Source organism: Netta rufina (assembly GCF_964035555.1).
Source record: "Netta rufina genome assembly, chromosome: 5".
NCBI lineage: Eukaryota > Metazoa > Chordata > Aves > Anseriformes > Anatidae > Netta > Netta rufina.
Window position 1 is genome coordinate 13092944 of NC_140128.1, and position 71287 is coordinate 13164230.

General features: G+C 48.4%; 1 protein-coding gene across 1 annotated transcript; it reads right to left on the bottom strand.

Annotated features, from left to right (window-relative positions):
• Window positions 1-10832: 10832 nt before the first annotated feature.
• On the bottom strand, window positions 10833-27960 carry CD82 (CD82 molecule). Its single transcript, XM_084287221.1, has 8 exons — window positions 27897-27960; window positions 23392-23464; window positions 20901-21025; window positions 20001-20075; window positions 14064-14168; window positions 12059-12241; window positions 11731-11814; window positions 10833-11171 (listed from the first exon to the last, which is right to left on the bottom strand). Exons 1-8 carry the CDS (start codon window positions 27957-27959, stop codon window positions 11094-11096), a joined length of 786 nt encoding a protein of 261 aa, XP_084143347.1. The 5' UTR covers window position 27960; the 3' UTR covers window positions 10833-11093.
• Between the last annotated feature and the right edge of the window lie 43327 nt (window positions 27961-71287).

Consider the following 71287-nt stretch of genomic DNA (forward strand, 5'->3'; position numbering starts at 1 on the left):
TCCAAAATATAAGCATCAAAGAGTTTCGGTCTGTCTCCTGCATATAGGTTTCCAAAAGTAAGCTGTGACCTCAAGCCAGAGAAGGCTCCTTTAAGCCATGATTACTTTCAGGGACACAGAGCTTCAGTAGCCTTTGATTAAAATTAGGATTATGGATAGGAAGTAGCTGGGAGCTCCTTTTGCTGATGAATCCCAGAAATTTGCAGAAGAGGGTAAGAACTGTTGCACTAGGGCTCCTGGGCTTGTGCTTTGTTTGTGGTTAAGCCTGCAGCTTCAAACTGTCTTAAACACTAGAGCTGTATTTGGGGTTGGGCTTTGCTTTTGGAAAAGTAAAGAACATGGCCAGTTGTTATGTCCTTGAGGCTTCTGAAGGTTGAACAAGGAAATAGCAGCATCCAGGGGTGTTATTTAGATGCAGACTCTCAGCAGTCATGATGATGTGTCAGGGTTTGCAGAAAACAAGAAGAACGTGTGTTGTTTTTACACATAAAAGACTCCCACGGATAAAGAACTACTTGCAATAGGAACCCACAGCTTGCAGCTGCTTCCCTGACAGCCATGCTATGACAAAGGCTAGGCCTGGGAAGGATCAGACTGAACTTTTGTCTTCCCTGCCCAACCAAGGACTGGTTGCCCCCAGCTGCTCATTATTCTGGGCACAGGCCTGAAGCAGACCTCAGTCAAAGGTCATACTAGGACTTGAGAAAAAAAATAAAAAGTACACATTTTGGTGCAATTTTAATTGCACCAAATTACTACTAGTGACACCAGAACACTTAAAGGTAGCTTTTTAGTGTTTGTTCACATCAGTGGAGATCTGGCCATACATTTAAGCTCAGGAATGATTAGAAGTAATTGAATTGCACAAATGAAATCCAAACACTTTAGTTATTTCTGTAAGATAATGTTCCATCCCTTTTGGTCCCAAATCCAAGTATAATGTTATTTGCAGGCCAACTAAACACTTTTGGTATACAAAACAAAACAAAAAAACCTTTGGACCCAATTGACTCTAGAATGTTTTATATTTACTGCCTAGACCTAATCCAATCAAGAAGTTGACCTTTCTCTTTCCAGTGCTTTTTTTTTTTTTTGTTTTTTCTTTCTTTTAAGAATTCAACAATAAGAGGTGTTCTCCAATCTATGCCATCCCAAAGCACAAAGTTAATATTAAATTTATCCACAGATTAATACTAATTTTCATTAGCGCAAGTTTTCTTAAAGTAGAACCTCCTCACACTGCTTTTCATCCTTCACTGCTAACTCATGTCTCATTTAATTTCTATGGAGGAAAAGTTACTGAAGCCACTGAATCCTATCAACACCAGTTTTCATCCGTTCCTGAGGACTTGGCAAATCCCAGATTCAATGTTTCTTGCTCCAATCCTCTTGGTAGCTCTTAGTTGCAATGAACTCCACAAAGAAACGTTGGCTGCTGGATCCTGCATCAACGCTTTTCATTCATTACTGCACATTGAGCACTTCAAACACTTCCTGCCCAAATTCTGGATAACCCTAAACCTGACACGGCATGTTGGGCTGCTCCCCTAAGCATGTCTCACAGCAGCGGTGTTGCCAGTTAGGCTTAGGCTTGATGACAAAAATACAGCCTGCCCCCACCCCCTAAAAGACTACCAAGACATTCTGTTTCTGTCACCAGTTAGTCCATTATGAACAGGTGAACTTTACGGTATTAACAAGTTTTTATTTTTCCTTGCCTGGATCCTGACCACAATCTTTCCTCTCCAGTAAGCTATGTTTGCTTTACTGATGGATCCTGTTACAGGAATCTGACAGCACCAGCCATAAGCACTGCAAGCTGTCAAGGATCCTGAAATATGCCACTCTCACAACCCTTCTGGCCCTTGGTTCTTATCTCTGTGTGAAACATGTCTGCGTATTATAAACCAACTACATTCTTCAGCTGAAGTCCTTTCCCTGCAGACAGACAGTTTTAATGCCGAATTCTAGCATGACCACACACACAGTAGGAGAGGGCGGTAGAGGCTGCCACATCAAGGACAGGGTTGGAATTGGGTTTGCATGGCACTGAATTGTTGGCAACACTACAAAGTTCCTACAAGGTCCTGGTGGCACCAAAAGAAGCAAGCAACAAAGAAGTTCTGTCAGTTTGGGAGAACAAAGTTTGGGAGCGGGAAGCAGTTGCCCTACAGATTTCAGTGTCAAGAGAGGAACTAGCAGACTACCCTTTCCTACCAAGCTGGTTTCAAGGTAGACTAAAAGATTGCACTCTCCTCTACTTCTGCTTTGCCCTCCTCTTTGCTATTGGAGCACAGCAGCCTTCAGCATGGCCTGCAATGAATTCAAGAAGAAAGGAGAAAAGATCTCATTACCATTTTGCTGCCTATTAAAGAGTGAGACAATCTAGCTGTGGTAAAAATAAATAGCTGTATGCAATTATGAGAATCGCCAGACATCTCATTTTATGTCAGGCAAGGCTATTGCCTAATAGGAATACAATGTAATCCTGCTGTTGCCTTGCTCAGATGAGAGATGGCCTTGAGCTAATTAGCTTCCACTACAGCCAGGCATGAAATTGCCAATTTTATGATAGTCATCTGATCAGCAATGTGCTCTCTGCATCTTCTCATCACATAAAAGCTGGTGTAACCAGCTTCTTCACTACTCTAACACAGTGCAGGCTCTTTTTAACGACCACCGTGATACTGAGAAAAAGTTACGAGGAAATTAAGAGAGGGTTTCCAACTCTTAGACACTGCTCAGGTCTGCAGCCATGGTCCTGTGTGGATGTCTTCCCACCTTTGCTCACAGCTCGTCAGCCCAGGGAGAATCTCTGCAATCAAGGGAGCAAATTGACTCTACTGAGAGCTTATAGCCCATTGCTTTCTGCAACCAAACATCTTCATCAAGTTTGGACACTTTCCTAGCCAAAGCAGGAGTTGCTGGGGACTTCAGGAATAGCCAGCATCTGTGAGAAAGAACATTCAAACCAGGGTGTTACGGGAGGCAGAAGATTGTTTCCATAAAGGCTGCAGTGAGATTGTGTAAAGTAATAGAGTGCCAACACTTGGATGTACTAAAAAGGCAACACAGGCAATCTAGTAGAATGTTTTATAAACAACTGGTTTCAGACTGATCCTAAAACGAATAGGAAAGGCGGCAGAGATGCTGAAGGATAAAGGTGCTGTGGTTTCTTCATTCCCTGCTGACGCCTTGCATGACACTGTCTGCACCGCAGTGCTCCTGCCCAGGCACAGCGCTGGTCCTTCTTGGTAACCTTGTAGTGGCCTGACACGGTCACACTCACCTTGGCTGGAAGATGTTTGTCCTGCTGGCCAGCAGACCAACCTACTGACTGCATTCCTTGTGGCCACTGCTGTGCGGGTCATGTCCATCCCTGAGGCACCTGTGGGCACATCTCCTTGCAGGCGGGACCTGTCCCTGCTGCATCCTCAGTGCCTTGCAGAAGGGCAAAGCGATGCCTTGGTGCCACCACACTCATCCTTAAGATGAGCAGGTCCAAGCCATGCTTCCGTTTCTCAGGGCAAACCCCATGGCAGCCCCAGACACCTCTCTGGCCTCCACAGAGGGTGTTCATCAGAGGGTGCCCCTCCTGCCCAGGCACACAGGCCTTCATGCTTCCAGAGCCTTCCATGCTGCCCAGCCCTGCAGCTGCTCATTTTAGGTGACTGTGAGCACAGGTTGGTCCTAGGACCACTAGGGAGTTCAAGATCAACATGATTCTTGAGGACTTAATCATGTTTTTCTCATTTGGGAAGTAGCAGACCCTCCGCAAGCACAAAACCAGCCCCACAGGTGTCCACAGGCAGCATTTTGCTGCTAAGATCGAAAGACTTGCTCACCTCACGTCCCTCTGCCCTGATAGGTGTGGCAACAGGGTGCTCTCACTTTATGAAAAAAATTATATATATGTATATACACAGGTAGAGAGTATATATATATCAACATGTACTGATGAAATGCTGTTGTCAGCATGTCAGACATACATAGTCCTGGGATACTGCCCTTCAGAGTTGCTGAATTAATCGCATCATTTGCGTATAATAGGTTTGTACCATTTCCTAATTTTACACACTGCTTGGAGAAGTTGCAGCAAGGGATGTTAAAAAACAACAGTGGCAGCAGGAGCCCGTGATTTTTATGCATTTAAATTTGTCATAATATTGAAGCATCATATTTTAAGTTTGATTTCATAACAGAGATCCCTTTCCTCCCTTGGTTGAGTAAACATCTAATTAACGTTTGCGTCAGGAGCAACATGTGACGTTCAGTTAAACAGTGCCACAATGCAGCACACAGCTGGGTTTACCTCAGATGGGATTTCATTTCAGGTCAGAATTTCATTTCAGATTGGGATTTCCTATTTACATGGTTTTAGACCATAGCACTGCTTTCTTGCAAACTTCATGCACCAGACTTGTGGCATTCTGTTTTAAAAATAATCAGATTCTTTATTGTTAGGCAAACTATGTTCAAAGCACCCCTGCAAGTCAGTCCATGATAAACCTCCAAGGACAAACATTCATAACACATCCCTGAACATGGTCCTTCACCCCTTCCTCACTGGGTTCCCAGGATCTCATGTGTTCCGTCTTTCCCAGAGATGAATCTCCATCACACACCAGTGCAGATGAAATTCTTCACAGGACACAGAGATGGTTTAAAATATCCTTTGGGCATTGAGAGATTTAAGACTTCTATCAGAAGGGCACAGCAGCTTCCTGCTTGGCTAGCCCAAGCCACCCCACACAGCTTCATCCTCTCACATTCAAAGAGAAATATTAACAGAGTACAGGTACTACTTTTAACAGAGTATACGGATACTTCCTATCTGTGCTTCCCATAGGTCCTGAAAACACTTTGCTATTTCCAGGTGACTACGTCAAGTACATGAGTTTTAAGGAAAGGGCCCCCACTGACTGCTTCCAGCGGCTTCTCTCAGACCCCACGCAGCAGCCGCCTGACTGCTGCTCTGCACTGCTTGAGCCTGGCCAAGTCCTGCAGGTATGGAGAATGGCCTACAGAGGTCTAGAGGAGTCTCTCCAAAAGAGAGAGCAAGTGTTCAGCTTGCTTCTTCTATGGAAGTGAAAAGTCAAAGCGGGCCTGTCCCACAGATTTGTTGCAGATGCCTTTACTTGAAGGGGAAGCAGCTAATGTTCCCAATCTCTAATTCCACACAGCCTATGTGCAACAGTAGTAATTTGGATAGTTTCTTTTATTTTTTTTTCCCCTTTCAACCCCCAAATCTTAAGAAACGTGTATTTAAAAGCAAAAACTTACCCCGTTCTCTCAGATGCAGCCAACACTCTTCACTATTCACATGGGAGAGAACTTACCCTTCTAACCCAGTCTATATTCTCAATATCAATACATCCTGTTGTTAGGTCACATATTTAGAATATGGTTTTACAACTCTATTTTGTCCAATTCCAGCTCTTTTACATAATGTTTACCTCAAAGCATCCACTAAGGAAGCAGGAGAAACCTCTCTATAAGTTATCAAACTTTTTTTCAGTCCTGTTTAAGCAAGAGAACAAAAACAACAACAAAACAAAACCCACTTTGTTTTAAAAGAACCTACGCCCTCCAGGGAAACACTCTTCTGCCAAAAGAATTTCCAACCAGTGCTAACCAGAGTTAATTACAACATGGTATTAAAAGGACAAATTATTTTGAAATACTTAAGAGCATCGTGAAACAGGCTCCGCCAAAATTAAAGGACTGTTCTCTGCTGGGTTATTGTTCCAGGCTCTCTGCAGACATCTCGGCATGAGTTACGCTATTCTGACATCATTTTGCAAGTGCATTGCCCAAAGCACATGCCTGTACTATAACATGGTCTTGACAGGACCTCACATTTCCACCCTAGTAAATCCTAAATAGCTTCCAGAAGTGCTATGTAGAAAATACCCAGGAAGCATGCTGGGTAAGCAATTCATACGAACACGTGCTCTGGGATTCTTGCTGTCTCTGAAGAACTTCCATATGTCCAGTCTGCAACTCTAGGCAGGCCAAAAAGAAGAAAAAGTTAGTGCTGGAGATCAGAGGAACATGCACCAGACTGTCACAATTGTTGTTTTGGAGTTAGTTACTTGATGCCTGATCCAGAAAGAACTACAGAGAACTTCCAGGGAAATTGCTTGGGAAGAGACAACACGGACGAGGCCTAGGGTTATGAACAGCAGCTAGTGCTGACAGGAGTCATATCATGAGCAAGGTCTGCAACAGTGGTCACATAGTGAGGATCTAGGGTCCTAGGGCAGGTCTAGATCTGATCCAGGTCTGGAGCAGCAGTACGATGGCCTCATATGGGTGCCATACAATAGTTCCTAACCTGGCGACCATTTCAACACCACTCACAGAACAAAGTGCAGTATTAAGATAACCTCTGAGCTGCTGCCATTGCTCAGAAGAACGCTGTGAAGAAATTGGAGTTAGTATCACCCGAAGCCTGTAGGATGAAAGGGAAATGCTCTCTAGTTTTCTAGAGGTGGGACCTGTTGTAGTAGGTTTCTAGATTTTCAGCTTAACTCTGGACTGTTGTGGGCAGGCAAGTCACCTCATAAAGGAAAGAAAACACCAAAGATAAGTTAAATTGAAGCAAATACCATCCTTGGGGTCTAAAGCAGGATTTTCCCTCTCAGATTCCATGCTTCTTAGAGCATCCACATACAACTTTGAGCCTTATCCTTCTCTTAAATCCCTGTGTTAAAAAGGGGTAATATTTTGCCTGGAGAAGTGAGAATACGTTTTCTCCAGATCCAGAGTATCCACTATTCCCTTAATCCCTTTCTCCTTTTGGCAGAAGAGATTCTTACCACATGGCAAGAATTTGCCTGTGCTCTACCAGCACACCACTCCTAGAAATGGTTTACAATGACCAAACCAGGCTTGCTAGTTTTACTGGCACCATTTTACTAACAGCTTGGGTTCACTGACAGCGTAGCTCTTGCTAGGCATGTTTTGCAAGCTTACAAATATTTGAGGACTTCCACGTTAGCAGATTTTGCACTGACAAGTTTTTAGCATCAACCTGGCTTAAGATCTCATTCAGAAACCCTGGCTGCCATCTGAGGTTTATTCTTTGTAATAAAAGGCCAGGGCTAGAGCCAAGAGTCTTAGAGGCTAATGGGTTAGAGCCAGACCATGAATAATTGAGGGTGTGTTCTCCATTTATGGCATTTAGTGGCAGCAACTGGCTGTGAAAATGCATTTGTGGGAATCCCATGGTCCTCGGGCTTTCCAGCAATGAGCCCTGATAGCTGCTGTTCCTCACCTTTCCCAGCCGCGGCAGTCTGACACCACTGCTTGCAGTCTGTCCATCAGCACCCAGAATTCAGCCTACTATCAAACCCATCTTCAGTTCCTGAGCCAAGCTGGCCAGGACCAGGCACACCACCATGTGGGAGAGCTGCAGAGACGAGAACAGCTGCCACACATCACATTCGAGTACGTGCCATGCAGAAACCATGACGAAGAACAAGATGCATTGTGACCTGCAGACTTACCCATACTAACTCTAGTGCAATTCCTCTTCTCTTTCCAGAAGGGAAAGTGCCTCACGGGAAGAGTTATAGCAGCTTCCGAGTTCCTCGTGATTATGCAGAACGAAGAATGTCACCAGTTCATTACTAGGGGCCTTACTTCAGGCCACAGGGAGGTCACAACTGTACTCGTACAATATTAATTACTGGCCTGGGACAGCTATATAGCAGCTTGTTCGTTACACACAAAATACTTCCATGTGCTGAGCTACTGCAGACGCTGGTACTCTGGGTTTTGCTAGACAAACACTGCAGCTCCTAATAAGTCTCTGATTTCTAGTTCCAGCAGCAAACCTTCACCTTCGGAGATAAGCCAGGAGCCTGGCCCAAGATTCAAGTACACCTCAGGAGCAGCAGCAGGAGGGTTTTTGCTCTCTGACAGTCTGAGGGCTTTTTTTTTTTTTTTTTCCCCCTAGAGTGCTTTTTAGGACACATTTATAAGTATCATATCCCCTCCCAGCCTCCTCCCAACCTACCCTCCAAAGGAAAACAAGAAAAAGATGGGGACAAGAAAAAAAGCAGCAGCAGAGGCTCCTTGTGCTATCTTCAACTTCCAGAGCTACTTCAGGCAGAAGCCCCAGACGTAAGCACAACCCATATACAGTAGTAGAAGACACACAGCAAAATATCCAACTGCGTGCTGCTCCAAGAGATGGAAGGGAAAATTATCCCTAAAATGCCAAGCAGGCAGTGCAAATCGTTTATGAGAATACATTTGTAATTACAAGTTATTTTAGCTACCCTGCTGCCAGGAGTAACTAGGAGCAGAAGGAAGTGATCAGTGTCATCATCTCGCCCCCCAAGGGACCAGTCAAGGCTGGTGATACCACAGCACTCGGGCTTGAGCTTTCCTGGTGGAACACCTCCCTCCAGTGGCCAAAGGCAAGTGGTTTCCACAAAGCTCAGGCAGCTGGGGCCCAGCACAGTCTGAAGGAGCAAGTTTGCTCCCCAGACAAGTCAGTGCATCCTACCCGAGTCCAAGATCCACTCCAGCACCTCTTGCTCCATTTTGGCTGATCAGGGTAACTCGAGTCTTGACTTCAGACCAGCTGCCACTGGTGCTTACTGGGAGCACCCCAGCACTTCATTCTCTGCAAACTTCACTCTGCTTTTTTGAACGTTGAGGACTTGCATCACATTTAGTTGTTTTCTAAAGCAAAAGTTTATGCTAGAACACAGCTAGGAAAATTGTCACCTCCCTCTGAGGGGCAGTATTTTCAGAGCCCACACTAATCTCACCAGAATCTGCAGAAGAACTTCTGAAGACCTCAAAAGGGTAATGGCACATACTTCCTGCTTTTTGACAGGGTCTTTGCAACTTGAAACAAACAAGGTGTCAGTGATTTGCATGTAAAGCAGAAGGGGACAGAGAGGAAGGAAGGAGAACCCACTACAATGCACAAGGCTTAGCCAGAGTATCTTTTTTTTTTTTTTTTTTTTTTAGCAAAGTCTTTATTACAGAAATATTCACCCTCTAGACTTTTACATCTGTACATGCATTTCTTCCAGTCGGAAGATGTTGCTAAAAACAGACAAAAAAAAAAAAAAAAAAAAAACACAAAAAAAAGGAAACCCAGCATGGGCTTCTTTTTACTTGCTGCTCAGCGTTGGCATCTGTAACTTAACAGGAATCTTACGAATAAGAACACGTTAGAGAATAGACTTTATACTATGGAAGCTAGCAAGCTTTACTGCTACGAAAGGTGCCTTCTGCTATAGCCAAAGGTCAGCTGGAAGGGTCTGTGCAAGAGAGGGCAGGGGTCTCAGAATAGCAAAGCCTTATCAGACTTCCAAAAAAAATAAATCAGTTGCCCAGTCATATCTACTCTCCCCAATCACCACTGAGTCCAGACAGAAGGACACTGCAGGGACCCACTGCTGGGGCTCTGTCCCCCTGCACAGGCCTTTCTTGCCAGAAGGGAAGTTGAGTGGGTAGGGAAGCCATGCCTTTGAACTGCTGCTAGGGCTATTCCTACCAACCCCAGCCCTGACAAGAGCAGGGCTGACTGTCCTGGGACCATTTCTGTAAGGCAAAGGCTCTCTTCACCACGTACCTTGCATCACATCTCAGGCAAGGACCATCCATTTCTCTCCCTCACAGCTTCTTGCTGCCAAGGTATTTATTGCATGCATATGCAACTGCAGGAGATCTGTTGTGCCCAAGCCACCTCAAGGACTGAGGATTCCTGCCCAGCTCCCTTATTTAAGAAGTTGGGGCAGTTTTTCCATGCACATTTCTTAATTTTCTCGTGCTCTCCACCACTCCTTGCTGCTGGCCGCTGGCAGAAAGGAGTGAACAGCCCAGCCATGAAGTACACAAACCACCCAGCCTGCATGAATGTGAAACCAGCTCTCTCTCTGCTGCAGTGTTTACGCTCAAGGCCAGCCACTAGCAGTCATGGCTCCAGACTACAGTGGAGTCAGAAGACTGGACAACTGAAAATAAAAGCAGTTTATCCTTGCATCCAAACTACAGAACCTAAACTGGGCACTGGTAGCAGTGATATCTCCAATATACAATGCCTGCAATCCAGTCAGATCCCTCCATACTCATTATTAAAAAACAGTTAACATTTCATAACAGGGAAGAATCCAGTTAACCATAACCTCTACAAAAATTGGCAACCCAAGAATGCAACTAGCAGAGCCAGCCTGGGGCTGAGTCTACACCATGCAGCACTCTCCAAAGTGCCTCCAGGCTGACAGGAGCCAGAAAAGCAGTGCTAGAAGTGGAGGAAGAAAGAGAGAGGCAGATGGGAGAGACTGTAAGCATCAGACCCAGAACCCAGGAGACCCATTCCAAAAGCAGCTGAGCACCACCACTGCAATCTGCCAGGCCACACTAGGAACAAGTTGGCTTGCCTCTCTACCAGTGGCTCATCACACTCAAAGGGAAGAGCTCCACCGAAGGCAAGGCTTGGCGGGCTCCAGACGCAGGAGAAGTGATTATGAGGGTAGTACTCAATAGCTGAGATGAGAGTCTAGGTTGGAAGATGCACAGTAGAAGCAGAATCAGGTTAATCACAAGGAACAAGGCCTATAAAGCACAACTAGTTACCACCACTGCATCAGTGAAGCAGGTAAAGATACCAAAGTACTGGAATCTCAACAGCAATCCTGACTCATGGGACAAAAGGGAAGTATTTCTTCTGGGGGAGAAGGGAAAGACTGGGAGAATAGGAAGGAGGAATAGTTACAGTATGTTAGGCCAAGTGGATTGTAGAATTGAGATATGAATATGATATTTAACATGGAGCAGGCAGCAAAAGCGTTGTCCCCTCAGGTTAATCAGGTGTCTCATGTGATGTGAGACAGTTAAGTTCTGCTTCATGAAGTAGAAATAATCCAGAGGCAGGATGCAGGTAGCCCAAGGGCCCTATTGCCAGAAGATCAGGCTGTATTGCAACTCTAATAGTTCTTAGCAGAGTGGTATCAGAAATAGGATGTCACAGGAATAATGGTCAATGGTTGGACAGTCTGGGTGCGAGGCAGGAATGTTCTGTTTGTTCCTTTCTCTGTGGTGCCGTAGCTCTGGAGTCAGCAAACTCAAGACTTGGGCACTTTGGTGTAGTCTTCACTGTGTATGTTCTTGCAGAGTGAAATGGACAGTATCATCCCCAGCAGCTGGAACGAGTAATAAGGAATGGTCAGTCAGTCAGCAACCAAAGACAACAAGGTGGGAAGAAAGGGCAGTACAGGGGAGCAGAATACAAGGGTTTCCTTTTATTCAGGTGAACAGAGTTGACCCAGCATACAAGGAAAATGCAATAGTCAGGATGACAAAAATATTCTACTGCAAAAATACATGCCTTCATCTGGAATCTATGTTATGGGCTTTTTATGGCAAAAGGTGGGATTTCACCAGTGGGATGGTGCTTGTCAATTCACTGCATGCCTAGCCAGGAAGAATGAGAGAAGTGCCAAACAAAGCAGCAGGAACCACAAGTAGACAGGGCTTAATCCAGTCAAGGCAAGGAACAGTTCAAAGCTCCAGGTAGACAACAGCAAGAGCTAGAACTGCACTGCCATCAAGTGAGGTGTCTATTATTAAAAACCGCAGTTTTGTCTGCATTAAACCAGGTGCCTACTACTAAAAAAAAAAAAAAAAAAAAAGAATAGCTTTGCCTTTGAAAGAATATGCATAGGAGTACAGGGTATGATCACGTATCAGGGAGTGACTTACCTCTATAACAGCAACACCTGTGCAGACCCCAAGAATGATACCAAGATTGTCCTTCAACCACTTCTGTACCCCATCCATGCAACCCTATGGAGAAAGTATGGTCACAGGGGAAAGAAGCAGGAATCCAAGTATTTCAGGAGTAAAGATCTGTAACACATCTCTTCTCGTGCAAGCAGAGATTATCCCAGTTACGTGCTATACCAAATCTCCCAGTAGAAATTTGTCACCCTGTTCACTAGAGTGAAAAACATTCTCCAAAATGATTTCCAGATGAGTAAGGACAAGGCGACTTCAGCAAAAGCTTCACGTGCACCAGACATTCACTCACCTGCTGATGAACAGGCCAGTCATCAGATGATGCAGTGCTGTTCTGTGGGCCATCTAGTTTACAGAAACCTGTTTCAGGTTTCACGTCGACACTGCAGGAGCAGGGATACAGAAGCATGCTTTCGTTTTTAATAATCTTATTATCTTCCCAGTCCTTTGCTCCATCCCAGCCACAGCAGGAGATCTAATAAGCAAAGAGAGCACTATGGTCATACAATTCACACTGGTAACACCCTGCATGTGAAAACAAACAGGAAACAGGAGCAGGCAAACACAGAGCAAGAACTTTTCAGCATCTGGTTGCAAGGTACCATTCAGGTTAGCTTTGTCCACCCTGACACACCAGCAGCCGGCCACCACACGGTGGCGTGGACATGCTGCCAGGCCCCAGTGAGCTACAGCTAGCTTGCACACGCCTGGCTGCAGTTTGGGACTGGCTGGAAGTCGAGATGAGGAAAGTTTTCCACCCGAAGAGACGTTTACATTCCTATACCCTCACGTGATAAAACTGCAGTGCTGTAGGGGAAAGCACATCAGGAAGTCCAGCGAAGACTGTGATCTTATCTGTAACCACGTAGCACCACGCAAGCACGGGGATCCAGAGCAGAGGCTATCAAACTTGAGGTGGAAGTTAAGGAAAAAACCCTCTGCTCAGAAGGGAAATGTAATGTTTCGGTCTCACATAACATACAGGAGAGTGGAGGTACTAACAGCTGAACACCCACACCAGGATTAGCAACTGGTTTCCAAACAAGCGTTGAAAATCCAGCCTCCAGAAGGAACTACCCCTGCCTCACAGAAATTTGGACTTTAACGCCTGTCACTGGTTGACAGAACAACTCCCCCCAGCCCCTTTCACATGCAAACTCTGGTGTATGAGGGGAACTGGATTCCTAACACTCCACTCCTCCACAACACTTTCTCTTCTGCTCCTACATAAAAAATGTAGGATCCTTTCTCTGTAGTAAGCTCAGCCTTCTCTTGATTCCTCTACATGAAGCTTCAAGTACTGTGATAAAACATGAACAAATCTTTCTCCAAGGAGGAGGAGTACTGCAGGTCAGTGTTTTGCAGTAAGGAGCGGAAGGAAAAATGCTATTATTTGTACTCATTACACATCAGTCCCATGCTGGTCATGTATTTAACCACAGCAGCCAGCCAGCTCTCAAACTTGTGGTTTGGCAGTAAGCAGCTACCATGACTCCAGTGTGGCTCAACACTGACCTAGTTGCTCAAGCACTGACCCTGATGCTAAAGCAGGAATCATGGGCAGTTGGATAGCTCCCAAAAACGCTGACACTTGCAAAGAAGCTGTCAGAGTAAGCAGGCAACCCACACCAAGTAGTAAGGCAGCCAGTGCTGTTGACTTGCCTAGCAATAAGCTAGGGATTTTACTTGCTACAAAAATAGCATGCACTGTGACTTTCACGCAGACTAAGGCATTCTGGAGACACTACAGATGAAAAGCAGAAGTGTTGGTGTACTGTTTGATAAAACAGACACATTGGGTTTTGCAGCCAATACTAGCTAGTCCTAACAACCAGCATGCGGGAGTGGTTCAAGGTCTTACCTAGCACTAGCAAGTGAGAGAGTTTTCTGGTCTGCAGACACCAGCTATCACAGGCAGCTTCATAGATCAGACAAATCAGTGTGCCATAGTGCTATCCAGCAGTCAAGAATGCTAGAAATGTAGCTTTTAAAGACATTTAATGGGTGTAGAGCAGAGAGTTAAGTAGTACAGGAGATAGTTGCTGTCCACCACCAAGAAACATGGATAGACTACAGGCTATGGGGGAGCCTTTGGAGGTTGTTAACATTGAGGAATAGATGTGAGCACCAGTAACCTAAACATATGGAACTGGAAAGGTATGACATATGACAAAGGACTGAGAATCACTGTCAGGCCTCTTGCAATACCTGCTTCCCTGTCCTCAGCCTAGTTTTAAAGGCCATTTGCTGCACTGGCAAAATAGCACGTTACCGTTCCTTGCTGCAGCTTGTCTCACCTGTTTCTGCACATAGTCCCATGCGTCTTGTAAGTTTGCATCACCATTTTCAGGATCATAGTCTACAATCAGGTTTCCGACTATTTTGGACAACTCATCTCTCAGCTGGTAAAGGAAAAAAAGAAAGGCAGGAGAGTTAGATTAGTCAAATCCTTGTACTCTTTTTTTTTGGGGAGACAGGGGAGTTGTGTACATGACATTCCTCCTGATCAGCTGTGTTAGTCCTACTGTGAGTCTGCCCCTCCCACAGCAAGGAGCATGGGCTCATCACAGTCATGGGTGTTGAAACACTTTGCTTTGCTCTAGGATCCAGTGATTGAGGCTAGAGCAAAGACACAAACTGCAGATGGAGATTATAAGCACTATAAAAGAAAGAAGTGGAATGAGCAGTAGCTTCTGCTTAGCCCTTTTCCAAAGGATCTGAAGGAGACAGTAATGGGTGCTCAGGCTACCACACTTCCATTTTTAAGTTGCAGCAAAAAAAGACAGATACTTCTTTCCCAATAATTTTATTGCTGTTTGTAATTGGCACATAAACAATAAGGAGAAAAGCAGCCAGACAGCGGAAAATCCCCCAGACTGACCTTGAAATATCTTGCTCTGCAGCCTTGTCTACGCTTTTGAGAACAGGTGATAAATATGATCAACAAGATGAAATACAAAATGGGTTTACCGAGATAAAAATCCCACTATGGTGACCAGATGGTATTTCTTGCTGAGAATTTTTTTCCAGGCAGAAGTAAACACAACAAATCCGCCCCAGCTTTCAATGATGTATGGCCTTGCTGCTGCGTAAGAGGGAAGTTGTTCTGGAGAAAGTGAGTTAATTCAAAGTCCCATTTCCTCCGCCAATCAGTTACTTCAGGTTTACTGAGCAGATGAGAGCCTGCTACTCTTGTTCCTCAGAAGTTGAAGCTTGGAATAAACTCCTTCCTGTTCTGACTAACACGTTACGTTTGTTATAGTGTTAAGAAGCACTTCTGATGCACAAAGTTCAGGCATCAGACTCAGCAATCGTACAACCCCTTAAAACCAGAATAGAAAGGGAAGTAAATTTTTCTCACAGGAAAGCAAGGCCATGAAGTCATTGGCAAATAAACGTTACAGTGTATGGAAGACAACTGAAAAACTCCCACAAAAAGCTTGGGATTCACGGTGACCACAAAAAAAGGTGAACAAAAAACCCAACCCACAGGCTTCAGTGATACAGAGTCAGAGAACAGAAACAGGTGGTCTAGTATGCGTCAGGAAAATCCTTCCATAAGAGAGAGAGGAAAACAGTAGAACAAGTATACAAAGCACAAACTGCATTTCTTACGAAGTGTTATATGCAGCTTGAGTCACCAATATTTTAAAAAAAAAACAGCTGCTACCAAGTAACAGGTACAAATAAGGGGATATATGTACACAGTCTCAGTACTGAAGGGAAGCTAAGACAGCAGCTTTGCTAAGTCCTCGTGCAGGCACAGAGAAGGGCTACGAACCCAATGAGCAACAGGGAAACAGAGCAGGGTATGGTTATCCTGGTAGGAGAGAGGCTGAACAACTGCTGCCTGCCACGGGTGAGACAGAGGGGAAGGATCAGTGCAAGGTGAAGGACAGCGCTGCCTTGTGGACTCACGGGCAACATATTTCTGACCTTGTGCTGCAAACGAGCCTGATGTAGGATCTCAGACACTGCAGTTTGTCTCCCGTACAGCCGAGGCCCTTTGCTGCCTCTTGGGGAAGCTCTGAGTCTCTCAGCTGCTGTGTGTGTGCATCTGGGTTTTCTGACATACAGCTGGTGGAAACTTCCCTTTTTCACAAGGTGTTGATCTACCTCTCCCCAGACTCCTTCAGCTGCTTGCTTCTGTCTTGAGACAGCAAGTACTACATCTCCCTAAACTGCCCGCTAACAGTCTAATCACAAAGCCACCCCTTCACCCCCATCCCTTATCCAGAGAGATTTACAGCACCCCTCAGTTTGATGGGGGGTGCAAGCTACCACCCAGCAGGCTCCTCAACCTTCTTCTTCCCACCTCACTCTGGAGCTCTTCTCAGCCACCCTGCACACAGGGGACAGCTAACACAGCTGCCACTGTTAAGGACAGACCCAGATCACAAGCGACTGGAGAGAAGCATCATTAGATGTCTTGAGGGATGGGACGCAGTTAGATCAGCCCAAGCACTGGGATGCTTCCACCCTTGCGTGTTACCTTGTTGTCTGTAGTGCTTCAGTATACTTCAGGCCAGTGTAAAAGGTTTTCCTCTTTCCTCCTGCTGCTAAGCACTGCAGATGACTACGGCAAACCCCAGCCAGCAACAGAAAGCAGTGCCTGCTGTTAGGGGGAAGCTTCAGGCCGTGGCTCGTTCACTTGCTATGCCAGCAGTTCTTCCTGGGAGACTTGGGCACAGCTCACGGGGATCAGCTACGTCAGGCCAGACAGATGGGAGCTGCGTGACCTTCCTTCTCATGATGTCCAACTCTTCCTCTTTTAATTACTTAGCTTCCCCTTTTCCTTCCCTTCAAATCAAGGCAGCCTGACCTGGTTCCTACTAATGAGATTGGCCTCGGCTGCTGCCGTAAGCCTCGGCAGCTACGGAGCTCTGCGTTCCTACCCTCACCTCTGCCCTGCACGTCAGGAGGGAGGCAAGGAGAGGTGGGGATACCATCCCACAGCCCACTGGCCCGTTTGCTGTTAGGCCAGATGGAGCCAAGGGTTGCTCCTGCCAGGATCCCAAGCAGAGCCTCTGTTCTCCATCCCAGGGCCATGCCACAAGCAGACATGGGGCCCGAGTTTGACATCCCCAAGTGCAGCTGTGTAGGAAGCTGCATCTCTGCTCTTCCTATATTCTTACACAAGGAGTCTTACAAACAGCTCTGGCTTCAAAAGCTGAGGCATTGAAATGAAAGACAGACAGGGATTCTTAGGTGTTTTGGAAAGTAATTGGAGAAAGGGGGGGGGGTTATTACGCAAACAACGGCACAGGTCTGGAGAGCACAGACAAAGGCAGCTTGTTGGCGGGTTTAGCTGGCACAGCAGCCCAAGGGGGAAGCAGGCACCTGCAGCTGAACGCCCTTCTGCACTCAGCACAGGGAAACAAAACACAGCAGGCTAGAAAGGCATTCTGAGCCTCGGCAGGCTTTCAGCGCCTCTCCTGTCTTCACCCATTAAGGGCACAGCGCTGCACTGAGTATGACTGCTCCAAAAAGTTGCTACCTGTGGCTGGAGCCAGAAGGAATAACCCCACCACCACACTGCAGGGGAGTCCGAAGCCTGGACACCAAAGCCAGGGAAATCCAGAAAGCAGCAGGGTTTGTCAGTCTTCATTTCCCATGGGCTGACTGGAGAGGGAGAAAAACTGAGTGCCTGAGGCAAGAGCATGGGTCTTTGCTTGCAGCCTTCATCACAAAATGAATCATGCATGCTTCTTCCACTGTCAGAAGAAGAGAGCATCCATCATCTATTCCATCCCTCTGAGACTCAAGCAAGATCCTTCCCCCAGCACATTTATTAACATCTAGCCTGAAAGCAAAAACAGGCTCAAAAAGCAGGAGGGGGCCCTCACCCCCAAGTCCCTGCAGGTCCTGAAGCTAATGCACACTCTGCAGCCCCCAGCAAGGCTGTTTGCTCCAAACAATAGCTAGCAAGTAGGGCAATTCCCAAAAGGCCACCACTGCTCTCTTTTGCTCAAAGCATTCAGAGCCACGCTGCAGAGAACCGCATGAACTAGGCCAGAGGGATCTTGCCCAAGCTCTCACAGGTCCAAAGGGGTGTGATCCTCAGGGAATGCCACACCACTGGTAAAACTTGTGACATTACTACCATGTTGACCCTGAAAAAAACCCACCCCACCACAAAGTTTCAGTAGCTAAGGGATGTAGGGAAATGGGTATTCCTTCAACATCCTCCCAGCGCTGGGCAATTCCAGTCTGATGGGGCATTCCTACAGCCATGCCCCAAAGGGAGGCCCAACAGCAGCCTTCCTGTCAGAGACTCAGCCTTTTACACTTACACTAACTCTATTCCAGCATATTTTCATATGTCAGGGGCAGGGAAGGATTTGCATGCTGAAAGTGAACTGATGTTGCAACAAACACATCGATCCTGTTGTAAGGCCAGGGAGATAGGCAAGCAAGTGAATCTGTGCAAGTAGCTATTAATCAGAAGAGAGCAGGTAGGGAGGAATAAGCAGTCATCTCCTCTCCTCCAGTAGGAGAAATAAAGCCTTCAGCAACAAGGAGAGGAGCATCATCACCTCACTGCAGTCTGGATCCAGGATTCTTTCCTCAACTCTTACTATTCCTTGTTTTCTATCTAGCCAACTTCCTGAAGTCAGAATGAAGAAATAAACACAAAGAACACAATGGGCACCAAGGGATTAGATCCTGAGCAGTTTTCACTGTGCTCTGTGCGGCCCTGGGATGACGTATAACAAGTGAAGCAGAGCAACACACGTAGCATCACTGAAGCGTGGCCACAAACCAACGTGAGAGGTTTCGGCCGAGACCTTCCTGAAACAGTTTTTCTTTGTGTTTCAGGCAGGTGCTTCAGAGGATCCCTGAAACACAAGGGCTGTAGAAGAGCTTTTCCATAAATTGTGTTCGCTTTCCATAAGTTGTGTTCTGCTGGATCCGGACAAGCGATGGTCTCAGCCACGCTGGTCTAAGGGCTGGGCACAACAACCCTCAGTGCTTTCATTCTCTCCCTGGTCTGAGTGAGGCACAAACAAAGAGTTACAGCTGAAAAAATGGAATTTCCTAAAGTAACAGCTGGAGGAGAAATACTGAGGAAGGTACAGAACCTCGTAGTCTGGGAAGTCACATTTCCCCAGTGGCAGGGGAATGCCCGTCCCCACGCCTCCTCCTCTACATTAGTCAGAGCTGTTGCAAGTCAGCAGCTTGTTCGAAGCTGAACTTTCCACAGCAGATAGACAGCGTTTTGGTTTCTCCTCCAGCTCTAGCCAGCCCAAAAAGCAAGCTATATTTGCACCCCGCTCGGCAAGGAACCCAGCCAACAGCCCCTCACAGCATCCGCAGCCGCTTGCACAAAGTTCACATCAGCTACACCGGGGCAGCACCTTCCACTTCCCAGCCCCATCTGTAACTTCCCACTGCCCGTGAACACCAGCAGAGAGGTTGGCTTGGGAGAAGAAAGCTCAGCATCACTGGGGTATGGACACACAGCCATGTGGCGAAGGACAGGGTCACCCAGAACTGGTACCAAAAACCTGTACACCAGGACAGAAGCCAGCAGGGACACCACAGTTTTAGCGTGCTTGCTCTTGGGGAATGTCCTGATTTCAGCTGGGACAGAGTTAGCACCATAACAGCTACTAGAAAGAAAGTTGTGCTTTGGATTGAGGATGAGAACACTGCTGCTAACAAACTGCTGTGTCTGAGCAGAGCAGTGCTCACACAGGGCTGAGGACTACTAAGCTTCTCATGCTGCCCTGGCAGCAAGGAGACTGGGGGTGCACCAGGAGCTGGGAGGGGACAAAAGCAGGACAGCTGGCCCACACTGGCCAAAAGGATGTCCCACACCACGTGGCATTGTGCGGAACAATGAAACTGGGGGCCCATCAAGGCAGTAGTGATGACAACGTGGTAATTACTGCTACTACATACCCAAACAGCAGCTTGCAACAGGATCAAGAGATGTAGTCAAAAGCCTTTCAGATTTTTTATTTTTATTTATTAAAACTGTTCCCACTACTCAAAAATAAAGCCTGCATACCAAACAACCCTTCCTAATTCTTGAGAAAGCAGTGCTCCTGGGCCTAGCAGATGCAGGAAAAGCAAAGTGGACAGCACAGCTGCTAAGGTGGGCTGGAAGAAAGGAGAATCCAGTTATGCCTGCTAACAGTGCATTTGAGTTTGGATGAGGGAATTTCCGGGTGTCTCTTGTTCCCCTCAGACCAAGACCAAGGAAAGCACACACGGTAAGAAACACTCACCACTTCTTTCTGGAAGTAGATAACCAGCCCAGCAGCCACCTGAGTTATGAGGATCACCATGAGGCAAGTGAAGTACTGGAAACAAAAAGAGAAGAGAGGACCATTATCAATCAGCCTTTAGGAAGCCTGCACGTAACAACACAACTTTTTCTGTATACGAGATCTCACTGAAAGTTACAACAACTAGCCAACATTTTTCAATGCCTTCAGGCAAGCTCTGCTATCAGAAACACTCTCCCCTGTGAAAGGCTTAAGAACAAGTACAAAGAGAAGCTACAACTTACCAGGCCTGTGCACTTCAGCACTTCTCCCATCAGGCCAACAACATCAAGACTTCAGGAGGCAGAGGGCTCATGAGCAGAGTCTGCATGTGTCATTCCAGCTGGGACTCCCCTTCCCACCCCCAGCTCCATTACCAGTCCACTGTGACCTCTCCTGTTTGAGATCTGTCCCCCCCCAGGCCTCAACAACCACTGAACACTGAGACATTCCCAATGCCAGGACACACAGCGTGGCCATACCAAGCTTCACATACGTATGTGCTCTGAATAAGCAGGAGCCAATTAGCAGGCTGAGGGTTATGAAGCTAGTTTTCACCTCATCCCTCACAGAGGGAAAATTTTGCATAGATGAAGCATTTGGGGAAAGGTTGTGACACACAGGGCATTCCTAGTTAAGCCTCCCTCAACTCCTGCACTTTCCATGGAAGCAGAACTGCTGCTGCAGAGGGTTGGCTGTCAAGAATTTAACGTACACAGATAAAGAATTGGCTCTGAGCTGACCTGGCAGAAGTACTGTCCCCAGGGAGACCTGAGCCCCAGACTACCATCCAACAATATGCCGGAAAGATTTCAAAGGGTGATCTAAAAAGGAGTATCTAAGAGACATGAATTCTCTCACCAGAGCCAAGAGACATCGGATTTCATTGACGGCTCCAAGACAGCCCAGGAAGCCCATCAGCATGGTGAGAGCCCCAACACCGATGAGGACGTATGCGCCATTCTTCAGGGAGGGAGATGAAGTCTCTGTAAAGGTCAGGACAGGGAAAAAAAAATTAACCACTGACAAATGTAACGTCTGCCATCATCTAGAGAATTGTCTCTATATCCACATAATAGTCTGTTGTCTTCTACAAAGATGCTGCATGGAGGCTTGTTGGACATTCAGTCAGAAGTCAGCTTCTGTGTGTCTTTTGTTGAGGGAAGACTTTCAAAGCCAACCTACAAATCTCCATTATCTTACATCCTGGAAGACTCAAGGTAACTCCAAACAAGTGCACTCATTGCATAACCTCTGTATGACTCCTGCAAATAGATGTTAATTCCAGGATCTAAACAAGGATCACACCCAAATTCTCTACTTTTACACATCCTTTAGCTGTCTCCTGCTATTGTCTGGAATGACTGTGCTCTCTCACACAAAATATTAGCTAAGACATAGCTGATAAAATGTTATTTCATGTATGTTGAGAGGAGAGGACTGACAGTACCAGCATTTAGTACTGTAAGAAACAAAGGAAAAAAGCTTCTACATCTGGGTTGGTCAGAGAAATTTTCTTGCAAAATAGGATTGGAGGAAGCAAGGAGAAAGTCGAAGAGATACTATCTGGAAATATTAACCACAAACCTCATTTATCATCGTTCTTAAACCTGTGAGTTGCACAGTGCCAGGGAATGGCCAGTGATTAATAAAAATAATGTTCCTGGAGCATTTAGTTTCCTGGAAAGAAGTCCTAAGAGACAAGCTTCCTCTGAGCTTCTCCAGAAATAGGTTAAAACAAGACAGCAACGTAATCTAGACTAATATTGTCATCCCATCCTGTCCCCTCTCCCCAACGAAACCACCTTCCCACACTTCTGACATACACCAAAAGTGATGACCAGCTTCAAAACTTTTTCCCTACAACATGCTGAACAGAGGAAAGAGAAAGCAATTATCAAAAAAAAACAAACAAAAACAAAACAACAACAAAAAAAAAAAAACAGAACCAGACCTGTTTGCTGCACAGGTCAAACCAGACACTTCAGCCCTGATTCATTTCCAAGCTGGACTCTCCCTGCCTGGACTTACACCACAGGAACCAGGGCGTTGCTCCCCTCCTCACCAGTCCTGGGACTCTCTCGCTGAGACAGCTCCTGCCCTGCTTGCTGTGGCTCCGTGTTTTCCCCTGTGCTGGGCTGGCGGCCAAGGAGCACAAGCGGCCCCTTTGGCAGCTGACTGGAAGGCCCTGCTGCAGAGCTGCCTCGACACCACACGGGTGCTAAGGCACAGGGAAGGAGAGGCAGGCATGGGAAAGGAAGCAAGGGGGCAGGGAGAAAGAGCTGAGGCTGGAAATTGCCAGGAAGGAAGCTAAATCCTCAAACGCTCTGCTAGCAGAGATTCTAGGTAAAATGGGAAGAAATGGAGCCAAACCCAGGGACTCTGCTCTGTGCCTTCACAAACAGCAGTGGCACCCATCAGCCTGGGGGAACAGCTGCTGGACCACTGGTACAGGACACATCTCGAGTATGCATTTACACAGAATCACAGAATTTCTAGGTTGGAAGAGACCTCAAGATCATCGAGTCCAACCTCTGACCTAACGCTAACAGTCCCCACTAAACCATATCCCTAAGCTCTACATCTAAACATCTTTTAAAGACTTCCAGGGATGGTGATTTAAGTACATTTCTGCTCATAACTGCGCTTTACACACAGCAGTGTCCAGGTGTACCTGTATTAGTGCAGGTATTCTCTCCACCCAACACCTTCCCAAAGCAGGCTGTAGTGTTCAGCAGGACCCAGGAGATAAAGCCTTTTGCAGGATCAGTGTAGCTGGGAAGAGGACTACAAATGCCATTACTGCTCGTTCCTTGGGCAACAGATTTGGTGCTGCAAGCAGCCTGCTCACAGCCATCCTGCAGCATCTGAAACCAGTGACAGCAGTGGCAATTCTGGAGGTACTAGCTATGAGTAACTGAACTTGTATGAAGCCCTGTCTAGGGAAAGCCACAGAGGAAACAGAGCTTGTTGAAGACAGCTGAACTACTAATTTGGTGACAACCAGAGCTGTTGTGGAAACACAGTGTGCAGTGTAAAATGGGATGAAATACTAGTCCTTAGGTTTAAGATGAAGTATATGGATAGTTGGGTGAAAAGGCAACGGGTGAGGAGGTCTCAGTCTGACCCTGCTGTTGCAATACACAAGACTAGGAGAAATGCTGTGTCTCCTGGGTTGCTCCCTTTCACCCTGTCTTTGCTAGGGTCTCTTCTTGCTATAATACCATGTTACTGCTCAGGTCACAAAACCCGCATAAAAGCATTGCCATCCCCAAACTAAACAGTGGTCATGCAGAACCTTGGACTAGAATCAATTCAAAACGAGAAAGACGATGAAGAAATGTGGTCTTACGTAGAACTGCAATGAAACTGGTTTTGTCAGCCAAAATCCATATTCCAAAACCCAGGATCACAGCGCCCAGGATCTGAAAGAGTAAGAAAAAAAATAAGTATTTGTCTCAATTAATAAGCCAGGTATAAGAAGCAGCAGTCACCATCCTTCATTTTTCCAGAGGAAAAACAACCATTCTTTTACTGTTCCCACCCATCTCCCCCATGGTACGCCTCCCAGCAAAAACAGGATTAGCATGACTCCAGGAAGAGAGCTTCAGCCAACTACACAGGAACCCCAGGTTCTGTTTGGCAGACCTTCACACCATATTTAAGTAGTACATGATGCATGACACATGATGGTGGAAGGTTCGAAACAGCCTGATGAGAAGATGCTGCTAGAATTTTGCACAAGGTAAGTGCATGGCTCCTCCTCTGAAGGTCAAGAACATCTATCATGTGATTTGAAACATTTTTTTTTTTAATAAAGAAATCCTTGACCGTATGGGACCAGGCTGGAAGCCAGCTGCTGAAGGATTAGATATCTGGCAGCTGGAACCTTCCCAGGAAGGAAATCTTGGGCTTGTCGGGCTCTGTTGCGATGTTATGGCTCCAGCCCACAGAAATGCACAAAAACAGTAGCATTCACTTTGCATACAGGTTCCCATGAGCGAAGGGTTTTTCCTCTTCCAAAGCCAGGCTTAGGCATTTTGGCTTGTGACCTTACTGTATGCCAGAATACCTAAGCCCCTCAAGTACTCCAGCCAACATCTTCCCACCAAAAGAGACTCCGCTGTTGTGAAACACCAGCCACAGCCTCTGCCTCACTCCCCAGATTTATCTAGGGGAAGGATTAGTAGAGCAGTATGCCCCTGTGAGTGTTCTGCTGAATCCAGACACTGAACTGAGAAGGGCAGAGACCAGCTTTCCCACCTGGTTTTGAAGGATGGGCGTGGGTGGGGGAACATGCTGTTTCAGCGTCTAGGTATCACGGTACATGGAGGTCACCCCAACTCCCCCATCAGGAGCAGAACACCATTAAACCATAATAAAGTCATTATGCTGGGAAGTCTTTAAGCCTGCAGGTTTGGTAAGAAGCCAAGACTTGGGCCCTTCAGACAACTAAAACTTGCAAAGTGTTGGAAACCACAAGCACAAAGATCTGAAACGCCCGGAATAAACAGGGGAAGGACAAGGAGAGTAAGTGAGGTGCTTCCAAAGGGCATGAGCTGCAGGCAGAGGTTCTTATACCAGTAGGATTTCAGAATAGGGTGAAGAAAAACACTAAATAAATCAACAGGTCTGAAGAGATGGCAATCCTGTGCTTCGTCAGAGAGTGCTCAGACATTTGGGAGACAAGGAAAGTGTCAAACCACCACCTGAAGCAGGCTGGCAGAGAGCTATATGGCCAGGCATTGTCTCTGCACTTTGAAAGCTTACATTATACTTCAGCTCCTCATACAAAGATGCTTTTCAGAGCAAAGACACAGCAGCACTGAAATAAGTTGCTTGCAAGCTTTCCTTGCTTGGCAGTGGGCATAACACAAAGGTAGCTCTGGTGGCTGGATTAGAAAGTCACCAAGCAAGTTCTGAATGCTTGAAAGAATGATGAAGCCAACTGACTCAGCAGCAGAGAGCATGCTGCTGTTGTTTCCCAGGAAGAAAAAATAAAAATCTCGACAAGATGACAGTAACAAGAATCCCCTCTTGCTTCATGTCCTGACGTGCTGCACCGCATCTGCTGATCAAACCAGAAAGGCCCCTTGTACATACAACAGCTGGAGGCTCCTAAAAAAAAAATTCCTCTCAAACTTTGCATTCACAGGAACTGCTGAATTGACAGTTTGAGGCAGGCTCACATTTAAACCAGTCGTAATAAAATATTTGCCTGGAACAAAGACGCAAACCCGTCTTTATGTGACATCTCTCTTGGCTTGCTGACCCTGAGATGCCACCTCGGTTTTGGTGTTGCTGACAGAGCACAGAGCTCCTGCTGGGCTGGGGTCCCGGGAAGTTATTAGTTAGGAGGTTACACCGGCTTCCCGAGGCCTGTTTTCACTCTGATCTTGTTCTAGTCCACAGCTCGTGCGTTTGCCAGGAGCTGCTGTTGAAAACACTAAAAGGGGCAGGCAGTAAGAAAAGGAAGCACACGGAGAAAACGCTGCTCCGTTTACAATGGGATTGTTACCTCCTAGCAGGATTCTGTGCTCAGTGTCTGTAGGGTTTTCCATAGCATGATGAGGCTGCTTCTGCCATCGGCTTAGCTTCAGACCCTCCACAGAGGGATCACATCTGCTGTCCCTACAGTTGAATTCCTCTGCTCCACTGCTTTACACCCCTGAAACGGAGTGTGGATGTCTCCCCTTCACCCCAGACTCCACCAAGATCCCCATCCAAACCCAAACCAGGAGGTGGTGGCTCCCTGTAGGCACGGCGAGCAGTTTTCCACAGCACAGTCCAATGAGGAGAGGTACAGAAGGACCACGCTGCTACTGGACTTCAGGCCCAGCTGAGCCCAAGGCCTAGAGATGTGTAAAGATTTGACTAGAGAAACTAAGTTTATACCCTAAAGTTATGTTTTTGGCATCTTCTGAGGCAAGTAGGTAAGCAGTCCAAATAAACTTCTTCCCTTTAATCAAAGCAGGTCAAACCTTCCCCTGAAATAAGACTCCAAGGCTGCAAAGTGCCACTAAGTCCCTGAACTACTTCAGCTACGGCAAAGGACCTTCTCACAGTCCTCGAGCTGTAGAGAAATGCTATTTCAGTGATTCACTCCTAGAAGAGTCGCTGGTGTCTCTAAAGGTTTAATTCATCAGCTCCCCGTCAGGCTGGAGAACACCCTCCTGACAGAGGGCTGGTCCACACGGGGTGCAATCGCAGAGGCAGCAACTCTCCAGAAGGAGTTTCTCCACCACAGAAACGCTGATCCAGAAGCACCCACAGTGTATAAGCTTGAGCATCCCCATTCAGACCCTGAACAACTGTAACAGGAAAAAGCTTCTCGTGTCCCCTACTTCCTATGACAGCAATAGAGTAAGGGATACCGCTTTCCTCAGTATCTGGCACGTGCAAAAAGCCTTCCATCAGCTCAAACAGGCACACGCTCAAAATCTTTGCTCTAGAGAAGCATCAAGTTCCCCAGCAGAACAGAGCAGCCACAACACCTTCGTTCCCCAGAGCTGTCTGATGGGAAGACCATGCCTGTGCTTTTTACCTACTGCCTCCCCTCTGACAGAAGTTGTAGGCAGATAATAACAGAAGACAAGCTTCCACTGAAGAGGAAATAAAGGACAGTGCTTTCAGTAAAGATTGTGGCTAGTCTACGAGCCATCTGAGTCCTGGTACTGTGCTTGTCACTTCACAAAGCAGGCCGAATCATCTGGAAGATCTAGTGTCACTCTAAGCCTCTTCCCCTCCCCACCACCCCATCTCTGCTCTGAGCACCCAGACCGTCAGCCCTCAGTAGGTAACTTCTCTTAAAATGGGAGCAGCACACGAGAGGAAAAAGCCAGCAGAGAAAGCCAAGAGCAACCAGATCCAGATGTGCCTTCAGCCCATGCTCTAGCGCCTGCAGCACAGCACAGGCGTGCAGGAAGGCTGAGTGAGGCTGCGTTCAGGGACGGACCAGAAAGCAGTGCTCACCTTACCACGCTTGACTTACCTCCCTGCCCGGCCCTTCCTTCCCCTTAAGTGCTACACAGAGGGTAACATATCAGACAGGCTATTTTTTTTTCTGGTATGTGGAAAGTTGAAGCCATGCCCTTCCCCAGAACACCACCGCACTTTGGGAGGGCAGCATCAGCGGTGCCACCACTGGCCCCACACAGATTCACTCCTCACATGACACAAAGTACCTGAACTTCACAATAGGATGCACATGAGAACGTGTGCCTTCCTAGACCCAATCTGATCCAAAAAGGAACTCAGACTAGACCACCTTTTGCGAAGCCTCACACCTGACAATAGCTGCATGCAGTGGGCTGCTGTGTTTCTCCAGCCATGTCTGCCCCAGTCTCCCCTACCACCCAGTTCCATTTCAAATAAGGGACTTGGACTAATTCACCTTGTTAAAAATCAGAACCGGCCTTTGGGACTCGAACAAAATTAGAGTTGCTCTTTGAAGCCCTGTCTGGCCTATTTAGGAGGGCACTGCTGTTACGCAGCAGGTTCTGGAGCTTTGCTTCTCAGGGGCAGCTCAGCTGCTGCTCCAGATGTGGCAGAGAAGGAAGTTACAAGTACTCTCCTTCCAGTAAAAGCCAGCAGCTCTGGTTTTCCCTTCCCACTGCAGGAAGGGAGCTGTGTGCACTGGTGACAGCAGGTGGGTACTGGGAGCAGAGCTACTCAGCATGCCTCGGAGTCACCCAGCAGCTCTGAAGTCCTTCAGCTTCAGGGGTTCCCTCCCTTCTTCCAAAAACTCTGGCTCTGTTATTTAGCCAACACACTGGGCCAGCATCCAGGAAAAACACCTTTCCAGCTAATTTTAGCTCAGGCCTTTCCATCTCCTCTGCAGACACCCACAATACTTACAAGGAACAGGAGGTTGAAGAGAAAGAGGAAGTACTTGGTGACTTTCAGGCAGCCGGACCCCATCTTCTTTCACTCACAGGATCTAAAGGGAAAGCAGAAAAACACCCAGCTATTAGTGTCAAGTCCCCCAGGCAGTTTGAATGACTCCTACACCCCAGGCAGAGCTTGGGATCTCTTGGCTGGCCTTGGAACAAGCATATAAGAAGCATGTGCTCAACAGAAGACCACCTGAGTTGCCTTTTCAGGGCAGCACAACAGCCAACACAGTCATTAAAATACAAACAGCTGCTGTTGCCAAAATATCCTAGAGTGACAGAGAGCTATCCGAAGTTCCAGAAGGGACTTGATCACAAATATACTAAGAAGCAACACCCAGAGGCAGAGCAGGACTAGGCTGGGGGCACCAGCCTGCTCTGGGAGGAACCAGCCCCGTGGAAAGCAAGGTCAGCAGGGCTTCCTGCCACCAGCCAGGGTGTACTGAGGGTCACTGGAGCACCGCACGTTCTTTTGTTTCAATCAAAGGCTTTTGCTTAATCTTATTAAAAATTTAGGTTAATTCTGGAGCTAAACTGACGTGAAGGCCTCGTTGCAACTGGCTAGTGTTCCCACGGAGCAATGGTCACCCTCCAACTACCAGGAGGGAGTTAGAGCCTGAGCTCTGTGCTTGGAGACAACACTGCTGCTCGGACTTAAGGGATGCCACAGCTAGAAGCTGCACTAAGCCCATAGCCGCACAGCACTTCACAAGATGCCACTGCATTTCTGGGTCATTTTCCCACCTCAGTATCAGCCAGCTGTGCCACAGGCTGATCTTTAAAAAATCCCATCTATATAGCAATTGTCACATGAAAGGAGCCCCAGCTGCACACACTGGTTAGCACCGTCTCCATCACCTTCTGTTCCATCACCTCCTCAGGTCAAAATGCTGCAAGAGATGAACTGTACTGCAGCTGCACCCCTACCAACCTCTGAAAAGTGAGTAAAGACACCCTATTAGTAGATTTTCACCCTTGGTTAATAGCAGCAAGTTTATTAAATAAGCCTTGCTTAGGTTAGAACACCTTCCTGCCACAAATAACCTGCCAGCTTACCATCAGACAACAGCAGTAACCCAAAGAGTACAATGCCCTTTGAAGGTATCTCAGAAAAGAGCAAATATTTGAGCAGGGACAGCACGAACATTGCTTCCTCCAGCCTCTGTTCCCCTCCTTCCCTCCGCAGGAGGAGGAATGGTTTCTCAGGCCACGAATCCTGGCAAGGACCAATGCTTGAGACTGTAGTTGGAGAGGATATGCAAGACAAGTTTCCCCTTCCAGCTGGCTTACTTTCTGGCTTCACCAAGAACACATCTCCTCTTAATAGTATCTCAAACTGGAGCCTGGCAATCCAACCAGAACATTTAGGCAGCCAGGTCCCCAAGCGATGATGAATGTCTGTTGTGGGGGATGCAAGAGTTTTTCGACTCTTCAACCCAGCCACAAAATAAGCTAGACGGCTCCTGCACAAGCCATCGGCCTTCTTCCCATAAGACGTCCCATCCCAGGTACAATCCTTATTTCCAAGCATGAGGAGCAATTCCCAGCAGTTGTATATTTGCTTCCAAGAACTGAGTAGCCACGTGCTGCTTCTTACTTGGCCCCGTGCTATTCTGATTAGTCAGGAAAACAGATTTCCAGAACTATTAGGATCATTACAATAGTTATCTAAGATAATTACATTGTCATGCAAGTTGAAAAGAGCTGCAGGGGAAGAAGCTGTGCCTGAGGTGACAGAGTAAAAGATTTGCTTTCAAGGCTCATCTACTCCCAGCTATTTGTGTAAGGCACGCTAGCTTTAATATTTTATTAAGAACCCAAAAACCAACTGTGCATTGCAGCATTATGCACCACTCTCGCCACAGGGAGATATACCTCTTTCATAGCTTCTGGCCATAAAGAAATAATTCAAATGACAGTTCAAGCCAGAAGCAAAACAAGTTTATAGTCTTTTTCTTTTTTCCTCTGAGCTTTCAGCATACCTCAGGGTTCCACATACTGAAATATTACATTTTCCAATTCTTCTGTTATTCTTAAAAAAAAAAAAAAAAAAAAAAAGTCTAAAAAAATGCTGTCCATGCAGTATGGCAGTCAGAGCTGACCATTTACCTCTTGAAGCTGGATAACTTTTGAGCCTTAACATCCTGCAGAAAGGCGTGCAAAGGTTTAATATACAACGTCTGCAATTTTTTAATTCAATTGTTTGTCCGTGGTTGTTTGTTTCCTTCTTTTCCTCCCCACCCCAACTGCTTTAACCATTTAAGTTTGTGCATGCTTCCACTACATCCTTTCTTTACTAAGCGGTCCCACCCAGGCTTTTCACCAATCCTGCTGACACGCCTCCAACTTTCCATGTCATTCTCTAGCTTGATGACACCTCTGCAGAGGATCTCTTAAGAGACCCTACAGTCAAGTTACACGGTGGCGTTTCTCCCAGCGCCTCGTGTCCCATCCTGTAAAGGTATTGGGGACTGCTTATGGCCATCCAGCAGCCCACCATTTTGAGGCACTATTGCAGTACAATCCTGGTTGCTGACATGACCTGGTTTGCTTTGGTGTAGCCGAATCAGAGGTCTGTCTTAGCCAGGCTCCAGCCCCAGGATGTGGAGGGAGGGCTAAAAGCAGCAGGGAGGCTTTAGGGGACCCAGGCCGCTGGGGTTTCCCACAGGCAAGGCACAAGACGAGCCTAAACAGGCTAAGCAGCACCGAGAGATGGCATCCTGCCACCTCCAGCTCTCAGGCTTGTCATCCTCCCAGCGAGAGCCACGACAGCAAAGCTGGTACGTGGACCATGAAATCCAGGATACATGTGTGAGGAGGGGCAGGCAGGCTCCGGCTTCGTCAGCAGCCACACAGGCGTGCCACCAGGGCTCAGGGAGCAGCTCCTTCTGTGAGAGGAGCCCCCAGAGCAGAGCCCCCAGCCCCTTTCTCTCAGGAAGAGGCTGTGGCGAGGACGCCTCAAGCAGCACCGCGGCCACGCGGCCAGGCAGGGGGGAGCGAGCGTGCGGATGTCGTAACCACATCAGTCGAGGTGCAGAGAGGCTGAGCTACTCCAACTGCAGTTCTGCTGTCGTGAACTTGATCCTGTGCAGCCCATACCTAGCGTGGTGCTGGCTGAAGTCTGCGATCCTTGGCTGGGGGCAGTGCAGTACGTGCCTGCCTTCACTCCTTAGTGCGGGTGGCTTCCTGGTGAGTTCTGGCACCTCGGCTGCCAAGTTAACGAGCAGCACAAATACAGGACTCATTTACCAGAGCAGCGAAAGAGGAGATAAGCGGGAACAACCCTAACGCCAGCCAGAGTAGATGAGCTTGTGGAAATCACCTCAGCACATTTGCAAGTCCAAAGCTTCCGCAGGCTCTCAGAGAGCACAGTCGGCCCTGACACGCCGAGCTGGGCAGAAGAGGGTTCATGTTTGAACGCACATGCCTGGCCTGGAAGGTGCTGGTCCCTTTCCCTTCAAATCTCTCCCTTAAGAGAAGGGAACAAAGAAATTGCAGGTTGTTTCTTTGCCCTTCAGCCAGCTGCTCCCTGCTACCACCTCTCAGGCTCTAACCACCCCAGGGGATATAAAACAAAGGCAGGCCCCATAGGATATGCTGCTACCAGCTTTCACCGGGTTAGGAGGAGGTCAAAGCCTTTTTGCAAGATTCCCTACCCCAGAAACCAGCTCTGTGACCTACTAGGGGACAGCAGCCTGCTGGGATCAGGAGCTGCTCACAACACTGTCACCCCTGCTCCCAGGGAACTGGAGAGGGGCATGATCTGCCACAGCAGGAGAGGAGAGAGCCACCCCACTGATCCCAGCTGCTGGGAACATTTGTCTACCCAAGAAGGTAAGGAACAAGCTCTTGGCAGTCAGAAGGGCTCCTGATCACTGGCAGGGGAGCCCTGACAGCTTCACAGGTTAATGAACAACGAGTTGCTAAGCCTCCCAGTAACCAGGTACAACATTGCCCTGAGGGCACGGTTCCGGTAACGCACAAAGAATATACAATGGAGTTCATCTCGTTGACATTAAAATTCAAAGGTCTTGGACTTTCGGCACACCTGGGAAGTACAGTTTGTCTCCCGTGAGCAAATAACTGCTGAGCCAATAAAATATCCGGGTCTGAATTCAATGAACTTTTCTTCAGGCTCACTGAGATAATAGCAGCGGTGTAGTGACCTTGAAAGCATAAACATGATCATGTTCATGGTGCAGATTTTCCAACCGGTGTCTCTTCTTGAGTTTCAGCAGAGAGATTTGAGGGAGAAACTGGACTCCCAAAATTATGGTTGCTAATTAAGGTTGCCAGCTCAAACCGGCCACTTTTGTGGGTGCAGATCTTCGCATGTGGTAATGTCACTGTGTCAGCTACAGTTTCTAATAAAAGCATCAGGGCAAAGCAAGAAAAAAAAAATGTATTTCTGAGTAATACAAGCTTTGGAAACAGGAGGGGGAAAAAAGTTATGCGGAAGAAACTCTGTCATTACATCTACGCTAGAGCTAGTTGCTTCTGAAGTGGAAACCATCACCTTTTAAACCATTGCCTTTTTTTCCCTCTAGCTTTAAGCTAGAGGAAATTGTGATGAGGGCTCAGCACGGGGAGATAGCAGCGTAGCTGTATCAGCCTGTAACTGCTGCAGCCAGCAGACTTTGATCTCGCTAGCGCTTGCCGAGCAGGGTGTCACCGTACCTGCCTCAAAACACGAGCAAGACCTTTGCACGTCATTAGAGGCTCAGGCATGCATGCAGTCCTTGCATGCTTGCTATCCCCAGAGTAAGAGGGGGGCAGACCGGAGCAAGAAGAGTTGGCAATGTCACTCACACTCCAGATTTCTCAGGAATCAACTTCTATCAACTTGCACGGGGGGGAAATCTAGTTCAGCAGTGTTATCTGATAAGACACGAAGCTTTTTCTGCTTCATTTCTGTAGTTACTACACTGTTATGTTCAATAATCTGACGCTGTCATCCTGTGAGATCCCAGATTAGAAAGCACCCTCAGGACTGTCAATAATCATGAAGGTTTTTCAGCACGTTTTGCAACAGCAAATACATTGTGCATTTTGGAAAACGGAAATACGTATTTTAGAAATACATTTCTGATGCACGAGAGGAAGTGATTAGATATTTATAAACCGCTGTCACACACTAAAAAGAAACCAGCCTGCATTCTGGTATCAAAGAGCAAAGCAGGTTTTAGAAGCACCCATTAACATCTCTGCATATTCGCAAGGGATGCAGTTAGATTTTAAGGACATCTGGACTTCACAGTTCTGTATGAAAGTCCGCATTTAAGTATGTCTTCAGTCCCTACAGCTTGGAAATGGGGAAAGTTCCTTGCTATTTTCAGTCTATACAGTCATGCTCGTACAGCATGACAATATTTGCAGGACACTCCATTTCTCCAATTTAAGCAAATCTTTCCACTCAGCAAGACCAAATGTACTGGTCTGCCAAAAAAAGGGGAAAAAAAAAAAAAACATACAACCTATCCCAGAACTCTTTTGGTTCCTCCCCTGCCAACCCCCCCTCAAAAAAAAAAAAAAAAAAAACAAAACACAAAACTTACCAGAAATAACAGACAGCAGAAAAAGCCAAAAGTAGTTCAGTGGAATTTTTTTTTTTTTTTTTTTTTGCTTCCTGCTTACCACGTACCAGATTGTTATTTGTACAGCAAGCACTGCAGGTAGAGGCCAGGGGGAGGTCTTCACAGTGACTACAAACAGCACGCAGCAGTGAAAAACGCAGGCATTTCAGGGAACTGGTCGGGCAGCTCTGTCACTCGACCATGCTGGGGTTTTAATGGCTCTGAAAGCCAAGCCAGGTCAGCTTTGTTCTCCCACTGGGAGCTGTTATGCTGTAAACCCGACCTCTGCAGCAGATACCACAGGCAGCGCCCCCAGCACTGCCGTGCCCCACGGCCTCCCCGTGGAGAAACGAAGCCCACGAGGCCACCAGTGGGGCCAGGCACTCACCTGAGAGCTTGCACAATGCCTCCCAAGGCCACTTGGCTTGGAGATACCTCCTTGAGATCCGGCAGCCTTTGCTGCCTGCCCAGATCACTGGGGCTTCGTGGCACAAGCACTTCTGTGGGTGCGGAGAAAGCCTTCATGTGAGCTTTTCTCCAGCTTAAGGGACAGATTCCCCGAGTCTGCGGTTAGAAGCCAGGTAGTAAAACTGATTTGTATCTCTGCCTCCTCCTACCATAGGATGCAAGAGGTCAAACTCAAGGACTTTCTACTCTTAAGTTCCCTTTCTAAACAAACTGGTTCTCAGTCACTTCCATTTTCTCAGATGTTCGGGCAGATAACTAGAGGGTGTTTAAACTCAGCGCACCCGTGCCAAGCATATTTCTAAAAAGCTACAGGCATCTGCCTCAACCGGGAAACGAGGTTTCCTATCCTCTGGGGTTCCTTCCAGGAATCAGCGAGGATGCAGTAAAGGTGTGGAGGGAGAGGCTTTACTTTAGAGATGGGAAGCTGCACAGCTTGTCTAGAAGGGAAGACAAAACCCTCCCGAGCTCCCCACCGGCTGCATCCATCTCTGCAGACTGACAGAGGGGGCAGAGCAGAGGCAGGGCACCGGCACCCTGACGGGAAGGAAGCTAACCCCAGCTGTGCAGGTCCACCGCCCTTCCCAGCAATAGCAGGGTTTCCAAGAGTTCAGTCCCCAGCTGGAGCCAGAGGCCGCTGGAAGCCAAGCACCAGGCAGCTCCTGCCCAGGGGAGCGTAGGAGGATGAGCACTCCCTCGTGCTCCCCGGGACGGAGCCTTGGGAGGAACGTGGACACCCTGCCAGGTTAACCGAGCACTCTCTGGGGCGTGCAGGTCCCTTGCTGCTGGGCACCACCAGCTCTCCGGGGGGCTGCAGATCTCCTGGCTCCAGGAGCCTCCCCCGAGGGCCCATCCACATGATCCTGCAGCGGCAGAAAGGAAGAACAACAACCAGCGAACAGGAGAGTCCTCCAGCTTGTTATTCGGAATGATTTGTGGAGCTTCAGACTTAAGTCAGCTTTCTCCAGCGGGGATGAGACAGGCTATTAGTCTAATCATATCACATGCTTCGTGTTGGATCCTCTGCTGACAACACGGCGCTGACCCTGAGAACCCACAGCGTTAACCCTTCACCCCACAGAGCTGGAGGACTCCGGCAGGCCCAGTAGGGCTGGGAAGGGGCACGAGTCCCACTGGCGCCGCAGTGCCTCAGCCCACGAAGGGATGCACCTTTTGGCTGGTTCCCAGAAACACGCTCCTTGCTGTTTGTGATCTCAGGAGCCTTGTTTTCGACAATTACACCATCTGCTAATTGCAGCACCCTCCCCATTTCCCATTTACCAGCTGCCTGTAGGCCTACAGCTGCTCAACCTCCATACTCTCACGCTAAGATATTGAGGACATTGGCACTGTTACACATCAACATAGCTCAAAAGACCGTAGCTGGACATCCGTGACCACCACTCCTCCTCAGAAGGGCCTGAAGATGCCTGGGGCTGCCCGCCAGATGCCCCGGCATCCCTGTCAGGCTGCCCCGAGGCCACAGGGACACAGCCCCAGACCTACACCCCACGGAGCAGTGCTGCCACAGCAGGAGGACAAACATTTCGCAACATCCTGCCTTTCAGGCCGCAGACACTGCTTGACACTACCAGCGGGCACGAATGAAAAGGGAAAGGCAGCACTATGAAAAAAAACCTCAAGCTGGAGAGACCTTTCTTGTCTCAAGCAGGCCTTCCTTCCAAAACAAGGCTTCGGAGAGGGCAAAGGGCGAGAAAAGCCCTGAAGTGCGAGAGTTTAGAGCACAGATGTTTTCAGTTGTTCCCTTCTAATAAAAAATATCCACCTGCAACCACATTCCGCCCCCTCCAAGATCCCTGGTTCAGATTTGTGACTGGCAGCACCCGGCCACAGCAGCCAAACCGCTCGCTGATCCGACGGCTCTGAGGATGCTGCTCAGAAGCAAACTCTTGCTGGTTCCAGCAGGAGCTCCTGCAGTCTCCAAGACTTACTGCAGCTCTGTCTAGCCCTTTCCCCCTCCACCTTTGCAGATTTGTCTCCTCTCTCCAAGCCCTTCCTACAGGGGGAATAAACTGGAACAGAAAGCAGCATTTCACAGCAAAGGGCAGCGCAGAAAGAGGGTACATTTGCAGAGGCTGCAGCAGAGCAGCTTCATTCCGAACCTGAGCCTTTCCAGAAGTGAAATGCCACAACGAGGAGTAGCAAACAGACACAGACTGCCTCTGGACGAGGCTCGACCAGCTGGAAGAGAGGCTCCAAACCTTTCAGTTTCGCTCTGACGGAGGTGGCCCTGGAAGCAGAGGCAGAGGGCACTGCACACACGGGTGCACGCAGGTGTTTTGCTCCCTGGCGGAGTGCTGGGTTACCAGGCAGGCGGTCACGGCAGGCTTATCTGGAGCCACGTGAGAACATTACTCAGTTTCAGACCTGCCACCTGCAGTTAGGATCACTCCTCCACCGAACACCGAGCAGGAGATGAAAAAAGATGAAAAACCAAGCCACTCTCCCAAGCACCGCACGCATAGGCTACGGACAGGGCTGCCTCAAGCCAAGAAGAGCAGACATATGGGATAAGTTCCCCAGGAATTTGGCAGTTAAAATAGACAGCAAGGCTTCGAGAGCTGGGTCTGTTCAGGGAAAAGGAGGGGCCTCCCTGCTGTCCTGGGGGATTTATGCACGGTGCTCTGCTTGCAGCAGCCTGGAACAACACAGGCTGGGCTGAACCAGAACCAGGGGAGGCCGGGTGGCCTCTAGGGCTTGCCAGGAAGGGTCTCCTTTTCCAAATTTAGAGCACAAATATTTTTGGAAGACTATTTGATGGAACAAAGCTGGAAGAGATGGAAAATAGCAGTTTGGAAATATTAAAAAAAAAAAAAAAAAAAAGAACTTTCATCCAGATTAACCAGTGAATTCACAAGCATCAACTAAGCCTCAAAGCAGAGAGAAATGATCCCACTTTTGGGGAGGAAAAAGAAGCAAGGCTCTCTTTTTGTCTTTAATCAGTAAACCATGGTTCAGGCTAACATTACTTTTTAATAGAGCTGAAGACATTTATTTATTTATAACATTTTTTTCTGTCCCACCATGTGGCATTCTTTCCCCCGCAGCCCACTCCCTGAAGGCAAACATCTCCACTTCACGTTAATTCTGCAATATTTATCAAGTCAAACGTGGTAACACCACCAAGTTACGACAAGTGGTCTCCTCCTTAGCCAGGAGGAGGATGACCCCCAGCAGCCCAGGCAGACAGAGCTCTCCAGCAAGATGCTGGGCAGGGCACACGGTCACCTCTCTGCAGGCTCCTTCTCCTGACAGCAAGCACCTCGTGGCAAAAGTCCTCTGTTTTCTGAGCAAACATGGAGCAACTGTTCAGGTTCCCAGGGGACAACACTGGGTGCACAGCACCAAGCTGTATATGCTCTGCGAGGTGTTGCTCGTAGCCGCCAGCTGGGCTGGGTGGGAAGCTTCCCATCCACCTGGGACGGACACAAAGCAGGAACTGATTGCTTCACAACACAACCAAGTGTAAAGCACTGCTGGGACAGCCCAGGCTAGCCTCCCCTGCAGGCCCCGAAGCTGTGACACGACGGGCCGGGAGTGAATGATCAGCCTCTGAAACCACAAACAGAACTGCGGCATCAAAGGAGCTCCTGAGGTCTTGGGCATTAAAGCTGCTTGCCGTTCCTCGAAATAGCCCTCCCTTGAAATAGCCTCTTGTGCCAAGGCAGCAGCCACTTCCAACACACAGAAATCCCCAGGTACTTTTGGCAGCAGCCTTTCAGTCCCCCCAGCCCCGCTCCAGGAAGCTGTGAGTCAAAACGCCTCGCCCCCGGGGAGCAGTGGGTGAGAGGAAGCTCTGACGTGCCGGGTCCCTAGGGCAGGCAGGAGCAGACCCCTCTCCTCTTCCTCCTCTCAGCAGCGGCTCTGGGAAGCCCCAGCTCCTGGAGAGGAGCAGCAGAGCCTCACAGGAGCAGGAGGAGGAAGGCTGTGCCATCATCACCTCGCTTCACGTGCTCCACCACCAGGGCTTCTCCTCAGCACCGCGGTCTGCAGGCAGCTGCTGGTTCGGCGAGCTGTTCAGCACAGCAGCCTTTGAGCAGAGATCTTCTCTAATTAAAAGAGCTTCCTGAGGGAATACACGGATCTACTGCACAACTCGGAGAGCTCTTTAGTTATTCCACATGCGGTATTCTCTGCAAAGCCTGCATTAGAAAGGAGCCTGAATGCAAAGAGCTCAGCAGCTTCCTCAGCTGTTGGGAAGGTACCTCAAGGCAGTCCCTTTGGGTCTGGGTGGTTTTTCCCAGAGAGACTTCAGAAATGAGCACAATCAGAATTACCGCCTGCCCTCTGAGCACGGTGTGGATACTGTAAAGCAGTCGCTGGCTCTGCTTGGTCAGTACAACACTCAAGGCAACAGCAGGGGGGAACTGACTCACTGCCAATGACCCTGTCCACGCCAACACATGAGCAGCTCCACGGCACTCAGGGTGCCCCGGTTGCGCCACACCGCCAGCATGAAACAAGCCTCAGACCCAGTGGGAAGTTATAACCACAGTGTTAGGGACGGTGTCCTGCCAGCACAGCATCCTCTGACGTGAAGAGGAGCCTACAGATTGCTCGATCACAAGCGGGATGGGGATGAGCAGAGCAGATCACAGGACACGTTTCAAAAACAAGCACATGAGCTCCAGGGACCAAAGTCCCAGTATATACTCGATACTGACATCACTGAGTATAGGAAATCCCCTCCACATTCAATTTCTGATCACACATTGCACAGCCCTCATGTTCCAAGCAATGCTAAGCCAGCTGCTGGACCAGGGAGAAATCAGAAAAAATAAGGTAGGGGATAAAACATTCCCAGCATGGATATTTTTGCCTAGGACTAGAGCACCTAGCAACCCAGAAACCGAAATGCTGTAAAAGCTCCAGGAATGTCCTGGAAAGGACTAACGTGAATGTCTGAAAGGCAGCATTCAGCCATTTTATGCAGCAGTAGAGCTCCTCTCGTTAAGTTAGGCTTCACTACTGACTTCCAACCAAATTGCTACTCATCCATCATGGGAGACAGGCTGGCTCCAGGTGCTCAGGATTTACATGTTCTTATAGGATGGGATGACAGCAGCAGCCTTTGTGCTGGTAGAGGACACAGACATATCCAGTGACCACAAACCCCTTCTCTAGGGCAAGCCTGGGAAACAGGCTGCCTTGCTCCCCGCAGGCAGGACTGCCTCACAGCACACCACTGCTCTCCCTCCCCGTTCCCAAATCACCTCCAGGGCCACTACTGGGCAGCCGCAGGGACAAGGAGGATGGATTAAAGCTGTAGGAAGGTGCACAGCTGCTGCTCCCAAGTCTCAACCTTCCCTTCGCTTGCTCAGGAGACTCTTCCCCCTGACTTCAGAGGGATTATTTTTGCCTGTGAGGGGAACTCTGCATTATATAACTCCAAATCCCTAGGCTGCTGGGAATCCCAATGTGTATAGCTCTTTTTCAGCTCAGCATTTCTCCGGTACACATGGCCACGGGATTATCATCGTACTGCAAGAGATCAGCAGTCTGTTGCAGCTGGGCAACAACTTTGCAGTAATGAGTAACAGGCCCTTCGTTAGGCACCTGTTTGCTGCGCTGCAGGGAAACTAAAACAGCAGCCCAGCAGCGTCCCTAGGCAAAGGACTAGTGGTATTCGCTGTTTAAAATGCTCCTGATGGCATAGCAGAGCTGCTGAGCTCCTTAAAGACAGGCAGGCCACTTACCTCTGCAGCAAGTGTCAGAAATAGTGTACGTGCACCACGCTTTGCTTTGTCTCGCTTTTAATCGGTGGTGTCCCAGTTCTGGAGCTCCACCAAGGAGAGCAAAGAACTAGAACCAGGCAGCCCACACGTGTGCCTCTTCCCACAGGAGAAAGCCTGCCTTTGGCTTAGTTTCCTTCCCTCCTTTCCCCTGTATTTACCTTGGATGAGCACTGAGCAGCCCAGCTTCCCTGGCTCTGCTGTGTGCATGCTCGATTACAGCGACGAGACCCCACCAGAGCATGGCTCTGGTCCCCATCCATCTCACCAGGCTTGGGTTTTATCCCCTTCCCCTGCTATCACCCTCAGACCAGCCCCTCTCGCAGAGCTGCCCACAGCAATGCCTCATCTGTCTTACAGGCAATTCGCCAGCCCTGAAGCTGTCAGCGCGTGCGAGCAGTGATTTGAGCCATCTCCAGCACGCAGTGCCCTGCGCTTCGCTGGTGACCCTGCCAAGGTGCGAGCCCGCTGTTAACCACCTCGGCGTGCCTCAGCCCTGATAATCCAGGGGACTTTGAGCAGAGCACGGAGCTGGGCAGCAAATAGGCTCTGCCACAGCTGACTGCTCACCCAGGAACTGCTGGCCGTGCTTCCAGGGTTATTTTTCTCCCGTGCCAAGGAACAGACTGTGATTTTTCACCTTTGCTTCGTTTTAGCCCCTCTTTGGGTCAACATCCAAGCCAGAGCTTCTCAGATACCGACTGCAGGAGCTGCCACACCTCAGCCACCACTCAAGCAAACCAATATTGACCATGTCATATAGCAAGGGACATGCCCAACCTCACTTTGGGTTTCCCATAACAGGTCCAGGACCACCAGTGCCTGAAGTCCTTGCTGCAGCAGCCACCTTCACCCCTGCTGGATGCCTCCCACTGTCCCACCAGACACCGAAACCCATGGCTATGGTTGGAAAATGCCTTAAGAGGAGTTTGAGCAGGGCTTCCAGGCTTCCTGGACAGCCAGCAAGCCCCGCAGGGTTTCCTCCAGCCCAAGCTCTGAGCTCAAACAGGAGATGGAAACAGCAGAGCTGGCCCCAGACCCGGGAAGGCTCCATCCCGGGCGAGCTCTGTGCAACAGAAACCAACGCTTCGGTTCCAGGGCAGTGTTTTTTTTTTTTTTTTGTCCCCTTTTCTCCATTTTACGCCAAACCACCCCCAGCGGGGCTGCCAGGCTCCGGAGCACACCGCTGCCGGCCCAGCCCAGCTCGGGAATCCCCGAAAAGCTCCGGGAAGAGCCCCCGGGGGGGTACCGGGGGGGGGCTCGGAGCCCAGCGGAGGGGCCGCAGCCCTCGCCCCCTAAACAAGCCGGGCCGCCCCTCTCACCTACCTGCTGTGCTGGGCTGTGTTATGCTGGGCTGTGTCGCCTCCTTCCTCCCTTCCCTGCCTCCCTCCAGTGCCGTGTCCCCGGCCGGGCTCCCAACCCCGCGGGGCGGAGCTGGAGGCTGCGCTCGGCCGGCCCCGGGGCGGGCTCCCCCTCACCCACCGCCCCCTCAGCCCCTCCATGTGCCAAGCAAAGGCCCGAGGCCCTTCCCCAGAGTGGCAGGGAGCCCCCCGACCTGCTAAACACCCGGCATTTTGCTGCCTTGTAAACTTTAAACCCTCTGCTAACAGGCTGTAAAACCACAGCAGCCCTAAGGCAAGGGAAGGTGGGGAGTCCCCTCGCCCCGTAGCTGTGGCCACACGATGGGCAAACACGAGCCCCCGGCCTCCTTCATGCACATCATGGGGGCCAGGAGGGCAAAAATGAGGGCTGCAGCTGTGCTGTGGGCTGGCCAGGGAAGGTGCCCGGCCTGCAGGTGCCAGGCAGAACAGAGGGGATGAGGTGGAAGTGAAAGGGGTGACGCACGCCGCGCTGGGGTTTTGGAGGTTCACGCGGTCTCGGCACCCCCATTTGCAGCTGCCTGTAGCTATACCAGGCTAGTCCCAGCCTGAAAACAAACTGTCTCGGAAACCTGGCCTTGCTCAGGCTCCTTTTTCTCCTTAAAAGTGTTGTTTGCCAAAGCTGAGGATACATTTTACATCAGAATTGCTGGGGCGGTATCTGGAAACACGTTTAGGGCCAGCCCTTGGGATCGCACTCCTACCTGTCCTTCTGGAAGGTGGCAGTATCCCAGCATCTCCTTCTGAGCAGAGTTAACCTTGAGTAAAACCACCCCAACACTCAAACAGCACATTGAGGGGGGTTTCTCTTCCCCCTCTCCCTCTTTAATAGGCTTTGTCCTTAATTAAAGCACCTGGTCAGGCTTATGCCCGTAGTAAACTCACCTGTAAATGTTTGGGGGCTGGGGGAGCCTGCCTGTCCTCATGCTCAGGTGTCTGACCTATACACGCTGAGCACGTAGCTTGTTTCTGATTCTTATGAGTGTCCTACTTTGAGGAAGGAAGTCTGGGCTCAGAATATTGCCCCTGAGGATTAGTGAAAAGGCTCTTTAAAAAAAAAAAAAAAAAAGTGTTGGTTTTAAAATAAAAAGAGATTGCAAGGCGCAGCGCAAATGGATTGCTCGTGTGCCAGCAGCTCTGGTGCCCAAATGAATTTGTGTCAATGGCTCTGAGAATAGGATACATGTTAGGAACAGCAGCGTGGAGGTATGTATGCATCAGTGGCTGCATGTATAGCTGGTTATGCTTCAGTGCTGCTCAGATATGAACAAGTGAGGCTGTAGAAAAGCATTAGGTCTGTGTCACTGAGTTTTCTGAGGACAGGGGATAGATCTTTAAAAGATAGCTCGCAACGAGCTTGAATTTTGCTGGAAAGTCCAACGTGAATCATGCTCTTCTGAGGGCTTGCAACAGGGAGTTGGCAACGGTGCAGAAACAGATCTGCGGAGATGTTGCAGCTGAGCTGTGCACAGATGGTGAACTAAAAGCCCAAGTATAAACAGCATCTTTTACAATGTACACAGTAGGCTGGATTCTCAGCTAGTGATTAGACCAAAGTGCTTGTAAGAAAACACACGGAATGGAGAAACCCACCATTATGTGGTGTGTCACGCCGAAGACCGAATGCCATTTCGAAGACGGCTAGACGCCCGCCCAGAGGTCACTCAGCCAAGCAATCTGCTTTGGCCTCGGGTCATTTTCATTGCAAACCAAACAACTGTTCCCTGTCAGATGAATCCTTTCTTTTTAGAAGGAATTAATCTCTTTACTCAATCAAGCGATGGCCTATTCTGCGAGGAACCAGGGGAAGCCTTTGCTCGCCAGCCCAGGTCCCTGGGATGCAGCCTGTTTCAGTAGTACAGGAGGTCCCTTCAGCATGGGGAATCCTAATGCCCACACAGAGCATTGCTAATGCCCCACACAGCTGGCTTTGCTGCACCTTTGGAGCCGGTTTCAGCCTTGCTGTGTGTTGTGAGAAGTTGCGCAGCCCTCAGAGCCCTTCTGCTTTGCAATGTAAAGCACAGGCCCTGCACAGGTGCCTGTGTACGGTGCTGAGGGACCTATGCCCCTTCTTTGCTGGTAAAACCATGCCTGGCTGGGAAGGAACGATGCTGGGCCGGTGGGCTGCAAGCAAGCACGTCCCCAGCAGCGCACACACAGGCAGTGCTCCCTGTGCAGCGGGGATGGGAGGTCTCAGGGCTGGAGTCCTGCAGCAAGATCAGGTCAAATGAGAGGGGAGCTCAAATGGCTTTTCTCTGCTCTTGGAGGCTCTCTGAGAAGAAGGGGGCCGAGGCTCAGCTGGCACAGGTTGCTGCCTGACAAGACAAACACCAGAGCAGGAAATGAGCCCTGGGTTTGTGCCTTCACCGTTGCAGCGGTTGCTGAAGCAGCTGTCCTAACGCTGCGGCCACTGTTAGGCAGCCTCAGACAAATACTTGGCATTAAGGACAGCAGAGTTTAGGAGAAAGACATATGCGAATCCATAATGTTTCCAGATTTATTTCCTTAAAAAAATATATATTTTTGAATTGCTGTTAATCTCAGAGGGGCAGGATTTCAAATACTGAGGGGCTAGGTGGATACAGTGACGTGCGCTGTAACAATCCCTACACACCGCCTTACTTTGAAAAAAATATGCTTTTGATGTTGATCTCCTAAAGAGAAAAAAAAAAAAATCAAAAACAGAGCTAAGAACTGCTGTATTTGTTCTACTTAAATTCCAGGTTAAAACAAACAAACAAACAAAAAAAAAACCACCCTACAGTCCACATTTAGTGTCTGTTTAATAGCACAGGGTAAAATAAGAGCTAGACTGCAAAGCATGGTTGAAGATTATAGCTTTTGTCAAGTCTAATGTTGGCAGAAGTGCTTTCATGGCACCGTAAGTGGAATCCACCCCTTTTATTTGCCCAAAGCTGTGCTTTTATTAGCAAAACTAGGATGTGGATTAATTGTATACAAAAAAAAAAAAAAATGATTAGAGTGAACAGCAACAAATGTGCAGTGGTTGCTGGCACTTGAGGCAAGTGGAGACTATTTTAACTCACATTAGGGAAAAACATGTTTACCAAAAGGTACGATTTTAAAGTAGTCTGTTCTATTTCAGGACTAATTATTCCTAACAATTCTGAGTTTTATGGCTTCTGAGAAAAGGAGTGAGCTGCAGTACATTGAAATAATTTTCCTGATGACCAGTTGCCCTCCCCTGGTTGGAGTGAGGAATGCAGGCAACTGAAATTTTGCAGCAGAAGTGAAACCTGGGCAAGGCGAAGGGAGCCAGATTGGTGCCCCGAGACACCCCAGAACCGGGGAGCAGCTTCTGTAGGTTGTTAGTTTGGGACCGGGGTGGGAGTGCCTCAGAGCTGACTGCTACAGGAGGGTTCAGCACCCCCAAACTCAGTATTTTGCAAGTGAACACTGCTGCCCCCTCTATGGGCGCTGGAAAATGTAGCACACAGGGCCGTGTCTTCCTAGGCACTACGTGATTTGAGCTTTTGCGATCCATTGAGCACTGGAAAGTATGAGAGCATGTGCCCCCATGAGGTGGATGTTTGTCTAACCTTTGGGATGGGAAACTTGCTGGAACAAGGTGTGTCATCAAGATTTACCATCCTCTGATTTCCAGAATTTCTCTGTTAAAAATAAAAATAAAATTAAAAATAAATAATAATAAAAAATCATACAAACAAATCTCAAAAGGTCTTCCACAGAGTGTGCGCAGGTCACAGACATTTCTGGACTGAGAAGAGCCCATAATTACTTTTAGGGGCTTGCTGATTTGTGTTGGATATGTCAGAAAATGCCAGGTGAGTGTCAGAAATCATCGCTTACTTAAATCATCAAATTAAATTACAGAATTCATCGTCATTAAATTATAGAAATCATCGTCACTTAAGAAGCCCTTGCTGATGCTGCTGAGCTCTGGTTAGTGCCTGGGCTAACAACAGCCATGGTGTGACTTTGTGGGCCTTGGTGGAGGTAGGACTTAGCCTAATTTTACAATTATCCTTGCACGCTTTGCATGGATAAACACCTGAACTGAAGTAAGCATCTTGGCTTGAGAGGAGAAAACGTTACCCAGAAATAGGGAGAGGTTTTCTTGCTGGTCTGTGTTGGGGATGAGCTGGGACAGATGCTGTTGCTTTGGCAGTATGAATTCCACACCCCATGGCCCCAGAGACTGGTGAGAAGTTGTCCCTTGCAGTCCAGCTAACATAAACACTTGAGAAAACCTCGGGAAGGAGAACCCGGTTTAAAGGCTGCCAGAGGAAATGAAAGCTCTCGGGAACTGACATTGGCAGGCTGAGTATTTTCTCAGTGAAATGTGTGCAACAGTGGCATGATTTACCTGGAGGAGCAAGGCGAGCGGAACAAGCAATCCTATGACACTAAAACTTCTCATGTAGGCTCAGATCCACTGGAGTATTTAAAGACTTAATTCCCTCCAATTTCATTTCTGAAGGCATCCAAGTACCTCTCTACACAGAGCCAATTTTAAACCTTGCATTGAAAGAAGTCTCTTTTCCGCCTTTGCCTCCCTGCTCCTTCTCACACAGATACAGGTTTCAATGTCCACGTGGGCAGACCAGTGCCAAAATGCCTCCCTGGTCACCTACTGATGCTGGTACAGCTGCAGCGAACCGCTGGTAGAAATCACAACCTCGGGGCCTGCGGGCGACTTGCAACTGCCCTTGTGCCTTTCTTCCACTTGGTGTCTCTCTTTAGTCTCAAATCTGGGGCTGGATCTCCAGTGTTGCTCTCTTGGGGGACTATTATTTGTTGTTTGCATTTTAGAAGTACCCCAAAGTTTAGGTTTGGCAGCACAGCTCCATAGGGATCAGCAATGTACAGACCCATCAGAACATGAGACTCTCCTTCCCCCTCTCCCAGGCAGTATAGTGTTGCTGCACCCTCCCCATCCATTTTAAATGTGTTCAGAAAATTCAAATACTTATTTTTGTGTGCCTTTTTTTTTTTTTTTTTTTCATGGAAATAACAGGTTTTTGTGTGCAACTTGGTCTAATCCATGATACAGAAGGCTAGGGCTGGTTTGCCTCACCCTCTCACCAGCGCGAGAGCTTACAGGCATGCAAGTGAAACACAAAGCATTATTTCACTGAATCCACAAAATAGCATTTTTTAAAGGGATGAATTCAAAATAATGTCGCATTAAAATGCTGCCTTTGTCCTTGGTGCAAACACAGGACATGGGGAAGAATTTAAAAGCACCGTACAATGCTTCTAATTCTTCTACATGTCGCAGTGGAAAAAAATGGGGGTGGGGGTTGGAGGGAAGGTGATTTAAACCTTTTTTGCACCAGAACCCAACATCTTTATGGTACATTAGACTAACTTGACATGGAAACCCATAAGCTTGGCTTCCTTTTCAGTTGCTATGAAGTGCAAGCCAGCTTTTCAATGGCAAAAAACTACACTGAAACTCTTTGCTGTGAAACTCTTTAGATACTTGCTGCTGCACATGGAAAACACTGTAGCTTGCAGCATAAATGCCTTAATGTGCCTGATTCACTCCCATTTCTGGACCTTTTCTGTTTTGCCAGCTCCCCTGAGATTAAATCTCCGAGAGAAAGTGGTCCAGATCTAATGTGCTTGGCAGTCCCCTCAAATAAAAGCTCCTTTCTCCAAAGCCTTCTTGGTGTCTTGCTTAATTCTGATCTGGAGACCTAGAGACTAGACTCTCAGCTAGTATAAACGAGTGAAGTATACCACATAACAGCAGCCGAGGATCTGGAAAATAATATCTACCAATAACTTCTTACTTCATGTGGGTTCTACCCAAATAATTCACTAGCCCTCCTGTGGGAGAACAAAGCACTGTATATTTCCTTTTACGAGCTGTTTTGCACATAAATGCTCTCTGCAGTCCTAGTACATCTCCACTGAAACCAGCGAGAGCAAGTTTGCAAAATCTGCGTGTAGCTTATTTTTAAACCCTTTCAAAATCGCAGAGGAATGTTCATCAGATTGCAGATCCCCAACGCAAAATAACTGCAGCGCGTGCCAGCGTTTGCTAAAAGCAGACGCTGAGATAACATTTCATCCTTTTACTGTGCCTGCGTGGGATGAGAGGCACGTCCTGGACTTTCGTGGCTGTGGGATGCCGAGGCTGCAGCAGGATGGACGTGCCATCTAGCGGCTGCTCGTCCCCATAGTGCTCGTAGCACGAAAGCACGGCTTGGACTGTGTCAGCCCAAATTCTTAACGGGATACTCGTTTGTCTCTGGGAAGTGGAAAATTAAGCACAGCAGATTCTTATCGGAAAATTTCACGTGGGCTATCGTTCCCAAACAGCACGGAGCTGGAAGGTCTCTGTACCTAGCTGTGGATGGCTGGCAGGATTGACCACAGCCGATACTCAGTGGGTGGAGGGTTTGTCCAGTGCCCCTAGCACCGACCCAGGAAAAGGGGTTTCTGCTGCTTTCCATGGGTGAAGGTTTCTCTCTCCAGCAGCTTTTCTTCCTCCTCTGCTTGCAAGGCTTTCCCCTTCCCACCCCTCATTCCCCCCTGCCTGTCCCCAGCGCAGGGGTGCCATGGGGGTGGCAGCACTGCAGAGGAGGCTCCAGAGCGGCTATAAACCACTCTGTAGCTCCCCTCCTCATGCCAAAAACTGGCTGAGGCTGCTATGAAAGGGATGTTAGATGTGGGAAAGCAATTTGCATCCCTCAGGATCCTGCCTGCCACCAGCAGAGGTTCCCCAGCGAGAAGAAGAAGGCAGAGGCATACTCCACGCTGTCTCGAGACACCCTCCACCAAGCCGGCACTGAGCGATCCCATACATCAGGCCAATATCAAATGCAACCGCAGAGGAGGCTTTCCCTTATCTTTCAGGACAATTACCAAGCTATACATCACTTGAGCAGTCTGGGAACTATGGGAGATTGTGGTTTCTGGTAAAACAGGAAAATCTTTTCATGGTTAGCACTGGCAATGAAATTTGTATCCCACCTCCATCTGGACTGAGCCACGGGTGATCGTTCTCTGAGATATGAGCTTCTCTCGATGTCAAAGGGCAAGTAAATAAATAACTATATGGGAATGTGCGTTTCGAGGAAAAATCATGCTTTTTTCCCTTTTTCCCCCATGCCCCCCGTTTTGCCTCGGAGAAGTTACGGGTTTTCTTAGGTCCTCAGAGAGGTTGAAAATGGTCCAAAATGTGCTTCAGGAAAGCGATCGCTCAAAGTGAATCAGTTTCCAGGGTCTGCTCACCATCTGTGCGCCTTTAGGAGATTGTCACACTTTCGGCTGGCTTCATCCATCTCTCTAATTCCTTGGTTACAGTCAAAACAGCTTTAAAAGGGCTCAGTTCCCACAGTGGGAAAGTAACTGGGACGCTGCCTGCTAGCATCACTTCACCCAGGAGCGGCTGACGCCTCATGGAAATCTTTGAAAGGCAAACTTCTGAGTCAGTGCTGCTGATGTAGCTTCCACTCAAAGTATTTCTTTGCTCCCTTCTGCTTCTGTTACTGGTAAGGCCATTTGTATGAGAAGGGGATCCTGCTTTCCTGGAAGGATGCACTGCTTCTGGTGAAGTCACAAGCATCTGCGGCGTTGGGTCTCCCACCCTGAGCAATCTGGACTGGTTGATTTTCAGGCAGAAGGAGCTTGATACGATGAGCCATGGCTTTCTGGTCTGGCATGTTTTGAATTATTATTCTGTCTCTGTTACATTTTTCACATAAGTGCCCCAAGCCACTGACAGACTCTGTTTAGCAATAAAGAAATACTCGTCTCCGCAGCAGCTAATAGGATGCCAACAAAGATGCTATGTGGCTGAGTCATCTCCGTGTTGCAACAGTGCTGCCCAGCTAGCCACCCTACAAGATTTAACAGGCCCAGACTTTTCAGCTGGGATAATTCATCTCTTGCAGTCTCTCTCAATAATCTCCAGTAACTAGAAGGGTGAAAAAAAAGAGCCCCTTTCATTGCAGAAGACAACTGATGGTCTCACCACCTAAGGTGCTGACTGTCCCAATATGTGTCTTCATTAAATGTGGCAGTCAGTGAGCAAGCTTGGGAAAAACAAGTCCTTTCATTGTCTGAGAGCTCAGAGAAAGATCCCTTAGCACCCAGTCATTTGTTGCAGACAGCTCAGACTGTTGGCCAATATCTGGATTTCAAGTGCAGTTGATGGCCACTAAAAGAGCCCTGGTAAATCCAGCTCAGCTGCTGCTGCTTCACAAAGTCTTTCACATAGACTGGGTGGTGTTGGAGACAGGGTGAATGACACTCAAGGCTTGATTTTGAATGTTTATGTCATGTTGCTGGAGACCTCTGCATGTCTTTGGGGGTTACCATGCTGGTCCTAAGCATTAATTAATTAAATGCCATGAGGCATTAAGGCAGTTTTGTACTCTACCACAGACACCGTGAGGTATGGATTCATCCATCCCACATACCTCAGCCATCCAGCGGATGGGATGGGAAATACAGAGAAAGGGAGTACTCTGTTGTGAGTGAATGCATTTTGCTTCTCTGCAGTGCTCCAGAAAGTTTAGGAGGACAAAGGTTGATGATTTCACTGGTCTTCCTTGGAAGAATAAAAATTAGTCCTGCTCTACTGGCTTGCTAGTTTTCCTTCGGAGACCTTATGGATCTGACAGGATGGAGAAGGACACAGAAACTGATAACCTCCAGGTCTGATCTCAAGACAGAAACTGTGAGGAAGAAGAAAGAGAGTGCAGTTAAATGGAAGACACAAAGTGAATACACAAAAAGGGGTGATGAAATATAAATCAGAGACTTCTAAAGAAATATTTTTTGTGGAAAGGAATCAGGTTTTGCTGCTGCTGCTGAGAACAAAATGTAGCCATCACAGTGTTTGGAGTTATCTATTCATTGAAGGTACAGCAGCAAATGTACCCATTAAGCGCCCAGAGAGCAATGGGATAAATTCTTATTTCTATCAGCAGAAAAAATGAGATAATTGACAGAAATCTGTGACTGCCAGGATCCCAGGTCCTCTAAAGGATTTAGGCATCTGTCTCCTATTTAGGAACATTTCATTAACATTAATGGGAATTCTAAGTTTAAACAGGCATTAGATATTTGAATAATTCTGGGGGATGTTAGGAAGATTAGGAAGAGAGGAGGCAGTAGCCCAGAATCTGGTTAACTGTGAATAAATGATGGCACCTTTTTACTTGTGTATTATCTGGGGGGACACTTGCATCTATCCGGCTGAGGAGCAGCACCAGCTTTCTTCTGATTCCATGTTGTGGTCAGGGATGGGTATCTCCATAGCTTTTCTTGTCCCTTCTCATCTTTTACTGCAGTGTGAAAGCATTTGCATTTGCTTTGCTGGACCATCCACATATGCTAGATCCATCCCAGTGGAGGAGAGTTGCTATTGTCTCACTGTAAGTTCAGCAAGGCTCTCTACATCCTGCCCAGGAATCAATTGTCTACATTTACTGAACACACCACCATGCTTGAGACACATTGGATCCTCTCTAAACAGCAGGAGCAGGCACCTGGCCCTTCCCATGCTGGGGGTGACTCCATGACTGGGAGCAGGGAAGAGGCAACTCGTGGTGGCCTCAGGGGTCAGTCTTCTTCATCCCAGTGGTGCAGAGCTCCAAGTGGGCATTTACAGCACGAATCCCCATGCAGGATTTATGGCTTGGCTCCACACTGTGGCAAGCCATGCAATGCTCAGGGTATGGTATAAATTGGTTGGGTGAGAGTCACAGAGCCAGAGCTCCACGAGCAACACACAGGAGGTCGTGCTGACTTATGATGTGTGTGGCAAAATGATGGCTGAGGAGGTGGCTACCATAAATGTGGGGATCACATGTGTTGCTCCAGTAGATGCAGCATCGTGTAAACATTAACACGAGGGCACTTAAAATGGCATTCTGCAAGATCAGGGTTGTTTGCTCTGCTAAAGAGGGCACCTCTCTTCTCCATTACCAGAAGAAATGAGTATATCCCTCTGTTGCTATGTCACTTCACCTTACTGTGCACTAAAACAAAATGAAGAATGAGTAAGGAGCAGGGCAGTAATGAAGAGAAGTACGTTTTTGCACTGCCAGCATTTAAGCAGTCTGGATGCCGCAGCCTTTCACAGACCATGAAGCACATGGCCTATAGCTGAAGGCCAGCCACTTTTGGAAAGCTTGCAAATGGCTACCTGCCTTTTGGGCTGGGGTATTAGCCACCTACATTCCTTCCTAAATAACCCTCAGCAGGCCCAAGACCTGGTGTGCCACAGCAGCGTAAGGCTAGGAGGCCTAGCAGGGCTTTTGGGTGGGCTTCTAGGCTTTCAGCACCTCATTTCAATGAGTGCTGATGGAGGGGACAGATTTTTGCTGCTGGTTGGAGTCCTTTTGAGAGCTACGTGTTACCGGAGGTCATCGCTGCTGGAGGCTGTTGCCTGTGTGAGAGGAGCAGGTTGGTTTTCTTCCAAGCCTTAGACTCAGCAGCACTGAGCCCATCACCACATCTGCTCGTACAGCCGCGCAGCCCCTTGCTGGCAGGCGCAGTGGAGAGGATAGTGCTGAAATATGGTGCAAAGACTGATGACACAGTGTCTTCTGCGGAGATAAAGGGAGGCTGATCCCTTTCATCACCGCTTAAGCAGTTGTTTCAGATGTCTTTGCCTTCCTTTGTTCAGGAGGGAGGGAGAGCTGGGGGGGCCCTGGCGGTGGTGGGACAGCTTTTGCCAGGAGGTACGGCTCCCTGGGGGGAGCTCGGGCAGCTCCCTGCCCAGTTCACTGGCGGGCAGCCCCACACCGGGGTGTCTCCATCCACCGAGGCCTGGTGCATGGGATGTCCCCACTGCTGTCTACCAGGACCTCATGTGGAAGCCCTTCAGACCAGCCTTGGCTTCTGCAAGGCTTCGCTCCCACCGCAGCCCCGCTGCGGCCTTCTGCCTCCGCGAGGGCCCAGCCCCGCTGCTCCCTGGCAGGCAGCATGGCAGCCAGGAGCGTGGCTGCAGAACATCAAAGTCAATTAGCATCCCAAAGCAAATAAATCAATCAATACGTTCCTGGCCCCCTTAGCAAATCTCATTATTGGGAACCAACCCAGGCAGGGACTCCCAGGAAGAACTACAGAGGGAGAGATCCTCCAAAGCTGTAATTTTTAAGGTTGTACCACTCGGAGAATAATTATAACCAGCAAAACGATGTTCACATCTCACATTAATATAGAGTAATGACTGCATGCCTGTAGCCAGCTAACCACAGAACTGAGAAGAGACTGTCAACTCTTCTGCCCTGCCATAATACAAAGCATCTTGGAAATGCTAACAGCCGCCGCACGCCAGCATCTTGTCATCCCTCCTTCTTAAAGACGCAGACTGGGGGATGCTTCGGCCTCCCAGTATCGCTTGTACGGGAGATGTCATCGTTGATGTATTTGCCTCGCTGGCTAAACCAAAAATGAAAACTAATATGTTTGTGATTTTCCGTGGAGCAGAATTTTAAGATCATTTCAGACATTATAAACACTTTTGTTTCAGGAAAGGAAAAAAAAAAATACTGCTTCCAGTTTTGGAAATGCGTCAAATTTCAAAATACCATTTTGAATTCCTTCCGTTTTATATTATATTTGCTTATTTATTTTTTTTTTCTTAATGCTAGTTTTGAGTCCCTAACTACCATGTGCCTTCCTTGCCAATAGTGATGTGCAATGAAATAATGGAAAGAACAAGAACATACAAATGATACAATAAAATGAAATAAAGCAAAACAAATCAAGATAGTACTTCTGAAATTACAGCATGATATCTAAAACTGGAGAAAAATGCAGTATCAATTTTTTTTCTGTGGGAATTTTCACCAAAATCAATACATTTTCAACACTTTTCCCCAAAGTGATTGAAAAGTCTTTCAAACATCCAATCAAAAATCTTCTCAAATGAGCCTCAGCAGATGAGGCTTCATGGAAATTTAGATTAGGGTTGGACCTCAACTCAAAATGCCCAGAGGCATTTGGGTCTATCTCAGCCAGACTGTAACGTCTTCGAGCCACGGGCTGTGTTTTTAATTCTGTATCAGGGATGCACTCTGAGCCATGAAAGAGACCACAAGGCAAACTATAAACACTGGTATATTCACTATGTATATATATTAAAATATTTATATTTAGCATGGAGGTGAGGGCTCCTCTGGCAAAGCTGCAGCGAGCTCTCCTCACGTGTGCCAGCGCAACTTCACTTTGAGTTGGTGGCTCAGGGCAAAGCCTCGACAGTGAAAATGAGAAATCAAGGAATGTGAAATCATCTCCTTGTAGAGTGAGGAAAATATTGAATAAAATATGGCAAGAGTGTTCTGGCAATCAGGATTCCTTATCATTGATAGCATGTATTGAAGGGCTTGTTACGAGGTCTACGAAGATGACTTTTGCACCCCAGTTGGAGCACTAACATGGGTCTGGTTTAACGGCAGGCCCTACCCTTGGCATTGGAGGAGGGTCAGGTCACCATTTTTATCCATCAGACTGAATAGTTCTGCTCTCAGCAGAACTGGTCAGAAAATTGTATTATTTTTTCAGCAAATTCTCTGGATGCCAGCCCTGTTGTGGCTTGGTTTTGACTCCCGCAAGGAGATCTCTCAGGGGTGGTGTGGTCCACTTATGCTTCAGCACCCAGGTTCTCATGTGGGGTTTTGGAAGGTTTCCTTTCATTCTCCCTCTTGTCTGCTGTGCTTTTAAGGCCATCAGGAGGATTAGTAAGACAATTGCTTAGTGCCTTCATGGCTGTTGATGCTTAAACTAACAAAACAAGAAAAGAAAGGATAGACCAGAGCCAAGTGCTGGAGAAATCCAAGTGTAGTTGGGAGGGAGCATAGCAAGGCCCCTGAAGTCAGGAGAGCCTGTGACAATTCCTGGAAGACTGAAGCACCTTCACCATAGTTTTAATGGCCTGGAGTAAAACTAGCAGCAAAATTATATTAACAGCATGAGCGTGAGGTTTTGCAAGGGACGTTCTGCAAAACAGACAAATCAGCGTTGATAGGCACAGCAAAAAATGAATTCATCCCCAGCGAAGAGCATGGCATGGGAGCCAGATACAGAGGGGAGAAGAGACCCTTCTAAGACTATCTGGAAACCCAAAAGCATTCTTTCTTCCCCGGGAGGCTGAACGCTGACTGGCCACCTGCTTTACCTCTTGGTAAGGAGGAGCTGGGAGATCTTGCTATTTGGGACCTGAACCCTGGCCAGAAGGGAGGCCAACCAATGTCTCCAAGAAACTGCAGAGATGGGAGTGTCCCACTTGGCAACCAGAGGGGACATTCTTTAGTTCATCTGCAGGGATTAGCACCAGGGGCATTCATACAGCACTGAGGGGAGAGACTGCAGGATGAGGCAACTTCTACACCTCGCTTCAGTCCCTCTGCACCCTCCAAACAGCCCCAGCTTGCCTCTTGTCCAAAGCTGTCGCCACCAGGCGCAGGCAGGGAGCAGCCTGCTCCTGTCCTGCTCTGCTGGCCCTCCCTGAGAGACTGAGGGGAGGGAACTGAAAGGGAAAAAAGTGGCTTGAGAAACTCTACTCTCACCCTCTGTTACTGGGAGACCACCCCTGGAGGTCTGTCAGCAGCTGACGTATTTAGGATAATCTTTACACTTCTGCAGTCTGGTCCAGGGCCGAGAAGCAAAACACAGAAAGTGTCACCAGCTGCCGGCCGGAGCCTCACCTTCTTCGCTGGGGACGATGGCAGGGATGCGGGGATCCTGGCTCTCATTCATGGGACGGAGAAGCCAGTCGCTTTGCAGAAAACAACAGAGTTTCTGGGTGTCTTATGTATTCACGGCACTAGGCAAGAGGCAGTGAATCTCATTTATCTTCCAAATATCTCAGAAAGCCTGGCAACTGCCCCAACACCATCTTGCTCCAGCTGAGAACTGAGGAATTTTGCCGCAAGACCCATCAGAAACCCGCTTGAGCTTTCCAAGCCCGCTGTTCCCTTGGGGCAGAGGAGGCAGGGAGAGAGAGGCTTGTGTTGATTAATATTAGAAGAAACTCCCCTGAAAGAATGATAGATCATGGCTTGGTGACTCCAGAATCTTTTCTTGTTTCTGTCTTTGATGGGAGGAGGGGGAACTGGAAACAAAAGGCCGAGGAAGGGGGGAACGGAGGGAGGGGTGTGTTTTGAAATCTGCTTCCTTTTGGCCACGCTTGAACTTCCAAGAGCCTGGCTTTGACTGACATCCCTAGGAAATGGGAGAGAATACTCCATGCTGAGCCGGATCTCTGCCCGGCGGAGGAAGGAGGAGGCATCTGGCTCCAAGGAGCTGAAATGCATGCCTTTAATGTGTCTGTCATTCAGCATCGCAGAGGTGCACTTGGGTTTTCAGCTGGAGGGCTCTGCTCCTCCGGGCTTTGAAGGGCTCCTCACCCCCTCCTGGCTCAGGGTGCCTGGGCACTGCATCCACGCTCTGCCTGCACAGCTCCGGCACGGACACACTGGGTGTGTTGATGGCTAGCGAGAAGGGAAAGGAGCAGCCCCTGAAAAACCTGGCTTTGCCCTTCCCTATGGTCATGCCAGCCAGCACAGGAGAAGCCACAGAGAGCCCCTCTGCCCCCCGAGCATTTTGGAGACATCCAGTTTCATGGCCCGGGGAGGAGGTGTGTTAATATGGGTTAATAATGGCATCCATGCCATGCAGCCGCCCCCCTGCCTGCAGCCCCAGGAGCCCCAGGAGCTGAGTTCTGTGGACATGTGTGGGGCATATGCCAGAACAGAGCATCACAGGCGAAAAAATTGGGAAAACAGCCCTGAGAAGGGAGATCTGTTGCTTGTGTTGCACGGAGATGGGATGGGGAGGTGGGAAGGGAGTCAGGGAGAAATTAGGGGAGGTGGTTAAGCTTCAGCATTATCTGGAGCTTGCAAACTGCCAGTGACGCTACAGAGGCATTTGATGGGCAGTTCTGCAGGGGTGGATGCTCAGAACAATGCCTGGGAACGCTGCAGTTCTGCCTGTCTCCAGAGAAGCTGGGGTGATGCCTCCTGGATGGGTACCCACAGAAAACCCACCTGATATTTGCAAATGGGTCTGCAGCTTTAAAAATAACTTCTTATCTTCTAATGCCCGTCACATCCACTGTCCAGGACTGCCTCATCACTACTGACAAATCAATCTTTTACTGATGTTCTCCATTGTGTTAGACCTCTTGTGTTGGATCCAGGCTAAAGTCATGAGCGCTCTCCCAATACCTAGCAGTTTCTGAAGGGTTCTTGCCTCTGGTCTCCAGATTTCCATGTCTTAGCACAGGAATTGCTCAGTAGAGGTATCTTAAGGTTCCTCCCAGCTGAGCTGAAAGCCTTTTAGTGCATGTTGAAAGGTTTGCTTGTTTGCATTGGCTTGTGCTAACTAGCTGGTGTTTCCAAGAGGAGGAAGAGAAGGGTTTCATTTACCTGAGTTCTCATTCCATTATTTTATACTTATCAATAGGATATGTGAGATCAGGAACTTGTTCTACCTATCCACAAGTCTGATGACGTGACCATTTCTACCAGTATCTCCTTTCCCGATGCTCACACACATCAGTTTGCCCTGGGAAGCCGTTAGCATGGACATGGACAAAGCCTACTTAGACAAAGGTATATGCTGTAGATCAGTGTTGCAGGCAGTGGACTGGCATTTCTGCAGCTGTTTGGGCTGATGTTGGTGTCCCTGAACTCACAATTTCTCTGCAGGCTCCTGTTTTCAGAAGAACTGGATGGACACATGAATGTCCCCTGACATTCACCCTAATTGTCAGTGTCCTCTGTCCTCTGTCCCGGCACTGCCAAGGCCGGGGAGCTCCCGTGAGGGAGATTTCTCCTCACTGAGGAGATCGGAGGTGCATGAGCCCAGCCAGCCCTGCTGCATCTCCCCTCGGAGCCAGCCCTTCCAGCACTGCATCCCACAACCCATCTCCAGTCTCACACGTTGCCGGTGATGGATGGCCGGCCTGGGGAAGCCCACGAGGCTTTGGCTCGCCGTGCTTCAGCTCTCCCGGCACGCTGAAACCCTGCCCTCACTGTTGAGAGACGGTGAGCTCGCGCACGTCCGGACGAGGACTCTACAATGATAGATAATGCCAATAAGCCCCGGAGCTGCTGCGGGGAGGGGAGGGTGATTTATCCCCGGCCGGACGGCGGGGCTGAGCGGAAATCCTACGGGAGCTGCGGGGCACACATCAAAACCGCGTGTCACAGCGCCCGCCACACCCGGGGCGCCAGTTCAAAGCCGTCACGTGCTGCGGCTGGAGACTGAAGGTGATGCCAAGCTAATGAGCAAACGAAGCCATAAATAACCCGCGCGGTCATTACGCGCTCCCCCTCCTCGGCGCGGGCCTGCTCCGGCCCTGGTGAGCAAGCGCTTCTCGCACCCAATTACTCATGCCGAGCCCCTCGGACGGAGCCCGGAGCAGGCTCAGCAAACCATTCATCTTGGCCGAGCGCAGCCCTTTCAAGTTCCCCCGCGGCAGCCGCTCTGTTTATTGTTAAGATGAGCACACAGTTTACACGGACTGTTCTTATTTATCTTTGACTTTTACCTTTTAGGTCATTTCTTTGCACGTCCGGCACTTTCCAATGCTGTCTTGGCCAAATTTGTATTTATGTCCTGGGCTTTGCTGTCTGAAGCTGCGGGGCTGCCGGTGATGGAAAGGCGAGGTGAGCTCCTGACAGAGGCCTTTTCTACAGCAGAGCTGGTGTCCCTGAGGCAAATTACTCCTCGGGATGGAGATTTAGGAAGCTGCTGAAGCGGGTGGGGTGTTTGAGAAGGGGGTGAAGGGGTAGGTCACTAGGTAGGACTTTGGGTTGAGGCTGGACGTGCGGGGTGTCCAAAGAAAGGCTGGATGGGGACGTGGCTGAGGCACATGTAGGCTGTGGTGCTTGCTTTGTGGGGTGATGAGGGGTCTGAGCGGAGAACAGGCCCAGATGTGGCCTTTTATAATGTCATTGCTTATGGTCAGGAGAAAAAGCTAAGGGGGAAGTATGGAGAGAGGACAACCTCTCCAGCTCCGTAGCCACTCGGCAGGACAGGGCAGGGTGAGAATTGCCTTGCAGTTATCTCACTGGGGGCTGGTCCCGTTTGTTGTTTACTCTGGCCTGGCCAGGAAAACACCTCAGTAAGTTCACTGCTTCTTCCTACTTCCTTCTTTGTCACCCATGTTTGCCCGTGGCTCGTTTTACGTCGGCTCTTTGACCCGTGAAATAGCTGGAGAACCTCTGCATCTCGTATGTCAAAAGTCCCCATGCCAGCAGAGCACTGCGAGCGCTCCCTGTGGTGGGCACCAAAGCGATGTGATGTCCTCAAAGCATCAAGAGCGTTTTCTCACCCGCAGGGTCAGCCTGCAGGTGCTTCAGTTCACAGCCAGCCCATGCAAGGCTACTCAGAAATAGGCAGGGCCAGACTCTGCTCTGAATTACAGCCATGCGGCTTGGGGCAACCCTCTGGAGCCACACGGGGACTTCATCAGGTAGGTGGAGAAGAATCCCCGTGACCGCAGTCTGGCGGTGGAGGAGCAGCCTCCCAAACCTCATGGTTGCAGTGAGCCCTTGAAGGAAGGGGCAGCAGCAGCAGGAGAGGCTGTATCTTCAGGGTTTGCCATGCTGTAGTTATCAGACATAGCTGTGTTGTGGCTGTGTCTTTCTGCCTTTTCCCTGGGGACCAGAAAGGGTTAAAAAGCACTGTGATATAGTTCTGAGCTCACACTGACTCTACACCCATCATATATATATATATATCGGGTTTTCAGGGGGGGTTACACATGTCACTGGCCATAACTCAGACTTTTATTATAATCGTGACCATATGGTTAATGGGACTTAATAAACCACTGTTGACCTGGACTCTGAGCGCACAAATCTCTTGCTCTCTTTCTTGTTTAACTCGCTTGTCTGGACACACTATGCCAAGCAGCTGCAATTTAGTGACTGGAAAACACCATGCAGCGGCCAGGAGCTAGTTAATTTGGAAAGAACAAAACCCCAGGAAAGTCACATTGCACCACGGCCCACGGGGGACAGGAGCCGACCTTCCCAGAATGAGGGACAGCTGCTTCGTGCATCCCACGGACACGAGGCCCTGAGAGCCTGAGCAGGGGCCAGGGAGGGGATGTCGGGCAGGACCCTGCCCCAGCACCAAAGGCCCTGGGTGAGCACCGGTGATAGCCAGGGAATTAAATCCATGCTTCTCGCGGTGCAAGTGAGGGGAGAGTTTAACCAAGCATTTCAAAAAACCCTTGCCTTCTGGTTTTGGCAGGCACGAAGCCTTTGATTTAGTGGAAATTAGAATTGGGGAGAAAGCTATTAAATCCTATCTCAAGCATTCCCCCTGGGGACTTTATGCAGGATTGATCCAGGCCATGTCTTCTTCAACTCCTTATCTAATCTAGACTTCAAATGACCTAAACATTGGCATATGACCGCAGCCTAGGAAGGACTTCTATTTTTGGCCAGTCCTGTGCTACTGCCTCTCCTGTTTTTAATAACGCTGCATTGTCACCTGGCCCTGGCCCTGGCCAGCCTGTACAGCCACCTCTGTCCCCACAGAGGTAAGGCAAACCCTCAGCAGGCACGGCTGGATGTCTGCTCACCCGTATCCATTACCTGAGCTTGGGCTGCTGCCTACTGCGCTTTACAAGATCTCCCCATCCTGAATTTTCCCTTAGCTCGGTTTCATTGCCTTACTCCCAGGAATGCTGCTGCCGGCTGATTTTGCAGGTGAGGGCCCAGGAGGAGAAGCTCCTCAGCTTTCTCAGCAACCTGAACACATGTGCCTCGGAGGAATGGGTGATCTCGAAGCCGTAGGTATTGAGGCATGTGGCTGACACGTCGGGCTGAGCCAGGGGAGAGGTTTTGGTTCGCTCCTTTGATCTTGAGCTGAAACTTAATGTTTTTATTATTTGATTGGTGTTTTTGTGATTACATGCACCTGCCAGTAATGATATCCAGGCACACGTGTAGGTGGGGTGCTGTTGAAATTAAACTCTCTTCCTTCCCTAAAATGACTGTGTAAACACCAATTCCATCTCCTCGTGTCATGTTTAGAAATGAGGGCTCCTGGTAGTGTATTACCCTTCCTGAGCTGTGCTTAACAGGCGCGGGGGAAGCCTGCTCTGCTCTCTACTCCTCTGATTTTTTTTCTCTTCCTTTTCTTTTTTTCTTTTTTAAAATAAAAATCAGTTTTCCCGCTGTTTGGGAAACATCACATCTTTGCCACATCGCGCACTCAGGGCTGTGTTTCTTCTGTCCGCAGATAGTTCACATGGCTTCGTTTAGGACGTGATCCAAGGGCTGGTGGTCACAGCTGGAGACTTTATGCTGTCTTTGATGGATTTTGGATCAGCCTGAGTGGATTTTGGTACATCTTCAATCATGTTGGTAGGTATCGACTCTTCCCAGAGCTCTCTCTATCCTGAAATTGGAGGTCTTTTTCCTAACCAGTGGCAGTCTTGGTGCTTGGATATCCATGGGAAGCATCAGAGAGAGATGGACAGACAGACTGCAGAGCAAATGTAAATGGATATGTTTAAAACATAAAAGCCAGAGATCTATGTAAAGATTTGGCCCTCAACAGAAGAGTTATGAGAGGTGAAACCTCCTATGTTGTGAAGAACCTGACATCTGAGATTGAGCCAGCCTCAGAGCGTCTTGCTTTCAGCTCCATCCTGCATTTTACTCAAGACACCCTTCTGATGTGTCCCCTAGGAGCCACATGCCATGGCAGGGCCCATCCCCTGGCAATAGGCACCAGTGCAGGCTGCCTGGTGACCGTCACTCAGGGGCTGGCTGCCAGAGGCAGCAGCTCTGAGCGTGCAGCGCCAGGCTGCAGCCCTTCCTTCCCATCTCTGCTTGTGTTGGATGTCCCTTTCTCTCTATTTTTCAGCACGAGGGCTGCTCCTTCAGCAGGACAGGCAAGGACCAAATGCCTGAGCATCTTCAGGCAGTGGAGGGGCAGCGCTGAGGACCAGGGATGGCATGGGCACCTTCAGTACCATGTGCTACCTACTGGTGGGAAGCACCCATCTCCTGGTGTATCCATCCAGCACCTCTCTCTTGCTTGAAAATCTGTCTGAGCAGAGCAGAGAGAGGAGCAGCATGCACAGGATGAGTGCAGGATCCCAGCAGCTGCCAGGCACACAGGACACAGCCTTTTGGGGTGATGCAGAGCGTGCTCCAGGTCTCTGCCCCATGGGAGGGGAGCAGGATGGCTCCGCATGCCCCGCGGAAGGAGCGTGCCCGGAGGAGCGGGAGGCATGTGTTCCTTGCTCCAAAAACGCTGGCAGTGTTTACAAAGTCAGACACGTCAGCGCAGTTACAGTCAGCGAAGTGAGTGTAAAACTGGCCTTGTTACTTCCCAGATCTGAGGGATACGAGTCAAATGTGCACAGATGGTCGGCCACTTTCCATAATGAAACACGTCTTTATTGTCCCGAGGAAGCTGCATTTCACAACCTAAGCATTGGGGCTTGCTTCTTTTTTTATATATTTTATTTTCTCTGCAAACTGTGGGCAGTTTTGCCCCTTTCCTTAAATCAAAAATTGTGGACGATAAAGACGTGTTTCATTACTGAGAGCTGGCCAAGCATCTGTATGCAATGGACTTCATTTTCTTCTCTAGGTTGCTGGCACAAACATTCCCAGCCCAAGCCAGAGAGGAAACTGAAGCAAATGCAGGGATCTGAGCACTCCCAAACTTGGGGAGCATTCAGGCTCTGTGGTTGCTTCTTTCTGGTGCATGCCCAGCTGCCACATCCCAAACTTGAAATGATGTGGGGAAGTGTAGGCATGGACTGGTTTTGCCAGGCATGAAATATTTGGGTGCTTGTGCTGTCACGGTTCCCAGAAGCAGCACAACCTCACAGAAAGTAGATGCTGTCCTCCGAGGGGTGACTAAATCTGTGCGAGGCTGCCTTGAATGACCCACCTAGAAAATACATTATAGTAGTGATTCCTGGGCCTTTGTTCATTTCTACCTTCACCGGTGGGATCGCAGCCCCTACTGCTGTTTGTGTGCCTGGATTCATGGCCTTGATGGGGTTCCTGAGTGCTGCTTTGGGAACATCTCCCCAGGAACTAGCCCTGAGCTCCTCCTCACCGCCGAGGATGTGGTGTGAGGTTTGGTCCCCGTGACTGCTGCTCGTGCGGCTCCAGGATCCTACTCGGATCCTGCCTGTCCAGTAGAAATGACGCTGTGCCATTCTGATTTATGCTCCTGACAGAATAGTTAACAAATACACTACTTTAAAGCATTACCGTATTCACCTTGGGACGAATCCATTCAGAGACACAGTACAAAGCATATGGTTGCGATGACAGCTCTGGGACCAGGATGTATTTGTCCCCAGTGCAATGGGGTTATGCCTGCAAACATATTTTGTGAAAAGTAGTTGGCTTTAATGATGCTTAAACGGCCAGTCCTCTTTTTCAGGAGAGACAGAAAGACTAAGAAATCGAAACAGAGGAAGGAGGAAGGGAGAGGGCCCCAAGAAAAAGATGAGCCATTTTTACCACAAGTAAAAGTGTGGGGCTTTTGACCAGGCACAAAAATAATTGGAAGCATGTTTTTGAAAGCTTCCCTATCTGCATAATTTGTTGCCTGCCTGCTGGTGGATTCCCAAAGACTATAAAGGAGCAGCCTGGGAGGAGAGTGGCAGAGTGGGATTCTTGAGTCATGGCTCTGCTCTTGGTGTTGCTGCCGACTCATCATGGGGGCCAGTACCAAATGAGGATATTGTGCTTTCCCTTCGTGCTGCAGCACAGAGATGTGCTTGGCAAGGCTGCACTGATTCACATCTCTGGCTACAGTCACACTGCATCTTACACCAGGGCTAGGACCCAGGGCTGGGGCCTTAGCCTGGCTTATCTCCTCCTTAGTTTCTCCTCCCATACTGCAAGTCTTGGTCCTGGCTTTGTTAGTCCTGCTTTCAAAGTCTGTCCTGCCCTAGGGCTGGGGGCCAGCCAGCTCACCAGTGCCAATTCAAGCCCCTTTCTTTCTTTGATAGGGAAAGATGGTGAGACATGTTCCCACATGGTGTGACAGCAGCATCAGAGAAGAACCTCTGTGACACTTGTGCCTCTCAGGATGCTCAAAACACAACTCTTGTGTGACAAATTAAGGCATACAGGTGTTTAATCTACATAATTAAAAGCAAAGGTAACTGTCTCACTGGAAGAATGTAGGTATTAAGCACTTCTACTGTGCTGTTGAAAATCTCCCCCGAATATAACACATGCTTACAAAACACAGTGCATGACTGGTCAACATCTATAAAACTTCTCTTTACTCTTTAAATACCATCTTCACCTTCTTCTGTCCCTGCCTACAGCACCTGACTTCAGCATGCAGCACATGGAGCATGTTTGCAGCATGTCTCATACAGCTCTAGCTTGTATGAGCTCTAGCACCCCCTTTTAAAAACATACACAGCAGTAGATAAGACAGAAAACCCAACTAGGTCCCAAAGGCACTTAGTGTTTTCACAACATCACCGTCAATGAAAGAGAAGCTAGTTCTGGTCAGAGCAGCATGCCTTTTCTTTTTTTAGCTTGCAAAGCTTGGCTAGATATAATTGTATGAAGTCTTCTTTCATTGTACTTCTTGCGTCTGCAAGATCAAAGCCCCTCAGGATGTAACAGGAATCTCTACAATAATACCCTTTGGATGCTCATTTTAATAAAGAGTTGCTTTTAAAATAACCCAAAAATAAAGAAAGAAGGGGAAAAAAAAAAAATCCAGGTCCTGAAGGGATAATATATTTATTTTCTCTCAGTTATTTTCAGCTCTGTAAGACAAGTCTGAAAATTGTCTTTTGCAAACTGTTTCATATAGAGCTGCATTTCTCAGCTGCTCAAGTACAGGTGGCATGGACTAAAGAAGAGTTTTATATTTTGAAATAAAGTGGATGGAAGCAGATTTCTGCTACTGCCAGCACTCCAGGAAGTTCAAGAAGAGCGATGCCAGGCTGAGAGACTCAACAAGGGCTGTGCCTGCAACCATGATGGTGTCAAAATGCTCCCTATGCCCCCTCAAAGGAAGACTTGGTGTCAGATTGGTGGTTCAGTGCTATTTTCTCAAATAGTTCAAAACTGCCCTCAGATCTTGCTCCTGCCACTCAGTATTTATTGAGATGCTGATGGAGATGCCCCTCTCTTGTGCCATTAGCACCACACACACTGTGCTACAGCTCAGCAAGTGTGAGAAGAGCAGCTCTGCTCACTTAGACCATCAGCTTCCCATCTCCCAGAGCTTTCTGGGGGAACTGCAGGAGTTTGAGAAACGCCCCATGTCTGGTAGCATGGTAATGTCCATATCCACAGCTTGACGTTCACCTTCATGTTACTGGGAGTAGCTCGGGGTGTCACAGAGAGAGGTTGGGGTAGAAAAAATTGTTGATAAATGGTCTTTCTCTGAAGTCCTAAGCAGACAGAGTGTGCCTGAGTGAAAACCATAGAGAAAGCCCTTCTGCCATGGCTAAACCGACAGTGAAGCACGCTGAGGGTCAGGCCTTTAGGGGGTGATTCATGACTACAGGGTCAGAGGGGTTAAAGATTCTCATCTGAAGGGGATTAGGAGTTTCCAAGGAAGCACAGTCCTTCAGTGCCCCCAGCATTTCCTTGAAGCTTTTGGCGTTTCAGACCTGCTTAAGGCCTACCTCATTATTCTGTCCCATCACATGAGATGTCCATCTCAGCATTGGCAGAAGGCATAGGGGGGTGCAGGGCACATGAAAGGGAGTCTTTGAAAGGTGCTGGTACCTTCCACCAAATCCAATTACATCTGGGTTCAGGGGAAGCTGGGCTAGATGCTTCACCGATGGGACCTGGCCCCCCTGAGACTGCCCAGGAGGCAGGGCTGGAGTGGGATCCCTCACTCTCATCTGCCTCCTGCTGAAGCCTCTCCTTCTGCCCCTCTCTCCTTTTCAGCATCAAACACCTCTCTCCCAGCAAGGTGTTTTCTGATGCTTTGCATTAAGTTCACGGTGTAAAACTGGGATGGACTGGGCCGCTGTTACTGGGACTGTTACAGCTTGGTGTGCGCGCACGCGCATGTGCGTGTACATGTCTGTGTGTATGTGTGCGTTTAATGCAGGGCTTTACAAAACTATCAAGAGCTCTTTAAAGTGCCATAAAATTTAATGCTCAATAGGGAAGCCTAAACAAATGAAGCTGCACTATAAAATGTTTAGTGTTTCTATTGCTTTCGCTTTGAACATGAAGACTTACTGCAACACACAAGGGATTTCCCTGTCCTTTTCCTTATCCTTTCTCCCTGTGCCTCTTTTCTTCTGTATTCTCTGATTCCCAAAGAATTTACCATGGATTTTGTATGGGAATATCTTCAGCTCCCTGTGCTCTTGGTTCTAAAAAGTGTGGCTGTCTGCCACTGAAAGGGCTGCCTGTTCTCTGATTGTTCCCTGGGAAATATATATTTGAGATTAAAAAAGAGCACTGCTCTTTCATCTACACCAAAACCCACCATATTTAATTATTTTACTGTGTATAGTGGCTGCCAGAACTGCCTGGTGCAACTCTTACCCCTTGCCTGCTGTGATTTTGTCTGCGTTTGTTGTGACTTCAAAAACAGATCTCAAAGCACAGATCTCAATGGAGAGCCAAAGTATGCCCCACGTTCTCCTCAGGCACAGGCAGCGGGGACATTTTGTAAAAACAAAAAAAAACCACAAGAGTCAAATTCTAATTTTTGCCAGTGAACTTGAGCATTGTGTGACTTCCAGCTTACTCCGTTGTCTCTCAAGACCTTAAAGCAGGGCAGGACATGAGCAGGTGAAGTGCCCTTCTCGCTGCTGTGCCCTTCCCTCAGCTCACTCTCACGGAAAAGTATGGCCTAATGTGGGTGAATAAAGTCAGGCAGTTCAGTGAATGACCTGCTTTCACAGGCAACGGGATCAGATATTAACTGCAGCCCTCTGATTGAGCAGCAATGGACCATTCTCTGTGTCTGTGCTCACCTGTATTCCTGTGGTGACCACGTTCACCTTCTGGTATAAAGGTTCCTCTTCACTCATGATGGTTTCTGACATTTGGCTTCTCAGCACTGAGGAGCAAGGCTGAGATTTGCAGGGAAGAGCAAAGACACACTTCTAGGTGGCATGGTTGTGATTCCACTAACAGGTGATGGGGATGAATAAGAGGCAGTAAAGACTGCATGTTGTTGCCTTCACCTCTTCTGCATCATGGCAGAATATTATACTTCTGTATGCTTTCATTTCTGTCCATACTACGGTCCTTTTGGAGAAAAGATGTAGCCAGATGCCTTTGTCCAAATATTTTTTTCCAAGTGAAAGGCTTTAGATTATCCCAGATATTGAATGGCTCCTCTTTTTTAGACCTCAGAGAGGCCGTGGCCTTTCCTATTATTTCATCCGTGTACTTCACCCTCAATAAGGGAACATTGCAAGGTCACAGCCTTTCCTCCTGACTGGAACCCAGGAAAATGGGGATTAAATCTTGCGCATACTCTAACACTCCCATATTTGGACACAAGTGGAAGGAACTTGTCTGTTTTCTAGTTTGCCTTCCATTTGCCCCGGGGCCTGAACTTAGCTGCAGGTTTCAGCATGAGAAGAGGCACGAAGTTCCAGTGCGCACATCTGGAATTAAGAGCCGAAAATTGGGCTCGGTGCTGATAACGCTTTATTGACAGGAGATGAAAGTCTTGATTCCAATAACTTTCCGAGCTCCAGTTCCCACTGCTTTACGAGGTGTTACACACTTTGGTACCTTTGAGAGAGAGTTTGCTTCCCCTCCTTCTCTCCCACATCTTTATTGCTTCTGTTCCACAGACTTGAGTCATTAAAGTCTGAAATGCTTCAGCCCAGGAGGGTAAGGAAACCTCCTTTTTCTGCACCCCAGTGAGAAAATGTCAGCATCCAGGTTATCTGTAGGGATGGGCACGAACCAGACCCTGAGGCCAGAGTGCTCCCCTGCTCCTGGTGTTGGTCAGTGGCAGAGCTCAGCGTTAATACCTCGGGACAAACCCCTCTTGCAAAGAGCGCAGCCACCTAATGTCTGTACTCAGTCACCTTCCTTCCTCTGCCCAACATGGGAACTCCCACGCTACCCTAAGGGAGCTCACAGTCCATAGAAGTGGGGTTCAAAACAAAAGAGGAGGAAAGGCAAATTATGTACCGCAGGAGGCTTGTTTCCTCTGCCATTCCCTGCTGCCATGTCTTGCTGTGGTAACAGTGAAGTGGGTGAGGCACGGCCCTCATGACCATGACCTTACCCAGCAGCAAGGACCAAACTGATCTCAGAAGGCTCCAAAGCTGGGGAACACAAGCCACTACCTTCATTTCTGTCTTATAACGCCCATGGTGCCTGTATCCGTGGCACGTTAGAAAGCCAGGACAATGCCTGCATTCCCATGTCCGTCAAACTGTCCTGAGTAATCCTCCTCCTCCATGCTATAGCCCTGGGTCAAGGAGTTTCCTCCGCCTTGTCTTGGGCTACCTGGCCGTTCACCTCACTCTCCGACTGCTGGAGGAAAGCCCTAATAAGAGTCAGCTGCTGTTAGGGACTCCAGTCCCTAAATCAGTTCTGCATTAGCAGCAAAGGCTCCATGAAGGGAAAGTCAAAGGTTGCAGGCCATTATAATTACAACTGTCAAAATATAACATTGCTCAAATTAGGAAATCTTTTATAAAGTAAAATTTTTGGGGGGAGTGCAAAAAATGTGTGCTTGTCTGAGGAAGGGCTTCTATGTTTGTAGGCTTTCATTTTTTTTTCCTTATATTAATTTATTTCCTAGCAGAAACTAGCTGTCCTTAAAAATATTGCCTGTAATTTCTAGGACATTTTCAAATTTCCTTTAGAAAAGAAAATTACTGAAAAATTAAGTTTGGGGTTTTCAGATAAAAATAAGGTATTTTGTCTCAAAAAAAAAAAAAAAAAAAAAAAAAAAGGAAAAGGAAAAGGAAAAAGCAATAGGAATTTTAGGCATAAGTCACTCTTCACTTTTAAGAGCCAATGTCTGCAGTTATGTAGCTCCACGTATTGTGGTGCAGGCATCATGGGATCTGTAGTTTTATCCCTGGTTTTCCTCTGCAGCTTTGAGTGGGAGCGTGAAGAGCTTTCATGGCAGCTCCCGTGAGGTAAGGCAAAGACATAAATATGGAACATAAAAAGAGAATCGTTTAGAGTGTTAAAAATAGTTCAGATGAAGCGTTAACATTTTTTAACGCTAAAACCAAAGAGACAGATACAAACCCCACATTTTCAGATCTGCTGTAATTGAAGCCCTGTGGCTGCGCTGTCAGGGCTCCTGTCCTAGCTGCATGCAGCCTGTTCCCCCTGCAGGAAGCCTCCTCAGTACTTATTATGACACCAGGGTTATCGCCAGTGTTAACCAACAGCTGTCACTAAGGGTGGGTAAATCGTGAGCCAGAAACCTTATCCGATTCATCTGCTGCCTGTTGCACACCTCCTTTTTCTGATTTGACTCCAATTTGGGCCTAGCTGCCTGTGAAGCCACACAGCTCCTGGGGGCTTCTCCCACCACCGAGCACCTCATCCCGTGGTGACACCTGGTCTCAGGACTCCACACACCAGCGCTTCTGAAGACCACGGGGAAGGGGGCAGATAAAAGTGGCACAAAGTTACCAGCTTCCCAGGATGGTGTCCAGCAGGCAACACTCTGCCGTGCAAACCAGACCCTTACAGGGGGTGTATAGTTGCTTTCCAGTTGCATTTGGGAAATGGATGCCAACACTTTGGACTACTCTTCCTAATGCTTTCTGAGTTGAGTGGTTTTAGTTTCCACCAGATATCAAAGAGAGGTTCAAGATCTGGAAGGGTCTTGAGCACTCACTGAAAAAGATCCCCAGAGAGTCGGAAAGTGGAATCCTTTCCTGGCGTTCACAGATTTTATTTTAAACTTTATAGTGAGTTTTTTGCTCTTTTCTGGACCTGGCTCGTCTCTGGTCTGTCAGCCACATGGTACAGATGTCTGCACGCCCTTCCCTGCCAGCATTCTCCCAGGCTTTATTTCCAAAACCTGATCTCCTTGTCTGAGCCTCCATGTGTTAAGGATCCCTTTGGGACAACATGATTATTTCCTTCTGCCTGCTGTGTATCCCTCAACATCTTGTCTGGTAAAAACCAAGTTTTGACCACAGACAAATATCTGTCTCAGACCTGGCTCATCTTGAAGTGAGAAGCACCACCACATGGAGTAGTGAGCCTTTGACCAGACCAGGTCTGGGTACCTGCTTCCCAAAACAAGAAAGAGATGGTGTCTTTTGAACTTCATCATGTCATGGAAAGTGCAATCACCTAGTTTCTGTTCAAGATGGCTTTTAATTTAGAATGAGAAGGATGCCAAGGAGGAAAAACAAAAATTAGAGTGTGTGTAGGCCAGGAAGGTACACACACGTACTGAGTTAGGGCCCCTTGGTTTACCACCAGTTGAGGTTGTAACCTCAGCTGCCTGTAAAGAGAAGCCTGAGGGAACACAGGACAATAAATAATTGTCCTATTTGCCCACCAAATAACGGCTGCCTGGGTTATTCACCAAATTTTCTGTTCCAAGAATGGAAGGGACTTGCGCAAAGCCAGCTAGTGACAGGCTCAAAACAGAGAGACTTCTTCATCCAGCCTAGAGCTAAGCTGTGGGATTCCTTGTCGCAGGACAGCTGGGTGTAAAAGCGTACTTGCTAGAAAGCCAAATAGAGAAAACACTCCACCAAAGCTGTTAAACACAAAAATATTAATCGCCAAATTACCAGACCTTAATTCTCCAGGACACCAGGACGTGCCTAAGCTCTGCCGTGTAACCTTCCTTTCCTTTTGGCACTGAGACCAACGTACAGGTAGCCCATGGCACCACTTCTCACCAGCCTTTCTCCTTTCCTTCCTAGTCTCAGCATCCCACTGATGGGCCAAGCACCTGATGGACAGCAAAATATTTTAACCCTTCGCTGCCAGGATGCTCTGAAGCGAAAGCAAGGAGCGCGAAGCCGAGCATGCTGCACCCCTGCCACGGCTGCCTGCCGTCTCCCGCTCCGCTTTGACAGACGGGAAACACCCCGGGGCAAAATTAAGAGGAGCTCTGTTTGTTTTGGGACTGCAGATTACTGTCAAACATGAAGGGAGACAATTATTTCCATTGTGGAAAATGTGGCATTAGTGAACAAGCAGTTCTCTCAGCCTCGGCTTTGTGTTTTTGTGTTTTGCTTTTCTCTAAGGAAGGTTTCCTTATTTTTTTTTTTTTGAAGCACAGGCTTGAATTAAGTGGGCAGAGAAACATTTAAATACAAATATTTGTAAACTAAGTGGTTTTCCTGAACAAAGCAGATCCAGATGACAGACAGTCTGTCGGCTGCAGTATCTCAGTGCCTGTCCCATGGCGGCCCCTTTGTTTGGTCCTGGGTGGGGGGACAGGGATGGGGCACACTGGGGCAGCGGCAGGGGACAGGGGATGGGGACTTTTTGGTCATTATTACCAAACTGACCATTGTGTTGTCATGAAGACAGATACTGGCAGCCTGGCAGTGATGTGGGAACGTGGGAACGAGCAGCTTCAGAAGGAGCTTCAGCTCCAGAAAGTGTGGGAGAGGTACCCATCAGATCATCAGAGCAGGGCAGGAGTATTACTGCATGATCTTTTACTGCCAGGAAAAAAAAATATAATAATAATAATAAAGCCATATCCTGAACTTTCTGGAGAATTTGATAAAAACTTGGTTGGGAGGAGTTTCTCATGCTTCAGAAAACATTTGTGGCCAAAACCAAGGTGGGTGCCCCAGTTCAAGGACAGCCATCAGCTACAGCTCTCTCTGGTGATCCAGGCTCAAAGCCCTTCCCAGAGCGGGTCTAAGTTACCCTCACCTCTCCCCAGGCCTTGGGCCTGGTTAAATAGGGCATTACACTCATGTTATTTTTCACTGAAAAGCTTGGAAAGAACTCGAACCCGTCCTGGAGAGAAACAGAAGAAAAATCTTGGAAGCGCAGGATGGGAAACACACTTTTTGCCCAAAAGTAGGAATCCCTACCCCAGGTGCATCCATGCTGCCCCTGCCCCATCCCCGTGCCGCTCACCTCCCCGGCCGTGGGCTCCAACCAACCTGGCTCCAAGGTAGCGCTCACCTCTGGGGGCTGGGGGGCTGCAGATGCCAAACGGCAAAAGAGTGCCAGGGTCGGCTGTGCTAGCTGTTATTTTTACTTCTTAATAATGCCCCGAGGCTCCTGTTACTTTCCATTGTTCATT

What these genes read in the sequence shown, in the direction of transcription:
- CD82 (XM_084287221.1), bottom strand. Translation starts at nt 27,959, where the DNA reads ATGGGGTCCGGCTGCCTGAAAGTCACCAAGTACTTCCTCTTTCTCTTC. An exon ending in TCCGATGTCTCTTGGCTCTG is followed by an intron (nt 20,076 to 20,900) that starts GTGAGAGAATTC and finishes TTTTGTTTCCAG; the next exon opens with TACTTCACTTGCCTCATGGT. An exon ending in ACTGGCCTGTTCATCAGCAG is followed by an intron (nt 11,815 to 12,058) that starts GTGAGTGAATGT and finishes CTTTCTCCATAG; the next exon opens with GGTTGCATGGATGGGGTACA.